A 72,089-nucleotide genomic window follows, 5' to 3' on the forward strand; every position below is an offset into this window, starting at 1 on the left:
GTCATATGGAAAAGCTTGGAGATGCCGAGAGAAGGCTCTTTCTTATGTCAGAGGGACACTGGAAGCATCTTACCAGAAGTTACCATCGTACCTGTTCATGCTTCAACAGAAAAATCCCGGGACGTTGACAGATTTTGTCACTGAGGAAGATCGATTCAAATATTGCTTTTTTCTCACTCGGAGTTAGTAGAAGAGGGTTTCGTACATGTCGTCCTGTGTTATGTGTGGACGGTACCTTTTTAAAGACAAAATACGGTGGGCAGATGTTATGTGCAGTCGCACTGGATGCAAATAACCATCTATATCCAGTTGCATTTGGTATTGTGGATAGTGAGAATCATGATTCTTGGAAGTATTTCATGTCAAAGCTAAAGGAAGCGATTGGGGAAGTCGAGGACCTGGCGTTTGTATCTGACAAGCATGCAAGTATTACACATGCCTTGGAAACTATTTTCCCCGATGCCTATCACGGTGCTTGCTACCACCACATTAGTATGAATGGGGTTGCTAAATTCAAGACTGATCATTGTCATGTGTTGATGTATAATGCGGCATATGCTTTTAGGAAATTCGAGTTCCACGCTAACTTCGAAAAAATCAAATCAAAAGACCCAGCCATTGCTCAATACTTAGAAGGCATGGGTTTTGATAAGTGGTCTCGTGCTTACTTTCCTGGAAATAGGTATGTCATTGTCAATTGTATTTTAATTTATGAAATCTTCTAAATGTATGTTACTATTAAATTTTAGTTTTCCTAGATACTAGGTATAATATAATGACAAGCAATTCCGCTGAAAGTTTCAACAATAAGACCCGGGACGCTAGGAGCTTTCCGATAACTACATTCGTCGAATTTATTCGCTTCACACTACAGTCCTAGTTCTGTGATAGGAAAGAAACTAGTGAGAAGACAACTACAACTCTTGCACCGACCTATGAGAAAATTTTGGTGGATATGGCTGAGAAAGCTCGATTCTTGATTCCTTATGCAATAGGGAGGCATGAGTTCCATGTGTTAGATGGTGAGCTGAATGGTGAAGTCGACCTCCTGAATAAGACATGCACATGCGGCGTGTTTCAGATTATTGGTATCCCATGTGCTCATGCACTATCTGGATCCCTTAAGCGAGGGGTGAACTTTTATTCGTTGTGTTTAGATTACTATAAAATTGAGACATGGAGGTCCTCTTACACATAATCTATATATCCTACTGGTAACGAGGAAGAGTGGATTGTTCCACATGACATTATGACAATAATAGTGAGAACACCTGCGCAGAAAAACCCGATTGGTCGTCCAAAGAAGAAACAAGGTAGGCCTAAGACGAAACGCCATCCTTCCAATGGAGATAAATTTGTTGTTCCACGCAAGTGCAGCACTTGTGGAGGTCTAGGCCATAATAGGGCAACTTGTAAAGTTCGTGTTTGAAATTTATGGCATCAATGTTAAACTTTTTATTTGGGTACTAATGGTCTTTGTTACTCTTTTTATTTGTGAATTGATGGACTTTGTTACTCTTTTTATTTGCGTATTAACGGACTTTGTTACTCTTTATATTTGTGTATTAATGGACTTTGTTAATCGAAACGACATTTTTTATATACAATACTAAGGAGAAATATACTATTGTGTGTCATCGAAATCAAAATAAATGTTCTAACATCAAGGGTACACATTCTCATAAAAAATGTCGATGCATAATTTATCCCTGAAGTACTGAACGTTGTCCTCGATGGCATATGATAAGGGAATGTCTCCAAGAATGAACTCCAAGTGTTTGATGGCGAATACGCCGCAATCTCCGCTGAAACCAAGAAATTTTTATTGTGAGTGTATTGAAAATTAAAGGAGAACATTATTGAAAATCTGAATTTAGTACGTCTACCTGGTTCTAGACTGTGGGATAATATCAGTGGACATGCGCTGCCAATCAAAGTTTGGAACGGTGATCTTCGGTCTAGCTATTTTCAACTTGGGGTGTCCTTTAAACATACCAGAAGCGTTGAGTAAAGATGGAAGCATCCTAGTTCAAGGCTCGATCAACTCAGACAACTTATTATGGCTAAAGTTAGAATGTTCTGAGTCAAATACAGTGATCATCCAATCAGCGAAATTTATTTCGCAAAGGACCCAGTGCCGATTTTCCATGCACCAGTGGAAGTAGACCTCATTGCAATCACCCCAAGGCTTCTTGTACTTTTTGGCATCTCGTTTCAGGAAATCAAGAATGTCCGAGTCCCATTGGTAAGTCCTGCCATTTTTCTTGAATTCCTCGTATCTGGCAGGAATATATTGTGCAAATGATGAATCAAGTACGATGGCTTTCACGGGGTACGGCTTCGGCAACTCAAAAAGATGTCTCCGTATAAGATAATTCGCAGCGTCGAGATGCTGCAAATAAATAGAGTAACGTTAAGGAAGAGTGGATTGTTAAAATGAGATAAATGTTCTAACAAACATAAGAGACTTACAGTTTCTGCCAACCATTCTTTTGCCACCTTCAACTTCAAGAACCAAACAGGGGTCCCATCACAACATTCCAACTTCCTCGGTCTGCTGTTGTCAATCTCACCGAGTACCCATCGGTTAAAAGTTGTCAACATATCTTGATCCAACACCTTTAAAGGAAGGATCGTAACTGGGTCCTTGAACTTTGGTTTCTTGGCTACTGGAGTATAGTCCTCGTACCTTACTGGTCTCTGTCTAGTGCGCTTACTTGTAAAGGAGAAATTAGTATCTAATATTTAAAAAAAAAAAAACACTCATGGATTAGTCGTACCTAAGACCGTCTGCACTGGCTGAGAAGGTGTGGCTTCTCCAACAGAAGGCTCATAACATGAGGGGAGAATGTCATACTCTACATCATCTGTTGGAGTGGGTGCATGAGTATGTGCAGGAGTAGGTATACCACCTAGTGTTGCCAGCTTCTCTAATATGACTTCTTGATTTTTAAGGACGATACCTAGAGTGGCCTTAACATCGTCCACTGCACCTGATAGTCTGGCTATCTCACCCAACACCTCCTCATAAGCCCCAGGAGCAGGAGCAGGAGCAGAAGTAGGTTCTGTACTAGTATCTGGAGTAGACTCTGTTGGGGCATCCTCCACAAATATGCCAGCCTCAACGGCTATCTCAGCCACCGCAACAGCCTCTGCCTCAGGATCGTAAGGTCTTCCATCCTCTGGTGCAGGCTGGATCATATTCTGCAGCATCGCATACCTAGGAGCATCCCCCGCTGTCCTCTGATATACGGCATCAAAGAAGTCTTGCTCATTTGGTCGAGGCCTTAGGATAGAAATGCATGACAACTGTAATGGAAACACAACAATCAAATTAGAAACGACATAAGTTGATTAGTATAATTCAAAATTTCTTGAATTATTTAAATGTATTATAACTTACATGTCTCCTCGCAAGTACATCCTTCAAATGCAAATGCTTCGGCTGGCCTATGCTCTCCCACTGTAGCATCCTAGGGAACTTGAATCCACAGGGCTTAGCGTGTTCCTTCTGTAAATCAAGAATCGTCTCGTATGCCCAATATTGCAAGGCTGGTGGATACCCCTTGCAAGTGTACTTTGCCTCCACCTTAAAACCCTTAGAAGACTCCACCTCAGTGATCTTCTTCGCCTTCTTACCTGGTATTGTACCACCAATCGCTTTCATATCTCTATTGAATTGTTTCACAGTTGTATCGAATGAAAGGGATCCCCATGGATACTTCTCAAAATAATCTAAATCCTCGACCATCGACAATGAATCTCGCCAAATAGCATTGTCGTTCTCAGCGCCCAATAGTATCCCCTCCACAAAGTAAACCAAACCGAGCTTGTACAAATCATCAGGTACATCGCACATACTAAAAGCTCGTTCCAAGATACTGAACCGAATGTCTCTTTCGGGTTCCACACTGAAATATGTATCAACTAGGCGGGAGGAAGTAATGTGAGGTTCAATGTCAACGGCAAGTGGTGGACAGGAGCAGCTCAGGCCGGTGATAATGGCAAACTCGTGCACCCCAAACTTACATAAGTTTGGGCCCATCAAGAAGTGCACCTCATCGCCACACGGAGACTTGACCTTCCGCAAAAGTAGTGTGTGCACCAATGCCCCAGAGAACGAAAAGGGAGGGGCTGTGAAGAATGGTCCAAAAACAAACTCATTCACCCTCCCCAACAATCCATGCTCCTCAAATCTTTTCTTCAATTTTGTTAACCTCCCGGAACCCCTATAGGTCATACGACCGACATAATGATCCTCCATAGGGATCTCAAGTGGTGGGATACGTTTGGGTGGCATCTGCAAAATATCCACACAAAAAAAAAAGAATTAGTTGAATTTATAAAAAAATACTCAATATGTTGTTGTCATCGAAATGGGATCGATGTACCATCGAAATAGCATCGATGGAGCATGGAATCGATGCCATATATGTTCAGCATCGATATGGCATCGATGTGGCATCGATAAACCATCGTTTGCCATCGATTATGCATCGATGTAGCATCGATATACCATCGATGGCCTTTCGATGGTACATCGATGCAGCCTTTCGATTCCACATCGATGCTCCATCAATGCCATGTCGATGCTGATGCGAACATCTAATTGAGATGTTATTTTCGATGTGATATCGATGGTGTATCGATGTCGAATCGATGCCATATATGATCAACATCGATATGGACTCGATGTAGCATCGATGTGGCATCGATTGTGCATCGATTATACTTCAGTATCGATTATGCATCGATGTGGTATCAATAAACCATCGATTATGAAAGAATCAACATGGCATCGATATACCATCGATGGAGCATCAATTGCTCACTGTATGTCATCGATGGAGCATCGATGTGGAATCGAAAGAACATCGACCCACAAAATTTTTGCAGAATTTGCATAATGCACATAGAATCAAACCCATTTTAAGCTACGTTTTTTGCAAAATAAAGATTAACAATCAAACTCATTTCATCGATTTATACATTACGATTCAAATTTTTTTTTAAAAAAACACATGACAACCGAATGTCTTACCTTACCGTGGCCGGCGATGGAGAAGACGGTGCCGACGGCGACTGTGGGGAGAGAGAGAGCTTCGCTTGAGAGAGATGGTGAGAATGTGAACCGAGAGAAAATAATGAGATAGAAATGAGAGAGTTTGGCTGGGAAGAGGGAAGAATTTGGTTTGGCTAGGAAGAGGAAAGAGTTTGGTTTGGCTGGGAAGAGAGAAGGTGAGGGGTCTCGGTTAGTGATATGGGTATTTTTGTCCAAAATTTTAAAATGGCATATATATGGGAGAGTATTTTATGTTGGCATTTAAAAAAAATTAAGTATGTTATTAAACATACTGTCTAAAATTTCCCTTGATAATTTATAATATAAGATATACATATATATATATATATATTTCTTTTTACTACTCACACATTCACTTGTTCCTATAATATTTACATAATGCACATTTTATATAAAATATGTATATTTCTTTTAAATAATTAAATCTTTTGAAATATATTGAAAAATTAATAGATTGGATTTTTCAAAAAAAAATAATAATAAAAATTCCCTGGTGTGTATATGTATTTTTCTATATTAAGAGTTGTGAGCTTTATTTTTTTATTTTTTTTATTTTGAGTGCAATTTAGTTATTTATATTTTTAGTTTTTTTTTTGTTGTTGTTGTATGGCTTGATTTTTAGTGATTTTTTTAGTTTATTTTAAGTATATGTGTAGATTATCTAAAGTATATTTTACCAGACATCTAGTTGATTTTGTACTTTTAGTGAATTTTTTGGCAAATATAAAATTTTCAGTTTCTTTATTGTTGTTGTGTGAGTTGATTTTGGGTATATATTTAGTTTTCTTTAAGTATATTTTTAGGTTGATGTTTAATTGATTTCTAATTGAGTAATTTTTTAATTTTTCTTCACACATTTTACAATGTAGTGGTAAGTTTTTCAATGTTATTTTTAAGTATATTTTGGGTTTATGTTCATATGTTCTGATATATATTTTTAATTTATTTTTAACACATTGTACAATGCAGTAATAAGTTTTTCAATGTTGTTTTATATATTATTTTTGGTTGACGCAACATGTTGATGTTTAGTTGATATGCATATTTTTTTAAACACTATATTGTTGTGGAGTTGTTGTCTAGTTGAGTTTATGTTGCTTTTTCAATACTGTATTACTGCGGGGTTGATGTTTAGTTGAGATCGTATTTTTGTAATTATGAAAATTTAAAATCGTATTTTTGAAAATTTGAGTTAGTAAAATTGAAAAAAAAAACTTTAGGGGTCGTAAAAATATTAAACAAAAAAATGTGTATTTATGAAAACCCCATAATTAAATTCATTTAAGTTGCATTTGGAAAGCAACATTGTAATTGGAATTGAGTGTAAATGGGAGTAATTACTCAATTTTTTGTATTTGTCTAACCATATAATTACATAGTCACTACTACAAAAAGAGACTTTAACTTCGGTTTTTAAGGCAGATAAACCGAAGTCTATCCATGCAAAGTTAAAAGTCTTCAAAAAACCGAAGTTAAAAAGGGGTTTTTAACTTCAGTTATTTGGAAAAAAACCGAACTCTATTCTAGACTTTTAACTTCTGTTTTTACCAAATAATCGAAGTTAAAAGTCTTGAATACATGCCTATGTCATGTAGTGAGGACTTCTAACTTCGGTTATTGGGTAAAAACTGAAGTTAAAAGTCTAGAATAGACTTCGGTTTTTCCAAATAACCGAAGCCTATTCTTTTTTTTTTCTAAAAAAATTAATATTTAGACGAATTTTTAACCCAAATAACAAAAAATTTAATCCAATTTTCAATCCAAATACCACCAAAACAACAATTTCCTAAAAAGTTTAAACAAAAATAAATTATTACAGTTATTGAGTTTACTCATTGAGTTTATAGTAACTAATAATAAACATTCAAAAATAAATAAAAAGTAGAAAAATTACAAATAAATTTTTATTAAATTTGGATTAATAAAAAATTTAATGTAGACAAACTTTTAGAGATTCATACCTTCTTCAATGCTCAAATACACATTTGAATCAAGATTAGCAATTCTTAAAACCTGTACATTATCAAAACATAATATATTAAATTAATAAATAAAATAAATCTGAAAAATAAAGAAAAATTAAAAAAAAAACCTTACAAATATAGATTTAGTGATCCATACCTATTTTCAAGTTGAAGAACACGTTTGAATGCTCAAAATATGGAAAGAAATTGCTAAATCCAACCACACTCATACCCAAGGCCAAATAATCTCTTTTACCTCTAAAAATAGAAAATAATCCAAAATATATGATGTATTTTTGTTTTTTAGCAAGAATAGTAGTAAAAATTGGTACAAAACAAGAAAAAAAATAGGGGTAATGGGTGAAACCCTCTTCTCCCGTATGGTGGCTATGGAGGTTTTTCTTAGGGTTTAGTTTCAGACTAATAAATGAGAGAAGTGATAGGGTCGGATATATAGAACTTTTAACTTCAGTTATTTGGTAATAACTGAAGTTAAAAGTCTCCGCCTTTTTTATTACAAAAATGTCTTTCTTATTTTGAGAGCTAAACCTAAAACTGAAGTTAAAATCCTATTGAATACTTTAACTTCGATTTTCATGTATTTTCCAACAATTTCATGTGTAAAAACCGAAGTTAAAATCTATATTTCTAGTGGTGAGTAACTATCACTACAAGAAAAAACAGTATTCATAACACTTAAAAACTGCTATCCGGGACTATTGATAGCATTTCTGAAAATGCTAACATAGCCCCTGTTATTAAAAGTCCAGTCTTTTCTATAACAGTTTTTGAATGTTATGTTCGGTGTTATCTTAAACTATTAAATAACACATTTTTAGGTGCTATAATATTCAAATAATAACATTTAGATAGAGTTTTTGGTTATAAATTTGAAGTTTAATCTTGTACTTTTTTCATAACACTTTTCAACTGTTACATTTAATTATTTTGATAACATTTTTAGTTTGTTATATTATATATATCATAACGATTTGTTTCGCTTATAATATGTTTTTAAATCGTAACATATAGTAATAAAATTTTGTTACTTTAGTGTGGATAATATATTTTAAATTTTATTTTAATAAGTATACTTATATGGTTTTTTTTAATTAAAAGATCTTCATTATTGTATTTTGATAAAAAAAAAACAAAATTAATCATAAAATGTAATTTTCAATAGATTGATAAACTATAAGTATTACATTAAAAAATAACTAATTCAAACCATGAATGTGTCTACTTCATAAGATATTAGTTCTAACTTAAGTTTGAAAGCATAACATAATAAAGTTTTATAATCTTGAACATTTTTTACTTCAAACTATAGTTTGGATGATGTTGTTGCTGCTAATGCTATTGTTGCTGTTGTTGTAGCTGTTCTTCAGATTGTTGTGCTTGACTATGAACCCCAGATGGAGTACTAGTCCTTCGAGGGAACTTGTTCAAACTCTCTGAAAAATAAATAGAGAAAGATAAGCAGTCAGGTTTGGAGAGCTGATGCCACAAACCTAACATACAATTAGCCCCATTTAAATCATTACTGACTATAATCAACATGAACAAAACAGAATTCAGAAATCCAAATATAAATAAGCATAATAGAAAACAAAATGAAGATTCAAACAAAGCTTGGGAACAACTGCAAGATGAAAACTAAAATAAATAAATAATATAACAAGTGAATGCAAAGCCAATCCCATAACTATCATATAAACTATAACTTACCAAAGCTATAAATAAGAAAAGAGAATACAATGCAAATAAAATCAAACTTGTCAAACAACTTGCTGCCATTAGAGAATACAGTGAATGTATATCAATATGTTTCAGCATATTTGTATTTTACTGTTTTAACAAGTTAATAATGAGTTCATACAACCTGTAAAGATAAGGCAGTAGAAGAGGTATAGAAGAAATTTCTGCTTGAGTTTCACATACAATAAATTAAGTATTCTAACAGTTAAATTGTGTCTGAAGTTAGCATAATATTATAACAAAAATAAAAGTAAGAGAAGTAATAAAATATGAATATAGATATGAATATAGTAGACAATTTTATAGAGAGAGCAACAATTATAATATGAGATTCAGATTCAGATTTTACCCAAAATTGCAGAAAGAAAAAAAGATGAGACTTGGATTTCTAGAGAAAATCTAAAATGACAGAGAGAGGCTCAAATTTTACACCTTAAATATGAAATGTTGAAATGAGATAGATAAATGCTTCAATACAATGGAAAAAAATTGCAGAGCAGAGATTGAAAAGAAGATTCCTACATTTTAATAAAACAAATGACAAAACAGAAGTGCAGGCACATCCTTTGTTGCCTTATTATTTATATTTTTTCTAGTACATTTTTTTAATGAAGTGAACAGTTTTCTCTCTTTAAACCAACAAGAATAACTAAATAATGGATTGGGCAGATAACATCAAAGACAACCTCAGCATGTAGTATAGATGCGAGGATGTTAGCCTTTTATTATAGAGCTGTTACATTGCCTAAGAGGGACAAGTGTAATAAGGAGAGGCCCCACTTACATGTCTAAAGACGTATTGAAAATCATATACTATTAAAATCAAGACAAGCAATATAAAGACAATGAATAAGATAACACACAATCACTTGAATATAGTACAGTCTTCATAAATCGGATTGATGAAAATGTGATCACTGAAAAAGAAAATACTTTTTTGCCAAGTTAAGAGACGACAAAGCCACTAGAACAATGTCTTCCCATATATGGAAGAAAAAAAAAACATTACGAAGGCACTATATCAAGGAACTCTTATAAGCACTTTTTTTTAAAGGAACTCTTATATACATCTCACTCACCTTTTTATTAAGGTCATGGAAAGCCTCCAAATGTGATAGTGCATCGCCCGCTGCCAAGAGTGCAATCATGCCCTAAAATCATTCCACAAAAATGTTAATTAAGGGTTTCCTAAACTTCAGAGATGTAATATCACATTTCAACATGGAAAGCAACATGATAAGACTTAAAACTTACTGATATTGGGGAGTCTGCACCAAGGCTTTTGTCACGGAAAAATGAAGCCGAATCCATTGACGCCACAGTCAATATAATAGGCTTACCCTGATCTAAGGAGGAGATATTAAGCGGAGGAAGTGATGACCAAACACTGCCCTTCATAATTATGAGCAATAGTTAAATTCAAAGTAATTTAGGAAGGTCAAAAGAATAAATATAAGAAGAAATGTGTTGATCTTCTAAATATGTGTTTCAAACACTGAAAGTTGATGGAAGTAAGTTTCAGCATCAAAGATTTGAATCCTACAAAGCTCAACTATAGACCAACATACATATTCTTTTGACCTCCCCTGTACAAATAAAACTGAGAAAAAGAATCCCATGAAATCTTCCCCACTCAAAACAATAAATACACACACACACACACACACACATATATTTACATATAATAATATAAAATATAATAAGAAAGAAAATGAAAACCAAGCCAATGAGAATAAGGACTACATTCTAAAATACAAGTCAGATTTCGAACTCAAAAGAGAGATGAGACACAAATACAAATCGTGAACCACATTTAGAGCTGTTAGACTTCATTATGGATACCAACAAATGCAAAATGAGTTACCTGTATCCCCCTAATGGAAGGCAGGTCTCCTCTTTCAAACAAGATTCTGAATCACGAGTTCCAGATTTCACTGTCTAATCAAAACAAATGTATCACAGATTCCTTGAAAACATCATTAAGCCAACAACCAAAAAATGTCTGCGAGATAAAGTCAATAAAATGCACTAGAAAGTTAAAAACAAACAAGCTACCTGCATCACAAGATCAAACTCAGCCACAACAGTGGTATAAGATCTCTGTCTCTTCAAAATTTCTTCAGAAACCTGCATATGAGTGACATCAAAAAGTTTATTAACAATAAACTAAAGCTGCCAAAAAATTGTCTTGTGGTTGGGGGGGCAAACATCAACAACAATTAAATACAGTCCATTAATATGAAAATTGAAATAACTAGACTTTTTCTTTTAAAAGTGGTTTCACTTCTTCAGTGGACGGTACAAAATGAAAACCAAATGAAATGACACTTACTACCTCTTGGATGGTCTTCGTACTACTCTCCGAGAGCAAGAATACAGGAAAATCATACTTGTTCCACAATATACCAGATCCCTGAAAATGTGGAAGGAAGTTGTTGGTCCAATATATAAAACAGAATGTTAAAAGATGAAACACGAACAATACATTAGATAAGTTTGGCATTTATAACCAGTAAAAGTAAGGAGTATATAATGTTCTAACTTTTAATATGTGAAACACATTGATACTCACCTAAACAAATGTGACAGGTAGAATTTAAGTTGTTCCATGTTCTTCAAGTAGTATAATAAAGGTAAGAAAAAGATATATTCAAATTTTACTTAAAACACAAATAACTTATACAACCTCACATTGTATAAACACTCGTTGAAATTCCTGTATTATGTGACCAGCAAAAGCACACAGGCCCCTTATGGAGATGAGGCTGTGGGGCTTTGTAGTCTGGCATTAAACATGAAATAATAACCCATATTTTGCACTTTTGCTTGGAAAAGAACCATATATGCAAATAATTAGGATAATAATTACAATCTATGAGTTCCTAAATAGAAATCAATAGAACTTTAACAACCAACCTTCCTCTACAGTAACTGAAGTTGAATATTTTTAGTGATTAGACATGAGGGTCCAACACAGATGGAAACTTGATGCTCACGAAAGTTAGCTAAAGATGACTAGTCCTATAACATATAGCATGGTAGTAGAAATAAAACTCTGAACAGAAAAAATGTCACCCTTACGAAAATATTATCAAAGAGCTTATGCTGAAAAAGTTGTATGTAAGGTGTGGTGCATAAAAGAAAGGTAGACTATCAAATGTCTAATACCCCATTCTAATATAGCACGCATATAACTATATATTCAACTCATGAGGATAATAAAAATATGTTATAGAGAATAATTACCATATAACAAGTACCATATAACCCTTCAGATTAATGGCTTTTTCCTTTGTTGCAGAGTTGTGTTTTACAATTGCCTGGCTCAGCTGAGGAACATAATGTCCTAGTACATAGATGCCCACAAAGAAAACCACAATTCAAACAAAGTATTGATGATATATGAATATACGTGTGCATAAAATATAATTAGTATGAAGAAATTGGAGAACTGATTGGCTCAAACATGAATTCAACAAATGAATTTTGAGATACTTGTTACTAATGCCTACACAGCTTAATCCATTAAATCAACATAAAACGAGTTTGAAGGTTAATCACCTGCATAGCTCTCTCCTGTAATATAGAAGTCCCTTCCTTAAGGACTACTAATCACTATGCATATTACCCACCTTTAGCTAAAGAAATAAATAAGATGCCCAGAGATTGCAAACAGACAAAAATGCAAGTACGATTCAGTCATTTGGTAAGCAATTTAAACTTTTACTTGAACCATCAAATTCCTCGCGAAGTTTTGACATAAAATTCTCATTCATTTGGCCTCTTTACCTCACTCATTTGTTCAATAAAGCAAATGACTCAAAATTAACATTGTTATGCACATGTGCAAATACTAATGTGAACTCAAAAGCATAATTGACTATTTATGCTTATTTCAGATTTCCTTAAATAACACCCCTTAAAAAATAAAATTAAATTAAAATTAAAAAACATCAAAATACACTCAATATAGGATTCTAAAGAGCTGCCAAAATGGGAACCAAAATATAACACAAACAAACCTGAGTGGATGAAACAATAGTAAGCAAGCATGGGAACAAAACAGGTACTAATGTGGGCATCACTTTATCGTCCAAGTCATCAGAGAGAAGAGCCCAGCACCTCAAAGCTCCATGAACTACAACATTTAGAAGCAAATCATGCATCTTTCAGATGTAAAAACCATAAAACTCTTAAATATGAAACAAATAACAAACAATAACTTGCAACACTTGAGCAAGTTAAAATCCCTAATAGCCTAGATTAAAAATTGTCATAATATAGTACACACTTAGAGGTTATTGTTGTCAATCTAACATAAGTGGTAATAATAGAAAAACAACAAACAAGACAGCTCGGCACCAGCTCACCTGCTTCTTCCCCTGCTTTGAAAGACCTAAGTGAGTGAGAACATCCTTAAGCTCTTTTATTCTAAAATATGCCAACTTTTCCTGCAACAAAAACAAACACATCAATAAACCTTGAATGCAACATCAACAATTCAACGTACAAACACTTTCAAATAATTTCATCACAAAATAATTTCAACACCCAAATGATTGAAATAGAGAAGTACCTGAGAGCCAGCAAGCTCCTCAAACTGCTTGACCCAATCATCCATCATAGCATTATTACCCAAGTCCGGAACAGGTGGCCTGACAAATAATATTGAGCATAACATTTTCTTACTTACTCAATATACAATACTCAGATTCAAGAAATCCACAGATAATAACAAGATTCAAAAAGAAGATATACCTAGATTCAAGAACAAACATTTGATGTGGTAAACAACATATGAAAATTAAACACTGTAAAAAAATTAATACCCTCATACGAAGACTGCGTCCACCACGAATGGCAAGGTCAGCCACCAAAAGAGCACATATATATTACTCGGAGATCGTGAGCTCAAGCACCGCCGCACCCACGCCGTAGACCCACCGCCGCAAGCATCGCCGCACCCACGCCGTAGACCCACCGCCGCAAGGACCGTCGCACCCACGAGCGAGCCACGCCGTAGACCCACGAGTCAAGCCTCCCTGTCACACGACCCAAGCCGCGGACCCCATCACCTTGTTGCACACCTGCAACAAATAGAGAGAAAGAAAGAAAGATTGAACGAGAGAGTTGCTGAGAGAGAAAGATAGAACATGAGAGAGAAACAGAGGAGGCGTAGGGTTATTAGAGATTTTTTGCTTTTGTCTTTCATTTGGCGCCTAAGTATAATTTAGCACCTAAAATTTTTAGTCCGGTCAAACAATAGCGTTTTTTAAAATATGCTATATTTTAATGTAATATATGGGCATAATTGTTGTAGTGTATGTAATTGATGGGTCTCAATTACACTCTCCAATTCTCATAGCCCCATGAGAATTAAGTGTAATTAAATTATGTAATTACTTATTACTATAAATTTAAAATGTATTTATTACATAATATTATATTTCTGTGTAATTAGTAACTGTTTTGCCAAACATAACAATGAAAATTCATAAGTAATTATCACTCAACATCCAAACAAACTTTATATTTTAAGATATAATAGAATTACTCATAAATATAATTACTACCATAGTAATTATTCGAATTAATAATTACAATATTTCAAACACACCCATGTTGATCGAATAGACACCCAATGCGATACACAAGTGAGGTGTGCATCATCTTTTGTTGAGCATTGCTACAAGGTAATCTAAGTGTCAATACAGTAAGACGTGACATAATGCTATTATTACGGATTAATATTGGGTCTTAAATATTGTAATTTAATTCAACTATGTTGATCATATAGAATTACACGGATAACTGATGACAGTATATATAGGGTGTCCCTAGAATGTTCTTTAACATTTCTGTTGTTTGTTTTAATAGTCCTCAACCGACATGTAAAATTATAGTCTTAAACTTTGTTATACCGCGTAAGGGAGGAAAGAATTTAAAGATAAAGAAAAACTCTTCAAAATTATCATCATGCGTTGAAAAATCTTTGTCCAAATTTTTAAACCTCTAAAATGATATTAATTTTAAACATATTATAAACGTATGTGTAGTTGAATGGTAGTCAATACATTAAAATCCTAGTCCTACACCACATATTGTCTCTTCTCCCAACAAATTTTTCACAATAAATTTATCTTTCTACAGAAATGGACTTGCAGCAAAATAGTTTCCTTTTGGTTAGCCTCATCGTGTATGGTGCTGTTGCGACACTAGTACTACATGCTGTGGATTCTTCTTTAACTTCCTCCATACCAAGATGCCTCCCACACCAAAGCTCTGCTTTGTTACAACTAAAGCAAGACTTTGGCTTTAAGAACTCCAGTTTCACTGGTTCTTGTTCCTTATCTAACCTAGAGATGAAGTCTTGGATTGAGGGAAACGATTGTTGTGAGTGGAATGGTGTCACGTGCAACTTGGAAACAGGATAAGTAATAAGGCTTGATCTAAGTAGCAGCTCCCTTCAAGGGCCTCTAAGTTCCAATAGTAGCCTCTTTAGTTTGACTCAACTTCAAAGGCTCAACCTTGCTTACAACAACTTCAGTTTCTCAAAGATACCCGCAAGCTTTTCTCAGCTTCCAAGGTTAACCCATCTCAACCTCTCTTCCTCGTATTTTACTGGGTTTGAACCATCTGAAATTGCTTTATTGTCAAATTTGATTTCTCTAGATCTCTCTTCAGATATATATTTTGATCATTCTAAAGTAAAAAGTATTTCTTATTTGAGGATGACAACACTTTCGCAAAACATGACAAAGCTAAGAGAACTTCATTTGAATGATGTGAATCTTGCTTCGGTGTCAACTCAGCCCTTTTTAAGTTTTTCTCACTTGATATCTCTGTCTCTTTCTTATTGCGATCTGCATGGCGAATTTCCCATAAACATTTTCCAACTGCCTAATATTCAAGTCATTGAATTATTTCGTAATGAAAACCTTGTTGGTTCTCTTCCAAATTTTCATGTTGAAAGTAAACTAAAAACGTTGTCGCTTTCCTCCACAAGGTTTTCTGGAACACTACCAGATTCCATTGGCAACCTTAAGTCTTTAATTCAATTAGATACTTCATATTGTAATTTCTCAGGGATTATTCCACCTTCTCTTGGGAATCTTTCCCAACTCGTATCTCTTAGTCTCATAGGCAACAATTTCTCAGGGATTATTCCACCGTCTCTTGGGAATCTATCCCAACTCGTATCTCTTAGTCTCAGAGGCAACAATTTCAATGGTCAACTTCCAGCTACACTGGGAAACCTATCCCAACTTGAAAAATTTCAGCTCTCTGGAGAAAATATATTGGGTCAGCTTCCATCTACATTTCAAAACCTTTCAAAGCTAGCTTTTCTTAAAATTTATCATACTGGACTCACAGGTGAACTTCCCTTTTGAATTGGAAACCTAAAACGACTTGAGTATTTAACAATTTCTGGAAAGTTTGAAGGTCAAATTCCATCTTCACTGGGAAATCTCAGCCAGCTTAGTAACTTGAATCTTTTTGGCAAAAGTTTTAGTGGGATATTCCCATACACAATCACAAACATAACCCAACTTTCATACTTGGTGATATCAGATACTTCATTAAGTGGGCCAGTTCCGTAATCTTCGTATAGAATGCCTTCTTTGAGAGAGATTTGGCTAGAAAACAACCTTTTTACAGGTCCTCAAGCATTCAACAATGTCTCTTCATCGCCAGTGAGCTATCTATAAATAGAAAATAATAATTTAAATGGACAAATTCCCATGTCTGTTTCTGAATTCCCAAACCTACGTCAGCTTGAACTTGAATCAAATAACTTAAGTGGCTCTCTTCATTTGGGAATCTTCCCAGAGAATAGTAAGCTTCAGTACCTTGGTCTTTCAGATAATAGTAATATAGCCATAACCTCAGGTACAAATTCAAGTGTGCATAAGTTTGACACGTTACTATTATCTTCATGCCACATTGGTGAAAGTTTTTCGGAGTGCCTAAAAACCCAAGATGAATTAAGATACTTAGATCTATCCAACAACAAAATCAAAGGTAAGATTCCCAGTTGGTTCTTCAACATAGGGGTTGAGACTTTGTCTAATTTGATTCTTTCTAACAACTCCTTCACTGGTTGGGAAAGAGCTCAACTTATTACTCTTCCTTGGAAAAAATTGGCATTACTAGATCTTCGTTTCAACAGAATGAAAGGCTCACTTATAGTCCCACCACCATCCATAAAACATTTCTTTGTCTCAGAAAACAAATTTGGTGGAAGAGTTGATCCATTGTTCTGTAATTTAAGTGTTCTTGAAGTTTTAGATGTGTCAAACAATTACTTAAATGGCACAATTCCACATTGCTTGGTTAGCTCTAGTAGTTCACTCCTGGTGTTGGACATGAAATAAACAATTTTAGTGGGAAAGTACCTCAAACGTTGTTAAAAGGAAATAGTTTAAAGACTTTGGATCTCAGTCACAACCAATTGCAAGGGAAGGTTCCGAAATCTTTGATCAACTGCAGAGCATTGCAACTTCTAAATCTTGGACACAATCACATCAATGATGTGTTCCCTTTTTGGCTCCAGAATTTACCAGAGTTGCAAGTTCTTGTACTATGTTTCAACAAATTTCATGGTCCAATATGGGATTCTCATCAAGGTTTGGGATTTGTAAAGTTACGGATTGTTGATCTCTCCTTCAATGATTTTAGTGGAAAATTAACATCAGAGTACTTTATCAAGTGGAGTGCCATCAATACAGAAGTTTCTAATGCAGATAAGCCAGAATTGAAATACATGGAAGCTGCTGGCGAATACTATAAAGACTCAATTATTATAGTGCAAAAAGGCCTTGAAATTGAATTTGTGAAGATCTTGACCATCTTCACTGCTATTGACCTATCAAACAACAATTTATATGGAGAAATTCCAAGCAGCATAGGAGATCTTCGGGCTATAAAGGTACTCAACCTTTCAAATAACACTTTCGATGGCCTTATACCACCAGATGTTGGGAATTTGAAAGAGCTTGAATCATTAGATCTCTCCAACAACAAGCTCTTTGGTAGAATCCCTCAAGAATTGGCAAGCCTTACATTTCTTTCATATCTCGATCTTTCTGGGAACAACCTTTCTGGGCCAATTCCACGAGGCGGGCAATTTAATACATTTCAAAATTCTTCATTTGAGAGGAATGTAGAATTATGTGATTTTCCTTTGTCAAAGAAATGTCAAGACACAAATCCTCTTGAAGACTATAGGCAGCAATCCGAATCTGAAAATGGCTTTGGTTGGTAGCCAGTGTTGATAGGGTATGGATGCAGTTTTGTTAATGGAGCCATTGGTGGACTTCTTGTCATATCCAAGAAACCAAAGTGGTCGGTAAACACTTTTGGAAGAAATCTTTAGGGATCATGAACAATATCAACGGTTGAGACACTGTTTATTTTTTTTCAAATTTAGTTTTGTATGCATTCTTGCCACATGCTCAATAATGTATTTCAAATTATTCAGTTTTTTTTGTCCAAAATTACACGTTACACGGTGATTTAAAAAAATTTCGTTTTATACGGCAAAGTAAAAAAATTACAAATTTACTGTGCTCTAACTAACTAGTGTATACACGTGTTTTTTTCACCGTACCTGTTTCCTATTAATATATAATTTTGAACTGCATATTTTTTTTTTGTCAAATCAACTTTTTTTAAAATATTATATGTCAAATTACTTTAATATTTTTTTTATCAAATTAATACAATTTTGATCTTATATTTTAAACTATTTTAATTATATTAATCCCTATAATACAAATATTATAATTTTCATATTATATATAAAAAAAGTCGCAATACTTTAATTTATTTTTTGTCTTTTTCTCTTCAGTCCCAATACTTTTGATATGATAATAATAATAATGATTACAAATAAATTTATTTTACTTATAAATATTTAAAATAAATATAATTATTAATATTAAATAAATATTTATGCTTACATAAAATATTATATATTTAATCAATATAATCTATTTCTTTATTAGTTGTTACAATTTAAAAATATATATATATATATGTTACTTGTTTAATGCAATTTAACATTTTTGTATATACTAATTATAAAATTCTTTTAGTTACAAACTTAATTTTATATATTTTTGTTACAAATATGTTAACTAAATTTACAACTTATTTTTTGAAAATATTAGTCACAAATATAATTTTTTTAGTTATAAAATTAGTTATGTAAACCATTGTTACAAAAATAAAAAAAATTAGCAAGGAATTATTCTATAAATGCTGCCTACAAAAATGTAAAACTTGTTTACAATCTGTAAAACTTGGTTATATATTTGTAAATGTTTTTATGTAACTGGTTTACGCATCTGTAAAAGCATGTTACAGGTTTGTAACATGTAAATTCATTGTTGTCGTTGTTTGTAAAAGCTTGTCACAGGTTTGTAACATGTAAGTTCTTATTTAGCATTTCTCTATCATGTTGTTTAGGGTTGCTCAAGATCCAAACCAGTCAAATTACCCCGAACTAATCCAATAATAAAATATTGGATATCTAATTACAATTGGATTTGATTGGATTTGTAGACTTAGCCTTTCTCTATCATGGTGTTTAATAGACTTAATGTTGTAAATTTAATATTTAAAGGACTATAATGTGACCATTGTAAAGACTTAAATTGGTATTATTACTCCATAGTGTCTAGTTTTTTGTATGTTTTTTGTTTTACTTGTTAATTTGTTTAATATCAAAATTTAGGTTCAAAGATAAAAAATAAAAATAAAAATAAATCGACTCAATCCAATTACAATTTGATTGTATTGGATTTGTAGGCCAAAACGTATTGGATTTGATTTGATTGGTTAGTGGTAAAAATATTGGATCGGAACAGATGAGCATCCATAATGTTGTTTGTAAAAATTTGTTACAAGTTTATTGCTATATTTTTAAATAATTTTATGATTATGACCTTTCAACAATATGATTTTCTCAAGTGTAAACTTTGATTACAATTTTGCAAGTTTGCAAATAAGTAATTCAAAACTGATTTGAAGATGTTAATATATATATGTTGTCCATGATAATATTTGTAATGGTTTGATACAAATTTGGAGTGTGATATTCAACATGTAATGGGATGGGTAATATGGATAACTAGGTAAATGTTGGTAATAGTGGGTTGTGGGTTATATAATAAGCATAGGTTATCGTAATATTGTAATTAGTTTAAAATACCGTATTTTTAGAATTTTTTTCCAAATTTGCTGTATATATGTTAATTTCCTTTGTTTTTTTGTTAGCAATGGGCCAGTTTGGTAAAATTTTTGTTTTTGAATTTTTTAAACACAAAAATAGAAATATTATTTTATTTTTGTTTCTTTATTTTTTAAAAATAAAAATATGTTTGGTAACTATTTTTGTTTTTTGTTTTTAAAAACAAAAAATAATAAACATGTTTGATAACTTTTATTTTTAACAATATAAGGTGTTGATTTGAAGAAGAAAATTAAAAAAAAAAAGGAAAAATTGAAAGTGAAAAAATTCTATTTTCAAAATTTAATAAATTTTAATTTAAATTTAAAAAATAATAAATAAAAATAGAGTTACCAAACATATTTTATGTTTAATTTTCAAATTTTTAATTAATTAAATAAAAAATTATTTTTGTAAGTGTTAACAAACAATACCACTATTTCAAATTATTCTTATTGTTTGAGGATCGATCTTCTGTTTTTAGTGTATGTAAAATGTATGTATGCACTATGCTTTTTTATACCATTGTATTCAAGCCAATGTTACACAACATATAATACATTTAAGTTTTTAATGATTTCTAATTAGTTTTAGTTACGACTTGCTTCAAGAGAGCATAATAATAGAAATAATATTTTAATGAGTTTATTTTATTTTATTTTGTTGTATAGTTTATTGCATTATTATTTAAATGGATTAAATAGTGGTATTTGCATGTAATTGTAAAATGACCATAATATCCCTATGTTTGAATTTATTTGCATATAGAGGACATTAAAACATGATTTAAAATTCAATTGAATGAGTACATTCGAAATTTGGCTCAGTCATTTGGGCTCATTTGACAGTTTTTTTAGACAATATTGGAAGAAATGAAAATATATGCCCATTCGACATATTTTATAGAAGAAAAGTAAAAAGTAAGCTTCTATATTTTTAATACTGTGGGTATATATGTCTTGTAACTATAGACATATATTAATATTTGAATACAACCATATATATGCCAAGTGTAGAAAATATTTATTACACTACTGGAGTAGTATGTTTCTTTCAATTAGAATGGTTGTCTATTAGATTAGGTGTAGAAGAAATACATATCTGTGTGTCTATGCATAATTAAATTCGTGGCCACTTAGAATTTCCTGCAGTGTATAAGTCTTTGATTAAGAAAGAAATAAGGAACAAAATAATAATATGATTTGTCGGACACCATTGGCTGCTTCTACTTTTGTAAAATCCCCACCCCAGTATGTTGAGTTTGAGTTCTAGTGGGTGTGTGAATAATTTATGTGACCCTCTTGTGTAAATTTTATAGACCATTTGTATATTATTAATTAAATTACCATACGCAAATTCAATATATTGTTATTATTATGCCATCAAGCTTGCAAACTAACAATCATAAATATAGAAGAGTAGTAAATTGTAATTGGTTGGTGACTCTGTTTTGTTGATTCAATGATATTACTTATTTATATTCTAATAGTCATTATTTCTTGAAACAGATAGATCAAATTATAGTTGTTACTTTCGGTGTGTTAAGAGTTATCTATATTTAAGTAGCCTTCCATTTAAGTAGAGGTATGTGCGTATATATGACTGTTGTTTTTTATTAGCCTTTTGGACATTTCTCTTTTTTACGATATTTTTGGAATAACTATGTTCTCTCGACTATTCAAAGTAGTTATTGAGGACTTTATTCTTTAAGTTATTTCCCTAAATAGGGATTTTTGTAATCATTTTATATACATGATATATCAGAAAATTAAATCATTCTTTTTTGACTTGGTATCACAGCCAGTCGTACACTTCACCCTAGCCCTTATCGTTTTTTTTTTTTTTTGCATATTTTTCCTCCTTCTTCACCATGTCTGACGCCTCGAATGAATCCACGAACCTTCCAGCCATATCACCCACTGTTCCACAAACTATTCCAGCCAAAACAATTTCATCTGACTCCCACTTTGTCTAAATCACCATTATCCGACTAAATGGGGATAACTTTCTGAGATGGTCCCAATTGTCCGAGTGTACATGAGAGGCCGTGGGAAGATGAGATATCTAACAGGCAAGAAAAAGGCTCCAACAGAGGAGAATTTGACCTATGAAGCCTTGGATGTTGAAAACTCTATGATAATGGCGTGGCTGGTGAATTCTATGGAGGAGGAAATCAACTTAAACTACATGTGCTACCCCACGGCAAAGGAGCTTTGGGAGAATGATGTTTAGATATATTCTGATCTTGAAAATCAGTCCATGATTTTTTAGTTGAATCTCAAGTTAGGTGAAATACGATAAGGAGAGGACACTGTCACAAAGTATTTTAATTCTCTGAAAAGAACATGGAAAGACTTGGATCTCTTTGACACGTACGAATGGAAATTAGCTGAGTATGGCAAACATCTTAAGAAAACTATTGAGAACACTCAAATCTACAAGTTCTTAGCTGGACTTAATGTTGAGTTTGATGAGGTAAGGGGGAATCATTGGAAGATTCCTTTACCTCCTATTGGTGAGGTGTTCTCGGAAGTCTGAAGAGAGGAGGGGAGAGGAGAGTCGAAGGAGTGTTATATTGGGAAAGAAAGGACTTGGATCTGTTGTTGAGGATTCAGCCTTAGTCACCATGGGAGCAGGATATAGCAGGAACATCCCATACTCGCCAAAAATTGTAGAAAAACCACGAGTTTGGTGTGATTTCTGTAATAAACCTCGCCATACTCGAGAGACCTATTGGAAAATCCATGGCAAGCTAGCAAACTAGAAGAGCAAAGCAAAGAGAGAAAGGTTAGGTCACACTCCTACTACACAAGAAGCCGAGTCCAGCCCCTTCACTAAGGCACAAATGGATCACCTTCATGCACTGCTAAACACTACCTCGTCCTCATCTAGTATTCCTACTACTTCTATTGCACATACATGTAATGAAATATTAGAAATAAATGCTCTAAATTGTTTTCAGAATTCATCTACTCTGTGGATAATAAATTCCGGAGGATCTGACCATATGACAAACTCTTCTAATTTTTTTTAATCTTATATACCTTGTCTAGGAAATCAAAAAGTTAGAATAGCTTATGGTAATTTCTCACCTATTGCAGGAAAAAGTTTAATTAAAATCTCTGAGGGGATAGATCTTAAATATGTCCTCCATGTTCCTAAACTTACCTGCAATCTCTTGTCTGTCAGCAAATTATCTAGAGATTCTAATTGTTGCGTGGTTTTCTATGAATCTCACTATCTCTTTCAAGACCAGAGTTCGGGGAAAAAGATTGGAAATGCTAGGATGATTAATGACCTTTATTATTTCAAATATAAGACATCCAATAATAAAATTGCTCAAGGATTTAGTAGCTTTAGTTCTCTTTTTGTTCATGATCAAATAATGGTTTGACATTATAGATTGGGTCATCCTAGTTTTTCTTATTAAAACATTTGTTTCCAGCACTATTTAAAATGTTAAATCCTTTATCTTTTCAGTGTGAAATTTGTTTAGTGGCCAAGAGCCAACGAAAATCTTATGTTAAATCTCTTTATCATTCTTCAAAACTGTTTTATCTATTTCATAATGATGTTTGGGGACCTTCAAATGTTACCACCAATTCTGGAAAAAATGATTTGTTACTTTTATAGACAAACATACTCGTCTTTGTTGGATTTATTTAATGTGGGAAAAATATGAGGTTGAACATATATTTATCGATTTTTACAAAATGATTGAAAATTAATTTCAAACAAATATCAATGTTTTAATCACTGATAATGGAACAGAGTATTTCAATCACACCTTGGGAAATTTTTTAAGGGATAAATATATTTTACATCAATCTCCATGTCCAGATACTCCTAAACAAAATGGAATAGCTAAAAGGAAAAATAAACACTTGTTAGAGGTAGTCCGTGCCATGATGTGTTTATATGAACATTCCAAATTACTTACGGGGGGATGTTCTTCTTACTGCCTCTTATTTAATAAATAGAATGCCCGCTAAAGTCTTACAATACACTACTCCATTGGAATGTTTGAAAAAGTTTCTTCCAGCATCTAGAATTAATTCAGACACACCATTGAAGATTTTGGTTGCACTGTTTATGTTCATCTTCCAAAAAAGGTCTAGATCTAAGTTAGATCCTAGAGCTGAAAAATGTATTTTCTTGGGCTATCCTCTCCTAATAAAAAAAGATACAAGTGTTTTAATCCTGTCACTCAACGTATATATAGTACCATGGATGTCTCTTTTCTAGAACTACTCCTTATTTCTCCAAATATTTTATTCTGGGGGAGAATTCAGCTAAAGAACAAAATTTTTGAGAAATTGTTGAACCTTTACCTAGAACTATTCTTTATGTTTCTCTTAAAAAAAAACTCAGTCCACATTTATTGAATTCGAACCTGCCCTTGGTTTGTCAGAAACATAATTGCTACGATTGATTAAAAATCATAACAACCTTGAGCCTGTGGTATATTCTAGGAAGAATATCTCTGATAGAGGTAAAGACCATCTAATCATCCCCGCACAAGACCAAACGGAAGCCCTGAATCATGGTCCTTCAAGTACTTCAGGTAATTCTTATTCTTTTATTCCTACTTCTTCTTCATCTCCAAATAATATTGTGCCTTCACAACTTGATTTGAGTCCTAAACCTATACTCAAAACACGAGATCTTCCCATTGCCCTTAGAAAAGGAACCTGTGCATGTATAAAGCATCCGATTGACAAATACATCTCTTACAATCACCTATCTGATACCTATAGAGCATTTATTACTAATATTTCAGAGCATTTATTACTAATATTTCAGAGTATTTATTACTAATATTTCAGAACTTGTTGTGCCTAGAAGTATACACGAAGCATTGGGTGAATCGAGTTGGAAGTTGGCAGTATTTGAAGAAATGGATGCTTTGAAAAAGAATGGGACTTGGGAGATTGTAGAGTTACCAAGGGAGAAGAAAATTTTACGTTGTAAATGGGTGTTCACGATAAAGAGCAAAGTTGATGGAAGTATTGAGAGATATAAAGCTAGACTTGTGGCTAAAGGTTTCACCCAAACCTACGAAATAGATTATCAAGAGACATTTGAACTTGTTGCAAAAATTAACTCTATTCGGGTTTTACTATCTCTAGCAGTTAATTCTAATTGGTCTTTGCACCTATTAGATGTGAAAAATGCATTTCTTAATGCAGATCTGGAAGAGGAAGTGTATATGAGTCTCCCACCTAGTTTCAAAGATAGCTTTGGAGTTGGGAAAGTTTGTAAACTGAAGAAGTCCTTGTATGGACTTAAACAATCTCCTACAACTTGGTTTGAATGCTTTGGTAAGGTATTAAAGTTTTTGGTTACACTCAAAGTCAAGTTGATCACACTATGTTCTACAAACATTCAGAAGAAGGAAAGATGGCGGTCCTGATTGTGTATGTGGATGACATTGTTCTAACTGGGGATGATTCTTGTGAAATAGAGAAGCTGAAAAGAAAACTTGGTAAAGAATTTGAAATCAAAGACTTGGGAGCATTAAAAAACTTCCTTGGAATGGAATTTGCATGATCCAAGGCAGGTATTTTTGTAAGCCAGTGCAAGTATGTGCTTGATTTACTAAATGAGACAGGAATGATGGGGTGCAAACCTACCAAAACACCTACTGAACCCAATGTCAAATTGCAACCTACAAGAGTAGAAAATGTAAAAGACCGTGAACGTTATCAGAGGTTGGTTGGGAGGCTGATTTATCTAGCATTAGTGGCTAGAAGTAGCACTGAAGCCGAGTTCATGGTTGTGGCTCACGGCATGTGTAAAATCTTATGGATAAGAAGATTGCTTGGAGAACTAAAATCCTTACAACTGTCTCCTATGAAATTATATTGTGACAACAAGGCTGCAATTGATAATACTCACAATCCGGTGTTACATGGCCGCACTAAGCATATTGAAGTGGATAAGCACTTCATTAAGGAGAAAATAGAAACTGGACTGGTGTGCATGATTTACATTCCTACTGGAGAGCAAGTGGCAGACATCTTCACAAAAGGACTACTCAAAAAGTAGTTTGAATTTCTTAACAACAAACTGGCCATGGAGAATATCTTTTGACCAACCTGAGGGGGAGTGTAGGAAATTTTATTCTATTTTAAGTTTTATTCTATGTAAAGTTGTCTAGCTATTATTTTTTTTATCAAGAAGAAGAATTAAACTTCATTAATCCACCAGTCAAAATATACAAACCAATTAAACTAAACAAACAGAGGCTATAAACTCAGCCAACCCCACCTAAAACAAGAGAAAACCCTACCTAAAATACAATCTCAAGCAACTACAAACCAACCCACCCAACTAATTACATTGTTATTTTAGCTAAAAATCTTTGTTCCTGCGTAGACAACTTCTTATTTTTTACAATGTAAAGTTTGTGTTGTATTGTAGATTTTATCTCAGTTGCAATACCAACAGCAGTCCTAGAATAATTGTCAAAGACACATCTATTACGATTCCTCCATATGCTATATACCACAGCTGCAAAAATCATGTTTGTGATATAAAATAGAATGCCATGATTTCTGCTAGAAAGCCAGATCCTCCAGCTATCAAACTCAGTTAGCCAGGCTCTAAAAGCCATCCAATCAAATATAAGGCCCATAATCTATTTGGAAAGAATACAGGAGAATACAGGCAAAGAAAAGATGGGAATGACTTTCAGCATATCTACCACAAACAGGGCACATAAGGGAGTCAAGTGGCACACTGAATCGGAGGATATTGTCACGAGTAAGCAGCTGAGAGTTGACTACTTGCCATAACAAAAATCTATCCTTAGGAATAGACAATCTACACCATACAGCTCGATGATAACCAACCTGTTGTTGGCTAAGAGTACTGTTGTATAGTTTTGATGATTGAAACTTTCCAGATATACCAGCAGTTTTAATATCATCACAGCAGAATTTACCTCTCAATTTACATAATTTCCTCCAATACCAGCTAGTATCCGGAGGCAACTTATAAGACCAGATGTTTGAGCTTTTCAAATAGATTGAGTTTATCCATTTAACCCACAGCATATCATGCTTCTCAGAGATAGCCCATATATACTTAGCTAAGATGGCATAGTTCCAAACCAAACCATTTCTGAACCCTAGACCACCAAAAGCTTTTGGCAGACAAACCTTCTCCCAAGAAGCCATATGTATCTTGCTCCTATTGCCATTGACTCCCCAGAGAAAACCACGACAAAGTTTTTCAACTTCCTTAATTATGCTTTGGGGAAGAACAAATATACTCATCCAATAGTTCCTCAGCCCAAATAGAACTGAATGGATAAGTTGCATTCTACCAGCGAAAGATAAGTGCCTACTTGCCCAAGTATGCAATCGCATTTTGATTTTTTGGATGATGATATCACAGTCTTCATGCTTCCATTTGGTTGGTCTCATAGGGACACCAAGGTACTTAAGAGGTGTTATACCCAAAAATTGGAGATCGATGACGTGGCAATAGAGGTGACAAGTGGCAGTACATGGTCTGTAAAAGACACATTAAATAGTCAATAAATACATTGACTTCTCAGAGTTGTGATAAAATTTTGACTGGCTTGAGAAGTGTCATGACCGACCAGGCATGACCTTGTCCGGCCAGTCACGACATTACTACCCAAGAGTGCCATGTTAGAGGAGAGACATGGCATGCTAGACCAGAGTGCCATGTTAGACGAGAGGAGTGCATGTCCTACCAGCATACACATGTCCTACCAGCACTTGCATGTCCTACCAGCATGCACATGTCCTACCAGCACTTGCATGTCCTACCACTTGCATATGTCCAGCATGCATGTGGTCCTACCAGCAAGTGCATGTCCTACCAGCATGCACATGTCCGACCAGCAAGTATATATCCTACCAGCTAAGTACGTGACTATCCAGTAGAGGTGTGTTCGACCAGCTTGAAGGAGATATGGATCAACTAGATAGAGGAGGACTAAGCCAAGATTCCCAGAAACGGCTCCAACAAGAACCGGTCTTGGCACACGCGGGAATCTCTCATTCTTCCTACAAATTTGGTGTTCTGTTATATTTTGAATATTTTTGTAATTTAAATATAATAAGAATAATAAAATATCCCGATTCTAGGGGATATCAGATGTATGATCCTAAGCCTATAAATACATGGCTTATGAGATCAAAAGGGGGCTTCTTCTTTTTTTTTTTAGACTTTTTGGGAAATTTTGGGTCTGAGTTTTCTAGAGAGAGAAAGTGCTTGTATCTAGAAAAATTATTGTATTCTTGTAATCTGTACTGAAGAAACTCAGTTGGCTCAGTTCATCTGATCTTGAGTACAAATCTATAATCACAACTCTAAGTGGATTAGGCTATTTCCAACATATTGGGGCTGAACCACTATAAAAATTGCTGTGTTATTTACTTTCTGTTCAAAAACCGTCTGTGTCGTTTTATTTCTCTTGAAGGCTTTATCGTTTTTGACGTTCTCACGTCGTTGGCCAAAAACGCAGTCAACAAGAGGAAATGACCCTTCTGACAGATTTATCTCAGCAGCAATCTGTTGTTTATCAACAACAGAAACTCCCCCAAAGTAAATCTGAGATTTACTCTCATTGATTTGAAGCCCTGTCACAGAACTGAACTCCCCAATCACACTCTTTATCACTTTAACAGCTGAAAGAGATCCTTTACAAAATAACAGAAGGTCATCTGCAAAACATAAGCTAATAAGTTTGAGACTCTTGCACATAGGATGAAACCAGAAGACAGAACCTTGAGCTGCTAGATGGAGACTTCGAGTGAGATATTCCATGATTAAAACAAATAAAAGCGGAGATATTGGATCCCCTTGATGGAGCCCCTTCTCACCCTTAAACCTACCTTGAACCCTTCCATTCATAAGTAAAAAGTAAGTTGTGTTTCTCAAGCAAGTCATTATACCCAGCCTATAAATCTAGCTGGGAAACACAAAGCCTTTAGGAGCTCCCCAATAAACCACCAATCTACTGTGTCATAGGCTTTGCTTATGTCAATTTTAATTGCACACCTTGGCGAGATGGAAGATCTTCTATAATTCTTGATAAGATCTTGACAAATTAAGATATTATGAGCTATAGTTCTACCTTGGATAAATGCTCCTTGGTTTGATTGAAGTAAATCTGGGAGGACCCTGGCCAATCTAGAGCATAATAACTTTGAAATACATTTATAGAGTGTACAAAAACAAGCAATGGGCCTGTAATCCACTGCCCGAGTAGGGTTGTCAACTTTAGGGACCAAAGACAGGGTAGTATTCAGCAGCTCCTCTGGAATAATGCTTGTGTCAAAGAACTGACCTACTGCTCTACAAACTTCACTACCAATTTCCTGCCACAACACCTTAAAAAAGGCTGAACCATAACCATCTGGGCCTGAGGATTTGATATTAGGAATACTAAAAATTACATCTCGTATTTCCTTATGAGTGAAAGGCTTCAACAAAAAGAGCTGCTGGTCTATTGAGAGCTTAGATCCCATCTCAACACACTGTCTATTTAACTGCTTAGAAGCTAAACTAGGACTTCCCATTATACCTCTGAAATGATTCAGAAAATGAGAAACCACTTCAGAAAAATTATCCACCACCCTACCTTGTTCAGATATGTAAGTAGCTATTCTATTTGCCTCCTTGCGCTTTTTCAAACAAGCATGAAAATAGGTTGTATTCATGTCACCCTTCCTTAACCAAGTTATCTTACTTCTTTGAGCCAAAAACTTGTGATACATATGCTCCTGAATTCTGAAAGTATGTGCAGCTGCCTTAGCTTTATCTTGTACATTAAAGTCACAAGGATGATGTTGAGCAAGAAACAGTGCTTCCTGATATTGATCTTTAGCTTTTTGATAATGAACTCCTATGTCTCCAATATGATCCCAATTAAATCTCTTCAGCTTATGTTTCAGCCGCATTGTCTTCAAATAGATGGCCTTCAAACCTGTCCCCTTAATCGGCTTCGTCCAACTTTCTAAAACCATCTCTTTAAAATCAACATGATTAGTCCAGAAATTATAAAAATGAAACAGCTTAACACCCAAGTTCTCCACAGCCAGCACAGAAATAGTACAAGAGCAGTGGTCTGAAATTGTTTCCCAATTGAACATGGTTGTTGTATTAGGAAATAAATCCAGCCACTCCTCATTAGCAAAAACATGGTCTATCTTAGAATATATGCGAGCAGACCCATCTTGATTATTAGTCCAAGTGAAGAAAGAGCCAGTGCTTTTAAGCGCGTCCAGATGATTCCCAGCAAGCCACTGAGAAGAATCCAAGAGTTCCACTTTAGACACAGGCTTACCTCCACTTCTATCCATTGCTGTAAAAATTGCATTAAAATCTCCTAAGATAATCCATGAAGAGTCTGGAAGAGCAAGCTTTGATAAAATTTGCCATAAGACCTTCCTTTCCTCCAAAGTATTTAGACCATAAACAAATGTAGCACTAAATGAGTGTTTTTGACCTGCCATTTTAATATGATAGTGAACAAATTGATTAGTCTCTTCTAGAACACTGACCTTGAAAAATATCTTCCTCCATATGATCAAAATTCTTCCTTCCGTAACAGGACTAGTGTAAAAATCCCAGTTCCTAAATTTATTAGTCATCAATTCCCTTACTTTATTCCCCTTCATTTTAGTCTCCAATATAGCTCCAACCCCTACTTTATTCCTACTACAAATATCTAACACAGCTACATGTTTTTTCGGACTATTCAATCCCCTAATATTCCAGCTCAAGATATTACAGTTATCCATCAGAAGATCTAATTTTACCCGTCCTCCTTTCTCCCCCTCTAACTGCTCCTGAAGCACCTCAAAATGATTTGTTAGCATTTGTCCTGTTTCCACATATTTGCTTACTTTCTTACTGTTGCTCCCTGTTTGCCCTTGTTTATTCAAATGACCCAATTTCTTAGGGGATTGCCCCTTATCTCTAGTACTCTGGCTCTCTGCTGCATTAGGTCCTCCAGCCAACTCCTTATCTCTAGAACTCTGTCCCTCTGCTGCAGTAGAGCCTTCAGCCAACTCCTTAGGCAAAGCTGGTATTACATCCAAATTTTGTTCTTCCTTATTACGTCCTTCCTCAGGAGAGGTTCTGGGGAAATTATCCTTCTTAACCCATTGAGTCTTCATCTCCTTGCGACATTCAGCCATAGCATGACCATAACCATCACACATTTTACATTTGACAGGCAACCATTCATAGTCCACCCCTTGCTCCGCTAGCTGACCTTGCTCATTCCAATAATGAATAATCTGAGGAGGGTTGTCTGTGATTTCAACCTCCACCAGGATCCTAGCAAACTGAACTCTAGATCTCTCTCGAGTAAACTTATCTACCATTATTGGTTTGCCTATTGTACTAACTAGTGCACTAAGGCATTTGCTTCCCCAATATTGAAGGCCTAGATCATGCAATCTAATCCACAGAGGCACTGAGCGGATCATACGAATAGCACTTAAATTAGTTGTCCATGGGAGAATAATCACTGGTTTTCTGTCGAAATGAAGGATACCATTTTCCAAAACAAGGTCTCGAGTAGCCTCATCATTAAACTTGACCATAATCAGACCCATTGTCATCCTAGCAATTTGAGCAATCCCTAGATGACCCCAAACCCTCTTGATAAATCCTTCAAACACAGCCATTGGAGGATTTGCTCCAAGAACCATACAAATGACAGCAGAACTCCAGTTAGCCGATTGGCTTTTCACTTCATCAATATCAATTAGAGCAATCCTCTTACCATCTTTAACCAATGGTTCAACATATTCAAGTTTCTGATCACAAAAGGAAAGCTTACCCGATGTAAATTGTTGCCAATGATTTTGAGTCGATGCCTGAAAATCTCCTGCCTCCACTTTGTCCGCCCAGCTAGATGTAGCCATCTCAGGTGCCTTTGGCTCATCATTCTGAATTTCATCACCGTCCATCATTCCCATCACAGCCTCATTTAGGGTCACGCCCGGAGACAGATCTTTGCCATTCATGAACACATCTTCAAGAACGAGTCCTTCCTGAACATTCTCATTTTGGATTGAAGGCAAGCCCTGAGCTACCGATCAAGTCACAGGTTTCCGAGCTGATTTCTTCTTCTTCGCCATGGAAGAGAGGGAAAACCGCTAAAAATCTTCTATTATTATATATTATTATAATAATGATATTTTATAACATTTGAATTTATATTAATATAATTAATAAATATCTAGTTTAGTATTAAATATTATTATAACAATAATATTTTATGACATTTGAATTAAATATGTAATGATATTTTATAATATTTTAATTTATATTAATATAATTAATAAATATTTATTTTTAATTGATTTTAAAAATATATTTGTTAAATATTTAGAATATTCCATTAAAGTTATGTATATGTATTTATTTTGTAGTTTAAAAGTGGCGTGCCATTCTATTACTCAAACAAAGATTTGATTATAGGTATATGTAAATTATATATATATATATAAACATTTATTTACATATAGATGATAGAATAGTTTGATGTTTGGATCATTCTTGAGAGCAAACTAGTTTCGAGGTGAAGGAATGTGTTATACGACAAGCATGATGATTTATAAGTATTTTACTATAAATGTGATAATATTTTAGTTTACTGTAAAAATTGATATTTTTTAAACATTATCGTGATGTTTGTAATTTTTCCAAAAATTTAATACATCATTGTCACTCTTAATTTATAAAATAATTTTTTTTTAAGAATAATGACAAAATATTTTTCCCTCCGAACTATAACACTTGTAGACTTTTGCCCCTCAAATATTTTTGCTTGACAAAAATACCCTCCGAACTATAACATTTGTAGACTTTTGTCAATTATGTCCAAAATAGTAACGGTTTGCTGACGTGGCAGTTAAAAAAATATTAAAAATAATTTTTTATTAACTAATTGATTTTAAATTAAAAATAAATAAATAAAAATCATTTTAAAAATAAATTTTTGATAAAAACTAATTTTTAAATTTATTAAATTATATAAAATCCAATAAATAAAAAATCAATAAACATAAATATTTTTTAATCCAAATATAATTTTAAAAAAAAAATAATATACTCAATATTTCTAGACTAAATTATACTTTGAACTAAATTAAATTAAAATCTTTAATCTTTTTCTTGATTATTTTCTAAATGTGTTTAATTATCTACATTTGAAATATAGATTTGATTGAGTTTTTAATTTGATTTACTTTAAAGATTTTAATTTAGTTTAGAAATATTAATTTTTTAAAATTATATTGGAATAAAAAAAATATGTTTATTGATTTTTTATTTATTGGACTTATAATTTAATAAATTTAAAAATTAGTTTTTACTATTTTTTAAAAAAATGAAAGATTTTTTTTTTCAATTTAAAATCAATTAGTTAATAAAAAAATATATTTTTTAATTGTCACATCATCATACCGTTACTATTTTGGGTGAATGAGGCAAAAGTCTACTAGTAATATAGTTCAAGGGGTAGTCTACAATGCTATAGTTCGGGGAAAAAAAGTTTTTTGTCTTTTAATAAAAACTTATAATTACACTTTTCTTATTTATTTTTTAACTCAAAATAAAAAAAAATGTAAACATAAATAATTAAAAAGTTGTAAAAAATTTCTTATTGGAATTAAAATGTAAATAATAAATTTATATTTGTAAAAATTTATACATTCAAATATTGTTTTTTAAAAGTAATAAACTAATTAATACATAAGTGTTATGTTGTATGTTTTGGAGGGGGCTACAAAATTAATTTTTATTTTATAACATTAAAAAAAAATATCTGGATCCATCCCAAACATCGTCACACACTAAGCTTACCAATAATATATAAGGAACAAAATATCAACTACATTATTATTGTTTTGTTTAGTCCCCCCCCCCCCGTACTTAACCTTTTTTTTTAATCCGATAAACTTGACCACTTTGTATATAATGGAATTGACGTATATGCTTTTGTCCATTTTAGCTTTGTATAGGTCAAATAAATAAGCAAACAAACAAAAGTATTAGGTCTTTTTTCATGTATAATACAACTCATTGATCAATCAGTTATAAATGAGATGAGATCATGGACCACCTATAATACACACGGTTTACGTGACCATGCAACACTCTCTCTCAATCAAAGTTTGTCCCTTTTTCTTTAACCTATTAAAATGTGGGTCATTCTATCGTACCATATTTTATTTTTCATTTAAAAAAATACTGTAGATATAGATTTACAAAAGAAGCACTTGTTAATAAAATGCTCCATATGACACTAAAGAAATGCTTTAATATATTATCTCTCCACTATTTTTTTTTTATATTGAAATAATTGGAAGATTAGTGTTTAGTAAGGAAAATTCTTTAGTTTCTCACGGGACTTACCCAAATTTTTTCCAAGTGTCAAGTTATGAACAATTTTGGTGTTTATACCTGATGAACTAGTTGTGTAAACCGGATGTGAAAAATTATGCTAGCGTGATTGTAAAAAGTAAGAACAATAAAGTAATTTGCATTCCAAAAAAGTATACAATTGAGGGCAATAAGGTAAAATTGGCATTGGGTTTTAACTTATTTACGATATTGAGTAAGTAATTTTTTTATGCCGCTAAATAATTTTTAATGAAATTGTCAGTAATAACGTTGTATCAGAAAGTAAAAAACCATGAAGTAATTTTTTTTTTGTTTTTTGTTTTTGTGTGTATAAGTAACCATTTTATGACAGTAAGTAATATTTAATTGAGTGGTGAGTAATAAGGTTATAGTTGAAAGTAAAAAAACCTGAATTAATTATTGTTTATTTTTTTGTGTGTAACAAATGAATTGTCTTAGGAAAGGTTTCAGTTTTGTTTTACTTGTTTAATGCTTATAATAATGAATTACCATTATTATAGGTAGCTTTAGGTTGTATAGTTAGTTTAGAATGAATTTTGGCCATTATATGGTATTTGGTACGTAAGACTTTCCCTTTGTATAAGTAATTTTATGATCCTCAGTTTTGTAACACAATTAGAGTACAATGTAAGAGTACAATAATAATACTACTACTAAATGTACCATAGTTAAGTATGATGATATTATAATTATATGTTTGCTTGATTAGGAGTCGTGACTTCCTTCAATTTTGTTTGTGATTGAAATATTTTTTCCATAAATAATAACAAGAGATAGTTGTTAGTGTAATTTATGGAGAATAAAGATTTAATCTGAAAGTATTTAGAAGATGATTAATTGATGAATTATTCCAACTATACTTTTTTAAGTTGAGTTGACATGTACTGTGAAATGCATAGGTTTAAATTGGAGACCACATTGGAGGCTTAGTTGACAAGGAAATTATTATTTTGTTATTGATTGCACGGAAGATGGGGTCAACTAAGTGAGATGTGTCGATTGTAAGAATATATCATATTAGTGGTAGTAGAACATTCCCAATCACGGTTGTGTAATCTAAGCTATGGTGATCGAAAACGAAGACACACATCTAGTTTAGCGTTAATACTCTTTCACAATTTGACCATACTTGTCTGATTCTTGTATTTAATTGTTAATCTTGTGGGGATCCTCGAAGTATATAGGTTGTCATAAACTACCTCCCCTTATGTCTATGTCGACTACCTTGTCCCAGTGATGATAATATTTTGACATAGACGAAGTCCTTACTCCCAGAAGGATTGAATGTTTATTGAGGATGATGTTGAAGATATCTTTACTTCGTTGTGTTAAGTCAATAGCTATAATATTTAGATTTCTTGAGTCGAATAAGTACAATCTGTCATTGGTACAATATACTGCATCTAGACCATTCACGGTGACCCTATTTCCAATGTTTTACATAATACAATTTAGCTATTTATTTTTCCTAGAGACTATAAACTAACTCTTGAATTTTTGAAGAGAATCTTTGAGATTAGATTATGACCTTAATAGTACCTGTATTGGGGCTCCATTTGGTTATCTTTGAAATCTTTAATGGTTGTGAATGTGTTAATAGTCTTTCCCACTGATGGAAGATGACTTAATTGAATGACCTGACTTCGACCTCCGTCCCAGAGTCGTAATCCGTCCCTAGAGTGTAGTATAACATATTCATTGCTACTCCAAACCATTGGGTTTTGAGAATAAAAGTGGTTGTATGGGAAGTCCCACATCGCTCTACATTTTAATATCCCCATTTCTCAGATCAACTTTTTTTTTTTATAAATTTATCTCTGTTGTTTCCATAGAACAATAAGTTTTGATTGGCCATGTGGCAGTGATAGGTTTCCTGGTTAGGTTGGTTTTTTCTATTAGAAGTTTTGTGTACATATGCGGAAAGGCATTTGAATGGGTGGTCTTCCTAGCTTGCAAATCCAGCAATTTTGTGGAAGCCGTTTGTGTACATAGTTATAATTTCATATTGATTAGAGCATCTAGTCATTGTGATTGCTACTCCATTCCAAATGCCAGAGGGTAGAAGTTTGTCTGTACAATACCTCCTTGAAAGCTTTAATTGGACAAATAAAGGGCAACAATTTGTTATACTTGGGCCTTTATCATAAAGAAAATTATTTCCAAATGATTTATGCTGGAGCAACATGTATGAATGGGGCTTGATAAAATGGTTTTCACAATGTTAAGGTGCATCAATAATTTCAATCTTAAGAAATGAGTTTGGCAACTTACTGAATTTGTAATAATATCATATGTACCACATTGTCCTTTGTTAAACACAAAAGTTGCATGTCTTCCCTTAGCATTTGTAAATCTTGAGTATCTCCAAGTTGGAAATGGCAGAGGATATGGTTCTGTGTGACGCTTTGAAAGTGAAACTTGTTGAAGTAGGTGTGTTGGGATCTTGTCCTTCTGTGGGTCATAAGCGCAATTCTCAATTTTGATTTTATCAAATAATTGAAGTGGTTTTATGTCCTCCATATTGTTTTCTGTGTTGGCCATTATTTAATGGACATTGCAACCTTCCTAGGTAGCTTCATGTGATGCAATTAGTGAAGCATGAAAACTGTTAGGTAAACAAAAAAAGTTATTAGTACTGATAAGTCAATTAAGATCATCTCATAAATAAGTTGAAAACCCTATTCTAGTGTAACATTGGTAGGAGATTAAAATAATAACTACAATTTACAACAAAATTTATGTTTTGAACAAGACCTTTTTTTCTTAGCCCAAAGGAGGAAGAGAACTCATTTTTCTATAACTATGAACTACTTTGGCATATATATCGGCTACCAAAGTAAGGCCCACTATCACCATCGAAGAACCGTAGTAGTGATTAATCAGTTCACTTTGTCATTTGTGTTTCTTTCTTATATAATGTCTGAGGCTATATCAATTTTGTACTTGGAAAAAGAATAGGAAATATGACATTTTTCAATTTCTAAATGACATGAAAGAAAAGTGTACTATAATGACATAGCTTGAGTGTAGCGGAACTTGGAAGTTATTAAAATGTGATCGTCTATGAATTGAGTGGTTGCTTACCTTTTCTGAAATAATGTCAAACGACAATTGATTAACCTTAGAAGAAGTGTTCTTGGCCCATGAAGAACACTATATGGACCACCTTCTACCAAAATGGAGAGCATTGTGTTTTCATATTGATGATTTTTGGCCTGGTATAAGGAATTGTCTTGAAAGAACTTTGTTGTGTGCAAGTTTTGTTGAGAAATTTCTTGGTTTAAATAAGGTGCACTAGCAGAGTTTAAACTACCAAATAGCAATCAATTTTTGCTGCTTCTATTTTTCTTTTACTTGCGTGTTGGTTATATTTTGGTTTGGTGAACTACGTTATTCATATTAATTATAGGAAAGATCGAGCATAGTAAGTTATTTTTTAGCCCAATAGATATACTCATGTATATGAAGAACTAAAAATTGATATTTATATAAATGGTATTTGATACTGCGAAACGTGTATTTGCTACTATGTTCGTTTTGTATTCCAGCATGTTTAACAAGAGTGTTCAGAATGCCAACCAAATTTTCCCTTCCCTAGTCCATTTTTACTAAGTAATAGTCGAATGAATAATTATTTAATCACCATCACAAGTAGATATTCTTAAGTAGCACACTCCTTCCTAAAACGTTTCATTGAACTCCATATGCTTAATTTGATAAACTTCAATACAAAATTATATCACAACATAATTTTCAGTATCATATTCTTACAGTAAACTAAATTAAATTATTTACTGTCATAATTTATACACGTATTTTAGGGTCACTTGAATTATATATATATTTCCATTTTACCGTATTGGAATCATTTAAATTGAATTTAATTATTAAGACATTCAACTGCTCTTCACAAATAATTGAACTATCTAATCCAAAACATTAAAATGACAAAATAAATTTATAATAGTCAATTTAAACCGAAATGAACATGGCATTACCAATAGTTTAACATTAGTATATTGGTTCTACACCCTAAAAAACATGTTCAAAATACAACATCCACAAAAGATAGGAATTCTTTATTATTTTGCCTTCTTGTACAAATTAATTAACAAAAATAATAAAAAAACAATAACTTCACTTGATTAAACAACACTGCAGAGTATAAAAAAGCGGTGTTATCCGGACCTCACTTACTTTTTCTTAGATGAACGATAGGAGGGAGATGGAGAAAAAACTTCGTTAGGAGCCTCATTCGGTATGTGATGACAACAATGGCAACGCCTTTTTTTCTTGATTTCCTCCATGTCACTCTGCAGATTAAACAACATGCTAAAAGTCAAATTTCAAAAAAGTGTTACGGCTCATGTAAATCTCTAGATCAGACACCTTTGAGTCCGAATAGAATATGATTACTGGCGATGCAATTTCTTTGTTCCGTTCAGCAGATGGTCCTTCAAACCCAGTTATTTCATTTCGCCCTAGCCATCCTTTATTAATGAGGACATACGAATTTTTGAAAACGAACAGTGTCAATAATTCAATAGAGTTAATTTGTAATGTAAAAAGCCTTACTTTCACGAGAAGGTAAAAAAATTAGAAATTTCTTTTCTTATTTTTGAAAAAAATATAACTTGTCACCTCACTTGTGCCGTGGTTGGGTGATCGAGTGACCTTCAAAATGGTACCCTTTTGAAGTTTGTGGATGAAGCAATTTTTTCCTATCCTTTGACGAGGTTTCTTGGTGTTTCTCTGCACATGCATGACCTGTCTAGGCGAAGAACGGTCATCGAACTCATCAGACCCTTCCGACTTTTTTGTTGGTCTGCAGCTAATCAAGGACTTGAATCTCATCTTTTTCGAACCTTAGATAACACTTTCTGAAGAAGGGGAAGAGGAACTGGCTAGGGTTCCCAAATACCTAACTAAACTAAAGATAAAGAATGGTTTTAGGCCTTGGAAACCGAATAGTTCTCTTACGTGCTACAAAATAGGGAGTGATGGCTACTATGAAGCTGCCCAAGCATATATTTGTTTATACTCTAGCAGACACCAACTTATCTGACATAAGAAAGATATTGCTTGCTCGTTCACGTTTTTTTTTTTCATTCAGTTTAAATTTGTTTATTGTCAATGTTGAAAATAAATAATTGAAGGATGCCAAAGTTGTATTGGGTTTGTTTGGAGGCCAAGCAGAATTCGGACAATAATGGGCCAGATATGACAACAATTTTTTTTCTATTTCAAAAGTACCAATTCCTACATCATTTTCTTTTTTTGAATGGATTCCTACAACATTTTAAATAAATTACCATGGAAATAAAATTTCATACATTACTCTGCAAAGTAATCAATTTAATATAGACAACAGCTATGTATGGCTCGAATAAATAGTTAATTAATAACCATTTCCCCAAAAAATATATCTTCATTCCTTAATATTTTTATCTTCTTTTTGTATAATTACATTTCAAGGTTAAAAATTTGTCATGGAAAATGTATTAAATAAATATTATAATTAATAACATGGTGATCAAACATTTAACATTATTCTCATCTCAGGGTTGAATTTTTTAAATTATAATTTTTTTTATAAACTTTACAAGTAAATACGTTTTCTTAATTAACATGATAATCAATGTAACTCTTCAAACACAGCACGGCTACATACTTAATGTGTCTGGAAAAAACTGAATGAGATTGTAGTATTGTGAAAGGAATTTCATTAATCCAAAATATTTAGAAAATATAAAGTACATAATTTAAGTCGTTCACCCTGGACAATTTGACTATAGCCTACTTAACTAGTCATTTATATCATTTCGGGAATAGCTTAAATGTTAACTATTTTTATTCAAGTGTATACTAAATTTTAGGAATAAGAAAGATTAGTGAGGCCCACATAAATATAGGAGAAAAGTAAGGGAAAAGTTCTCCCATCATCTTTTTAATGAATGAGATTATTCTCAAAATTTATTTTGAATTTTTACTTTTGATTTTTTATATTTAAAGATTAATAGACAATTCTACCCTATAAATATCAGTCTAATTTATCTAACGTAAGCATCATTTTTTTTTCTTCTTATCGTTTTTCTTCTGACTTCTTCTCTTCCTCATTATTGTTATTGTGCTTTCATCATTTTTTTTCTCTTCTTGTTTTTCTTCTTGACTTCTATTTACACAATCAAATCTACATTTTACTTCCATTGTGGTTATTCCAAACGTGCACTTCACCTCAGGTAACATATTATATTTTTTTTAATTTTCAATTCTTTAAAATTAAAGATATGTTATATTATGGTATAGATTTGTATTTGTGTTTTTCACTTTAGTTGTAATTAATCTTCTTACATCTTGTTTATGATACATATATAGATAGTTTCAATTCCCAACATGTTAACCCATGTATAATTATTTACGCATATATAGATAGTGAATATTAAATTCTATGAATCTTTTTTCATTATCAACTTTCCAAAACAATACATGATAGAAGTAAGTTTAAATGATCTTAATCAAAACTAATTTACTTCATTTTTTATATATAAAAAAAAATCGACATATGGATATTTAAACCGATATTTAAGAATTTGAATTAAAAAGTTATTATTTTCATTATTAATGTTATTGTGATTATTATTATTTAGGATAAATATTTTGTTGGAAATTTAAATAAAGATGCATATATAACTAGAATGCTATAAAATCTCAACTAATAATGAGTTTTGTTTTGAATAAATTTAAAAAAAAAAAAATTGGTAGGCACGTTATGTTAGTTTTAAAACTAATATATATATATATTTATTTATTTATGTAATGATCATGTTATTTATATTCGTATTATTATTAAAATAGTTTATAAATAATATATTGATAAAATAGATACATAAATATGCATTAAAAATCAAAATTAGGAAATATATAATTAATATTTAACTAACATTCAAATTTATTATTTATACTTATTTAAATAGCTTTTAGTTATTTAAGTTATTATTATTATTATTATTATTTTGTACCAAATTAGTGTTTGTATGTATTTATTTTTTTAAAATATTTATTTATTATATATACTGTACTTATTACATTTTATTTTTGTTCTAAAAATGTAGTTGACGTGTTTTCCAAAAAAAGAAAGATAACAAATTTGACGTGAGAAGATTAATGTATAATGGAAAATTAACTTTTATTAATAAAAATATTTAAAACGCTCTAAAATCATATCACTTTTTTTAAAATAATAATAATGAAAGTAGTAGAATAATAGGCAAATTTGAAACATTAAAACAAACATTTTTAAACAATCTCTCACATTTAAGTATTACTTATTTAGATTTTAATATTGAATTTTAATCTTTTAAAACTAATCGTTCAAATCAACGAGCCACGAATCATAAAACTATTATATATATAATGATGCTTAAATACTTTTTTTAATAATTTTAATTGTTAAGCAATAATATATTAACTATATATGTAATATATTAATATGTTTTTTCTTTATATAGTTGAGGAATTATATATGAGTTACTGGGGAAAAAAATAGAATATCATTACTCATTTTAAATTTTTTAAAATTTACATCGTTTCTTGATTTGTTTTCTTAAAGGTTTATGTATATATTCATTTTTTTGTCTTCTAGTGCAATGTATTGTATTATAATAATAGTATTTATGTAAGACATTTTTATTAAAGAAATAATAGTTTTTTTTAAATAAAAAAGTTATTATTTAATTAATTATTACAAAATGTTACAACAAAATAAAGTGGCACAATAGTTTTTTTTTTTAATAAAAGAAGTCTAACTCATTTATGTACAATATAGTAGCAAGAAGAAAAGAGAAAAGTCAATTAAAAAAAAACAAAAATAAATAATAACAAAACAAAACAAAAAACGATAAAAGAATGTTGATAACCAAATTATTTATATATATACATATTATATATATATGTATGTTGTTAATTAATTGGTTGCTATCTTTATATTTTGAAAAGAGAATTTGACTATTTATTTTTTACACCAAAATATTTTGTTAATTTTTTTTTTTTTTTTTGTAAACGAATGACTTTGTTAAGTTTGACAAGGAAACAAAAGATTATTGTTGTAGTACAAAGTTTGATTGTACTATTACAAATTATTTTGAGTGTATGTACAACTACATGTGCTTATGCATGGATAGGTTACAAAAAACGTCTCAATCATCCGTTATCTATTATGAGAGTCTATATACAATTAGAAAACTTACATGATTTAGTGTATGAAAATGATGTCAAATGTGTTTCACAATTACGAATGGATAGACAAACTTTTCAAAATTATGTAGCATACTCACTACAAGAGGAAATTTAAGAAGGACACGCAATGTATCGATTGAGGAGATGGTAGCAATGCTTCTATACATTCTAGCACACCACCATAAGAATCGTGTTGTTGGTTTTAGTTTTAAGAGATCAGGAAAAACTGTTAGTAAATATTTTCATGAATGTTTTAAAGTAATGATTTGCTGCCAAAAAAAATTTTGGAAAACACCTGAGCCAGTATTAGAGACCTCAATCGATCCAAGGTGGAAGTGGTTTAAGGTATGAATTATTGATTACAAAATTTAGTTGTTGATTGTTAACTAAAATTTGTTATAATAAGTGGAATGAATTTGATGTAGAAATGTTTGGGAGCATTAGATGGAACCTATATAAGAAATCGTGTACGTGAAGCTGATAAACCAAGATATAGGACAAGAAAAGGAGAGATCGCAACCAATGTTTGGGGGTTTGTTCACAAGACATGCAGTTTATATATGTCTTACCAGGTTGGGAAGGTTCAACACACGGTGGACGAGTATTGAGAGATGCCGTGACTAGGAGAAATGGGTTAAAAGTCCTTAACGATAAAATAATAAATTATAGCAAACTTGTAAAAGTTTAATCTCAAACTAACAATGTAGTTTTCCATCGAATAACAAAATTTATTTTATGTTGGTGGTAGGTTATTATTATTTAGTTGATGCTGGATACACCAATGGTCAATGTTTTCTTGCACCTTTTTGAGGAACACGATACCATCTTAATGATTGGGATGATGGACACCTTCCAAACACATTGGAAGAGTTCTTCAATATGAAACACTCAAGTGCTAGGAATGTAATTGAGCGTTGTTTTGGATTGTTGAAAATGCGATGGGCAATTCTTAGAAGTCCATCCTTTTATGACTTGAAAACACAACGACGTATAATTTATGTTTGTTGTATGTTGCACAGTTTTATTCGAAAAGAGATGAACATTGATCCAGTGGAAAATGAGATGAATAATTTTCCAGAAAATCATACTACAACAAATTATAATTATATAAATAATGTTGAGTCTTCAAATTCTTGGACCACATGGAGACATAATTTGGCAGAAGAAATGTGGAATACATGGCGAGCAAATAGAGGTTTAGGATTATTTTTTTTTAGTATTTATTATTCTACTATTTGTATTTGAGCACTTTGATCATATTTTGATGTATTAACGACATATATACATTAATATGAAATGTGCATACTTTTTGTCCAAGTTGTTTGAGTTTAATTTCTTTCATATTGATTTATGAGTACTTAATTCTTCTGAGTTTTGTTTTTATACTCATGAGAAGTTTTATATGAATGTACAGGATGAGTTCTAACTCTAATGTAGGTCAAAGAGGGAGAGGTCAAAATAAACATTATTGGACTCCAATGGAAGACAATGCTTTGATCGACTGTCTTCTAGAGTTAAGCCAAAATCCTACATGGTGGGCTGATTGTGGATTTAAAAATGGATATTTGCAACAAATATAGATTATGTTAGAAACAAAATTACAACGTTCTGGATTGAAGGGCTCACCTCATATTGAATCTCGTATTAAAACTTTGAAGGGAAAGTATTGTTGCTTGACTGAATTGTTGTCTTTAAGTGGTTTTGGTTGGGACAATGAGCATATGATGTTATTATGTGAAAAAAGTGCATTTGATGAGTGGGTGAAGGTAAATACAATATAGTTTGACATATATTTATATATAATATATATATTAATGTTTATTATTTATGAGAGCATGTGATTGCATTGTTTTGTGAATACATAGAAACGTAAAGATACAAGTGGATTATATGGAAAACCATTTCCTTATTACTACAAGCTAGCAGAAATATATGGTCGAGATCGTGCTACTGGAACAAATGCAGGTAATGCTGACAATGATGAAGAGGAAATACGACAAGAGGATACAATTGGTGTGGATTTTGGAGTTGATGATAATATAGCTGATGGAGGGGATGATGACGAAATAGATGAGTTTGATGGTGTCTCAAATACTCAACACCCTAGTAATATGCATCGTAGATCCACTGAGAGTACTACTAGTGCCCAACAACGTAATAAGAAGAAAAGGTCAAAGGTAATGGATGGTATGTCAGCTAATATTGATGCATTAGCAGAATCTGTATCAGAAATCGTCCCCAAGCTTCAAGGACTGATCAATGCATTATCAAATGATAAAGAAGTAGCTGATATGCAAGCCAATTTATATACAGAAATAAGCAAGATTGACAGCCTAACTGCAATACAATGTATTAAAGCCACCAACATGTTAACAGAAAAGCCCTCATTGATGCGAGTATTTTATGCAATGTCAGATGAGGTGAAAATGCAATATATTATGAATATGTTGCAAAATGATGCCTAATAGTTATTTTGAGATATTAGAACATTACTATTTATGTTATAACCTAGACTTTTGTGTTTGCGTTTAAGTTTGACATTTTTTAAGATTGTTATTAGCTATAACTTTTTTGATTTGGTTATATTGACTTCCTAAATAAATAATGTGTATATTTACTTTTTTCTTAACAATATTATACTAATATAGTAAGTCTAAGTCTACGATGTGATAAATAACATTAAAAAATATTATTATATTTATGTGTAACATTTTGGTTGTATTTGGTAAAATTTTTGTTTTTGAATTTTTTAAATACAAAAATAGAATTATTATTTATATTTTTTTCTTTATTTTAAAAAAATAAAAATATGTTTGATAATTTATTTTTTGTTTTTTAAAAAAAAAATAATAAATGCGTTTGATAACTTTTATATTTATGTTTTGTTTAACAATATAAAATGATGTGCTGATTTGAAAAAAAGAAGATGTTGATGCTGTTTTTCGTCAACAGTGAAAGAAGAGCACGAAAACAATAATCAGTTATGGCCAAATGAAATATGATAAAACACACGAGATCTTTTAGGTGGTTCAGCAGTTAAATCTTCCTAGCCCACGAGTCTTTGTTATTAAACTTGAGATGATCTCTGAAAATTCTCCAAGGATGAATTCTCTAGAGTTTTCCCTCAAGATCCCAAAAATTCGGTCCTTTACAATGGTGCATGACCTCTCTATTTATAGAGAAGATTTCAGAATACTATCCCACATATTTCGGGAAGTTATTCTATATATGCAAATAAATTAAATGGCATTAAAAGCTAGCAACCCTATATACAAGGAAACGTCCCCTGAAGATCAGGGGGCATGTAACTGAACAAATAATATCCCTTGATCATAGGGGATTTATAGTAATCAATGTAGACCGCGTCTCTTATGGATGACTCATTATGATATTCAAAGTTATTATCCTATATCGCCAAGGCCCCTATTCACCCAGATTTCTTATTGACTTTCGAGCTATAACATCTTCCCGAGGCTATATGACTTCGAGCTCATACGCGCGTCAAGCTCGGAGCCCTGATCCGAGGCCATCCCAAGAACAGATGTACTTCAGGGTCTATCTTTCGAGCTTGTGAGGATTTCGAGGCTATCATCTTCGAAGTCGTCTCTGCTTCGCAAGCTCGATGCTTAGATTTCGGACATTTTCCAGACTTTACGAGTTCATTCATTATGAATCCAGCTTTCGAGGTCACAATTCTCACGGCTCGAAATCTGGGTGTAACATCTTGCCCCCTCAAAAGTATTTGTTCGAATCCTATGAGAAGGAAACTTTTGAACTACTTTCTTCGGGAACCGCACCGTCACACACCTAAAAATGGACACGTGTCAGTTGGGTATTGCCCATTCAAGGTACTCGAGTACCTTGGAAATCTGCCCACAATCGTTCCTCTGCCACCTTTCTGGTACCATCATATCATTAATCCCTATCCGTTGGATTTTGCAAGGGCTTTGTTCAATGGCTCAGATTAATCCCCTTTTCCCATCTATATATAAGACCCCACTCATCGTCTTCCTTTTATTTTTCGCTCATCAGAAGAAAGAAAAGAGCAAAACCAGAAACTATCCCTGAGAACTTCTTGCATGTGCATGTTTTCTCAGCCGAAGAAATAGAGGACCGCCAATTTGTTTGAGACCATGAGCTCATACCTGCAGCCTCTCCTTCAATCGACGATTTCTCTGCAATCGCCATCATTGTGTAAGTGTCCGATTGTCTTTTTATTTTCCTTTATGCCAGTTTTTGTCCATATTGTTCTTGTTATTTCTGGGAATGCGCTAATATATTTCCTTAGTATGATATGCTATGAAATTTTTGACCGATAGGCTTCCACGTTTACGTTCCCATACTAGGTTTAAATCTTTGGTTTCAAATCCAGTTTTGGTGTAGAACAAGGTCTCTTTTTTCTGGGTTTCAACATTTTAAAAGACATATCTTGCACACCAAGATATCGGGTATAAAACCTTGGTTTTAAAGAATGCACGATACCCAATATTACCTTTTCTGAATAACCGCCACCCTTTTTCTCCTGATTTTCGGGATTTTCAAAAAATTTTGTCCACTCTCCTCCTTTTTCTCATGGAATACACGTTCTGACTCTCAATCGGAGTCTTAGTTTCAAGCTCGTTGCATTCTTAAGCATTCTTTGAGCTTATTCTGTCAAGCTCGTAATTCTTGAACCCTTGCATGCATGGCCCTCACCATTTTTTCTTTCTCGCTAGATGTCACAGAATCTGGAAAGACGGTGGGGGTCGTTGCTGGCAATCCCTTACTCGCCAAAAACCCCGAGCCCGGAGTCGCTGTTTGCTCAGAATCAACGTCTGATTCGCGAGTACGATCTCGCGCGCGAACAGGAGGAGATTCGAGCTCATTATCGCCGCCAAATTGACGAGGTTATAGAGAGGAAAAGGAGAACCCTTCGGGAGGCTCTTTATCCAGAACCTGATTCTGGACCCAAGCTGATTCCCCTCGACCCTAAATTAAAAGTGACCGTTGCTTATAGCCCGGGAGAGCTCCAATTCTCGCTCTTGGGGGAGCCTTCTACCTCGCAACCAAGGAGGGAGTTCTTCGAAGCCGAGCACTACTGGAGCTCGATTACCTCACTAGGCCAGATAATTTATATTATGGCTTTCCATGGTCTTAGGCTGTCAAGCACCCTAAGGTGTCGAGCTCCTACCCCCAGTGAGCAAAGCTGCCGCGCCCCGGGAGATGGAAATCCTAAGCTGAGATATGCGGCCTGGAGCCAAGAGCATATGAAGGCAGGAGCGTTACTGCCTTTGAAGTCATTTTTCAAGGACTTCACGAAATTTGTTGGGCTGGCTCCATTCCAGCTCAACACCAATTCTTACAGGGTTCTGTCTGCCCTAAGGTCGCTATACCACGAGCTGAAGTGGGAAGGACCTTCTCCACAGGAGATTTTATACCTCTTCTGTCTGAAAAGCAACCCCTCCCGAGCTCGGGGAGGAGATGGCGTTTACTATCTTTCGAGCTACCCCAAAGAGAAAAAGGTATTTGAGGATCTTCCTAATCATCCACCTGACTTTAAGAAAGCCTTCTTCTGGACAGATGGCTTGTCCCCGTCTCGATGCTACTCATTCAGACGGATCCGTAAGTACTCCAACCTTCTTTATCTCTGTGCTCGAGCTTTTATTTGTAGGTTCGTACTTAGTTGCAATGTGTCTTATTTTCCAGCCAATTTTCACCGTCCTACTCCCGATGACGCAATGAAGGAGCATAGAGAGACTCTGCTCCAACTCCCTTACGGCAGGAGGTCTCTCTCATACCTCTTACATGAGAGTAAGCTCCGAGCTTGCGGGATTTTGGGAGATGGCCAGTCCACCTCGGACTGGTCCAATAAAAAGTATGATCGTTGGGAGCAGGTGCCTTTGCCCACAGGCATCCTCCCTCCAAGGAGAGAGGTGAGGCCTCCACCTCCAGCTCGCCGAAGAAGCCCGCCATCGGGGAACGAGGCTAACGATGAAGCCTCGAGTTCAGACTCGGATGATCAAGGTAAGGTCATCCTTAGCTCGAGAATGTGGTCCCCCACCTTATTAAAGCACCAACCCAATAGGTTAGTCTTGTGCCCAGATGATAGGGACCACTTCTATATATGGACTTGGGTAGACGACCGAGTTCATAGGTTTGATAGTTGGCTCGGGAAGTATGACACCGTGTACAGTCTGAACGAGGTGTGGGACGGGATAGCCGTCCAATATGGGACCAATGATTATAGGGACCTTTCGAGGTTGACGTCGACCTATAGGGAAGGTACTCCCCCCGCCTCTTCTGAAGATGGGGGAATTTCATGGTCCCCGAGCTCGAGCTCGGGGGAGAGTTCCAGTTAGGTTTCTTCCATCATTACTTTGTATATCTATGCGATGCTGAATCACTTTATATACTATTCCCTCTTTTTGTTATGATTCACATTGTGGCGTGATTGTGCAGGCAAGATGGATTCTGACCTTGACAACATCATCGAGAGTGGCGGTGCCAAGAGGAGCAAGCGTCCCAGGGCGGGGTCGCGAAAGACTGACCGGCCCACCAAGGTCCCCAAGAGGTCCGAGAAAACTCCTCCTCCCCCTACTCCGCCTGTTACGAGCTCCGTCGCGATGCCGACTTCGCAGGTTGGTGCTCCCACCATGGCGCCGACTTCGCAGGTCGGTGCCCTCCATTATGGCCGAGCCCCAACTTCCTGTAGTGGTCCAGCCATCACTTGGTCCACCTCCCAGAAAGCCTTCTGCTTCTCGAGCTCACAAGCTGTCAGTTTCTACTCACGTCGAGGAGTATGTAATTGACAACGCGGCTGGACCCCATGGGTCTATGCTGTGTTCAGATGTTATGTCCCGAATCGGCCAGAGCTTCAGCAGCCTCGAAGCTCCTCAATGGCAATACTTGAACAATGCCTGAGACTGCACTGCCCTCTATGAGAAGAGTATCGAGCTCGCTGCCGCGATAAGTTTTCTTCTACTTCTTAGTTATATTTACACAGTCCTGGCTTTAATGACGATTTTTTCTTTTGTCAGTCTCTTGCCTTTACTGCCCAGCTCAACTATAGATTGAACAACGAGATCCATTCGAGCAAGTCTTATGCTCAGGAGGCGAAGGATCTTCAACTCAAAGCGAGTGACGACCTGAAGGCAGCAAATGAAAAGCTTGAGGCAGGAGCTGAGGAGCTTAAGGTTAAAGCGTCCGAGCTTGAGAAGCTGAATACTAGGCTCGTTGAGCTCGAGAAAGAGAATGCCAGGCTCGCGAAGCTTGAGAAGGAGAACGCTTGGCTCCAAGAGGCTAACAAAAAGCTCAAAGTAATGGCATGGAATACCCCCTTATGTATAGCTTCCCGTCTAAAATGGTGTAACGGGGAAGTTGATACATTAACTTTCGAGCCTGGGTCCAATCTTTTGGAAGGGCTCCGGTCTTGAGGTATTCAACTATCGGGGTCATCCAGGTAGGCTCGGATTCAATCATACACACGTCTTCCTCCTCTGGTTCGTTGGTGCTAGGTGCCGAGAGATGTTCTATGGGCACAACGTTCAGTTCTTCATTCTCGGCAGAGGTGGCGAGCCGAGCTAAGGCATCTGCATTTGAGTTCCGCTCTCAGGGAACCTGTTCGATTGCATAAAATTCGAAATGCTCTAATGCGGACTTTGCCTTTTCCAAATAAGCTGCCATTTTCATGCCGCGAGCCTGGTATTCTCCCAGGATTTGATTGACCATGAGCTGGGAATCGCTGTAGCAATGTATTGCTTTAGCTTTGAGCTCCTTAGCTATACGAAGCCCCGCCAGTAAAGCCTCGTATTCGGCCTCATTGTTTGACACTCTGAAGTTAAATCTTAAGGCAGAATGAAATCTGCTTCCTGCGGGGGTAATCAAAATGACTCCTGCCCCCGATCCATTTTCATTGGATGAGCCATCGACGTAAAGTTTCCATAGCTCGTGGGCTGGGGTTATAACTTCATCGTTGGTCATGCCAGTACATTCTACTATAAAGTCTGCTAACGCCTGTGCCCTAATGGTCGTCCTCGGGTGGTAGGTGATCTCGAACTGCCCGAGCTCAACCGCCCATTTAAGAAGTCGACCTGAAGCCTCCGGTTTAGACAAGACTTGCCTAAGTGGTTGATAAGTCAACACGTGGATGGGATGCACTTGAAAGTAGGGGCGAAGTTTACGGGATGAATGAATTAAACTGAGAGCCAGCTTCTCCATCAAGGGGTATCTTGACTCTGCCCCCAGTAACCTTTTACTGATGTAATAAACGGGTCTCTGTACCTTCTCTTCTTCTCGAACGAGCACTGCACTTATCGCGTGTTCGGTGGTGGAGAGGTACCGGTACAGTACTTCTCCCGTTTCAGGTTTTGATAAGATGGGGGGTTCGGCGAGGTGCTTTTTAAGCTCCTGGAATGCCAGGTCACACTCCTCTGTCCATTCAAATTTCTTACCTCCCCTCAAAAGATTGAAAAACGGGAGACAACGGTCCGTAGATTTTGAAATGAACCTACTTAGGGCCGCCATCCTGCCGGTCAAACTTTGGACATCCTTGTGTCTTCGAGGTGAGGGCATGTCAATCAGGGCCTGGATCTTGTCGGGGTTGGCTTCTATTCCACGAGTGTTCACGATAAAGCCCAAGAATTTTCCTGAAGATACTCCGAAAGTGCACTTCTGAGGATTCAGTTTCATGTTATACTTTTGGAGCACGCCAAAGCACTCTTCGAGGTCATCAACATGGTTATTGTTAAGTTGAGACTTGACAAGCATGTCTTCAACGTAAACTTCCATGTTGTTGCCTATCTATTATGAAAACATCATGTTCACGAGCCGCTGGTATGTGGCCCCAGCAATTTTGAGCCCGAATGGCATGACATTATAACAGTATAGCCCCTTATCTGTTATGAAGCTCGTATGTTTCTGGTCGGGGGCATGCATGGGAATCTGGTTATATCCAGAATAGGCATCCATGAATGACCTCAAGCCATGCCCCGCCGTGGCATCCACGAGCTGATCAATCCTTGGTAATGGGAAACAGTCTTTTGGGCAAGCTTTGTTGAGGTCTGAATAGTCAATACAGGTCCGCCACGTCTCATTGGGTTTTGGGACCAACACTGGATTGGCTACCCAGTCAGGGTAAAAGGCATCCTTAATGAATCGGTTTGCCTTTAACCTATCAACCTCCTCCTTCAGTGCCTTCTTTCTGTCGTCATCCAGCTGTCTTCGCTTTTGTTGCTTCGGAGGGAAGCTTTTGTCTATATTTAGCGCGTGGCTTGCTATATTCGGACTTATTCCCATCATGTCCGAATGTGACCATGCGAAGACATCCTGGTTCTTCTTTAAAAAGCAAATTAGTTGCTATTTTGTCTCATCCTGGAGGTGTTTTCCAACCTTCACCTTTTTCGAGGGATCGGTTTCCTCGAGCTGAATTTCTTCGAGCTCTTCTAAGGGTTCGAGGTCAGCTTTCTCCTCAACCCTTGGATCGATCTCTTCATCAATTTCTAAGACCATCCCATCTTTATTTTGAATAATGACGAGTGCTTGTGCGCTCGTCTGTTTCTTTCCTCTCAAGGAAATGCTGTAGCATTCCCTCCCAGCTAATTGATCTTCCTTTAATGTCCCGACGCCGCTAGGGGTCGGCAACTTAAGGGCCAGATGCCTCACTGATGAGACTGCCCCCAGCCCAACCAGGGCGGGTCTCCCGAGCAGCACAATGTAGGCTGAAGGTAGATCTACTACCACGAACTCCATCATCTTGGTTGCCGAGACTGGGTAGTCTCCCAAGGTTACGGGGAGCTCGTGGATCCCATGCAGGCGGTCCCTTCTCCTGAAAAGCCGTATAAAGTAGTTGCACACGCTTTCAGGTCGCGAAGGGAGAGTCCCATCTTCTCGAGGGTTGCTTTATAGAGAATGTTAATTGAGCTCCCATTGTCTATGAGAACTTGGTGGACCCTTTTATTTGCCAGCTGGAGAGTGATGACCAGCGGATCATGGTGAGGAAACTGGACATGGGACGCGTCTTCCTCAGTAAAGGTTATTGGTTGGGATTCAATCCTCTGACTTTTTGGAGCTCTAGGTTCGGGTTCATAGGGAGACCCGTCCCCAGTCTTCAGCTCGTTAACGTATCTCTTTTGGGCATTTCTGCCCATTCCTGCGGGATGAGGTCCTCCCGAGATGGTTATTACATCCTCTCCATCTATCGGCAGGGGCCTATCTTCTTCCCGAGCTCGAGAATTATTGTTTTGCGTGGGTTACGGTGCGGCTGTTTTCTGGCTCGCGGTCGCCTGATTAGTACTCTGGTTTTTGACATATTGTCTGAAGTAACCTCTCGAGATCAATCCTTCGATCTCGTCTTTCAGCTGTTGACATTCATCGGTAGTATGCCCGGTGTCTCTGTGAAATCGGCAATACTTGCTGGAGTCCATCTTGGACTTTTGATTTCTCATCGGGTCCGGACGCCTAAAGGGGACCTGGTTTTCATTGGCCAGGTATATGTTCTCCCGAGACTCGTTGAGCTCAGTGTACACTCTGTACACGGAGAAATATCTCTCCCCTTTCTTTTTCTTTCCTCCTTCGGCCTCGGGGTTACTCCCTTCATTCTTTTTTCTCTTGGAAGGGTTTTCCGCAGCAGGCGTTGAAGCTGGTGGGTCCACCGAGGTTGGGGCAGAGTTTATGTTTATCGTTGTAGTTGCAGGCTGGGAAGTCATATTAAGTGTCGACCTCGCTTCCTCTACATTGACAAACCTCTGTGCCCGCTTGTTAAACTCGGTTATGGACCTCACAGGTTTTCTCTGCATGTCGTCCCAGAGAGCATTCCCTGGCATGACTCCAGCTTGGACAGCCATTAGGTGACCGATGTCATCCATGTTTCGAGCTCGGGCTACTTCCAAATTGAACCTCGTAAGGTAACTTTTCAAAGTTTCTCCTGGCTGCTGCCGAACATTAGTCAAGGTTGACGCCTCAGGCCTAACCCCCGTCATGGCTCTAAACTGCTTCTTGAAGTCTCTAGACAGCTGCTCCCATGAAGTTATTGAGTGTCTTTTATATTTTTCGAACCAGCTTTTGGCTAGTCCTGTTAAAGATGCTGGAAATAACATGCATCTGAGCTCATAACCCACGTTGCTTGCTCTCATTATGGTGTTGAACAAACTTAGATGGCTGCATGGGTCGGACTTCCCCTAAAACGTTGGGATGTGAGGGATCCGAAATCCTTGGGGAAATGGAGTGTTAGAAATATGGGGAGCAAACGGTTCAAGCTCCTCGTCAGAATCTTCATATCGATCCCGACCTTGCTCGCTTTTCAAAAGCCTAAAGGCCTTTTCCAACTGTTCAATTCTTTCCTGGACCGGATCCGCGAGGGGTACTGTCTGGAATCGGTTGTCGCCAATCACAATTCCAGGCTCGCGCCTCCGTAGGGGGTCTTGACGCCAATTCAAGCGATCCCTCAGGTCTGGGTTTATCGGGTTATCGTTACCCCGACTTTGATTAAGGTGTTCTCGCAGGTCGGAGTGATTCCTGCGGTTTCCAGTATTCTTACGACCTCGATCATGCTTGCTGATCGATCTGGTATCTCCAGAGTCGTCACTAGTAACACTTGTCGCATAGTTATTTCGAGATGGATCTTTTCCGTGTCGCCTCGTTTCCGCTGCGCGGGACCGAGATGTTTGACTTCTCTCTGATAGGGCATCTCTCCGCTCCTGGAAAGTTTCCCTGTTTCCTTGTCTCCTCCCCGCACGCCTTTCGTCCTGATCTCGAACTGGTTGAGCATTCCTGCGAGGGGATGAAGGGTATCTTATAGGTGACGGAGGGAACCGTATGGGTGACGGTGGCTGCCACCCATTTTGCGGCCTCGACGGTCCGGAGTTTGCCCGAGATGGGTTGGTTGCATTCGGTGCACTCCCAGGGACTTGAGTCCGAGCCTCTGCAGGGGCTCGGTTGTTCTCAGTTCCCACAGGTACTTCCACAGGTGGATTAGCCGGGGCCCTAGCCTGATTACTTCTCTGGGGCCTAGGGGGAGCAGATGGCTCTGCTGGTGCCGGAGGTTGTGCCGGCCTTCTTGGGGCAGCATTCTTTCACGGACGCCCCCGGGGCCTGCGGGGAGGGACATGCACATCCCTAGGAGGAGGAGCTTGGTTTTCACGCGGAGGCGGGGGCTAGGCCACCTGCGCCTCTGCGGCTATCCTAGCTAACTCCTCATTCCACTTGTTGGCCTCTGCCAACTGCTGTTTCAGCTGCCGGTTCTCAAGTTCCACAATGGGAACATATCGTTCAGGATTGTAATACATATCCTCATCTCGTGGCGGAGCGGGTGGTCCGCGAGAATCGGAGGATCCGCTTCTTTCCTCAACATCTGGGTTTTCCATCGGCTGTTTCCCAAGATGTCTTGGGTAATTCTCTTCAGGAGCATTTTGATTATTAGTGGCCATGACTTATTTAGGGACTGAGTGCTTAAGGCTCTCAATGAAAGCACCAAACTGTTGACGCCGTTTTTCGTCAACAGTGAAAGAAGAGCACGAAAACAATAATCAGTTATGGCCAAATGAAATACGATAAAACACACCAGATCTTTTACGTGGTTCAGCAGTTAAATCTGCCTAGTCCACGAGTCTTTGTTATTAAACTTGAGATGATCTCTGAAAATTCTCCAAGGATGAATTCTCCAGAGTTTTCCCTCAAGATCCCAAAAATTCGGTCATTTACAATGGTGCATGACCTCTCTATTTATAGAGAAGATTTCAGAATACTATCCCACATATTTCGAGAAGTTATTCTGTATATGCAAATAAATTAAATGGCATTAAAAGCTAGCAACCCTATATACAAGGAAACGTCCCCTGAAGATCAGGGGGCGTGTAACTGAACAAATAATATCCCTTGATCATAGGGGATTTGTAGTAATCAATGTAGACCGCGTCTCTTATGGATGACTCATTAGGATATTCAAAGTTATTATCCTATATCGCCAAGGCCCCTATTCACCCAGGTTTCTTATTGACTTTCGAGCTATATCATCTTCCCAAGGCTATATGACTTCGAGCTCATACGCGCGTCAGGCTCGGAGCCCTGATCCGAGGCCATCCCGAGAACAGATGTACTTCGGGGTCTATCTTTCGAGCTTGTGAGGATTTCGAGGCTATCATCTTCGAAGTCGTCTCTGCTTCGTAGGCTCGATGCTTAGATTTTGGACATTTTCCAGACTTTACGAGTTCATTCATTATGAATCCAACTTTCGAGGTCACAATTCTCACGGCTCGAAATCTGGGTGTAACAGAAGAAAAAAAAAAGAAACTAAAAATGGAAAACGGTTTTAAAAAAATTTAAAAGTGAAAATTTTCTATTTTCAAAATTTAATAAATTTTGTGTAAAATTTTAAAAAAATAATAAATAAAAATAGAGTTATCAAATACTATTTTATGTTTAATTGTCAAATTTTTAATTAATTAAATAAATAACCATTTTTTTAATTGTTACCAAACAACACATTTATAATTATAATATTGTATTTTAAAAATATATACCACCCATACCATATAATATACATTTATGAATATATATTTTTATTCATTACCTACTTTTTAATTATATATATTAATAAATAAAATTCTTTTTAAAAGGGCAATTTTGTCAATTAAAGTATTCCGATTCTCTTTTTTGGTTATATAAACAAGATAAAATGATTCTGATTCATTTTCCACTCAGTTTTAGTAAACAATATAATACAATAATGATTCCGATTCTTCTAGATTTTTTTCCTATTTATTTCTCTTATTGATTTATTCCAATTTCGATTACTATTTAGTAAACGTGTCCTATTCTTAGAATACTATTTACTATCCTAGAAATTAATAATGGATGAGGTGTAACAGAGAGGTGTATGGTACATGTTTATTGGACAAAAGTGATTAACTCCTTATTCATAGTAATTCATTTTGGGATGCTCATCTGATGTGTTCGAACTTTCTAAACTCTAGCCATTGTGATCAAATTAAAGGTTGGATATTAGAAATGAACATCCAATCCAATCATTTCACATCTGTCATAATAGAAGTTCAGTCTCATGTCATTGTAATTTCATTTGATCGGTTATTCCATTTCGTTTTTAATCGTTTAAAATTAAATTTAATATTGCTAAAAATTACCCTTAACATGGAAACCTAAAAAAATGAAGTCTAATATAGTTTGTAAATAAATAGTGTTTAGCAATATTTAAACATTGTTCATCACCAATTTGGGGAACGACTAAATGTTGTCAGAGTGGTATGTATTAGAAGAACAAAATTCAACTGAGTTTCTTAACCCGTATAAGAGAATACAATTTCACAAAGTTTGTGTATGTAAAGTATGCCCATTAAAAATAATGCCTGTTTGAGGTCTCTATTTATGTATGTAAATTATGGATTTTAAAGTGTTGGGACTTTAACAATTTGTATAAAGGTGTATAATGTGATTTAAAAATACTATGGGATACAAAAACAATATTATAGTGTATAGTCAATTTTTTTAATGTAGTTTGGTTTGTTAATTTTAAATTTCTAAAATTATTGAAATAATTAATAAATATAAATCATCAAAATTATTCTTTCGAGAAGCCTTTTTATAAGAATTAAATATTTTTTATTTTATTATCTATTAATTTTATTTAATTTTTTATTTTCAGTAATACATAATGAATTGGCTGCAAAGTATTTTTAAAAGATAGGTTATGCCAGATTTAGTTTGTACCTGTAGCTTCTCATAAATTTTTTAATAAGTTGTTTTTTTTTACTATTAACCAAATTTTATTGCACAACTTTCTTAGAAATGAACTTTTAGGTTATCTAAAACACATATTCCTTATGGGGCCTAGAACAATGGACCCCGAGTTTCTATTGAAGGTCAAAAAATGTTCGATCTTCTCTTTTCGAAAATGATAAAAGAAAAAGTCCTGAAAATAATTACAAGTTTTGGTTTAAAAGAATTGAAAAATACGAACAAGCTACCCTCTATTACTTGGTTGATTTACTGCATATTAATTTATTAGTCTATGTTTTAAATTAATAAGTAACATTTCATTATTTACGGAATATGACTAGTTCTTAGTTTATTCAAAAAACATTCATACTTCATATTTCATATTTAAGAACCTATTCTTATATGGATATAATTGGAGTACAATGGAACTCAAAGGAAATTTTTTACTACTACTTGTGAGAATAGGGAGTCACTACTTCAATTTCTAAAGCAATGCAGTTTCTCTTATGGCTAATTAATTTGTTGTGAAACTGAGCAAAGGAAATTGTTTTAATCTCAATTCCCATCCATACCTTATATTTGACGCTATAATGATCAAACAAGTTTCATTATTAAAAAACATAATAAAATAAACAAACATGGAAAAAATGTACGTAGAAAATATGTACATATTAATTAAATAGAACAACGTTGTTAAGAATTTGATATTTCATAGTGAAACATTAATTTAAAGGGTTATTGGCAGCAGAATTACTTAACTTCATGCTTGTGTAATGGAACCCTGGCTAACCTCCCGAGCATAATTATGTACTTCGAGAATAGAGTATAACAGGTTCAATTTTTTTTCTTCATATTTACACATTCTTGAAAAATCAAATTTATTTACGAAATTTATTTTTAATTTCAATGATATCCCACAAATAATTTATGAATAATTTAAAAAATTTAAATTACAATTGTTGGAATAACAACTCAATATAAAAATTATAATGTTATAGGGTGTTCATTTTGTATGACTATTTAGGATTTCCACCCAAAACTACTACCATTATAGTATATCACCCCCATATTTTTTTGTTTGTTAAAAATAATGTTATTAATATTATTTGTGATGTAAACTGAGATTTCTGTTAACTTTCATGTGACTAACATAATATTGACTTGATTTTACTTTGTACACCCTAATTTGCAAACGTGTCCAGGTCAGTGTCACGTATGTTTAAATTACAAATAATTATTTAATTATATAAATATTATCAGGTTGAACAAATAATTTTAAATTTCCAAAAAATTACTAAAAAATGCTAAAACTATTAAATATTAAAATAAAATAAAATTTTTAAAAAAATGATGATTAAACCTTATATGTTTTTCTTTGAAAAAATGTGATCATATCTAGGTTATTGTTTTTAATATTATTTATATTTAATTTTACTTGTTATTTTAATTTAGTTTTTTTGTTAAAAATTTATGCCAAAATTTATATGTTTCATTATTACTTTTTGGTCATAAATTTAAGGGTAAATAGCTTTGGAGTCCTCTTACTTTACCAATTGTATTACTTAGGTCCCAAATCTTTATTTTTTGGCAATTACTCCCCCAAACATTGCTCTATGACTCACATAGGTCTCCAATGCTATATTTTACTAAATACTTCCCAATTTATAAGAATAAAATATATATATATTTTTAAAAATGATTCCTATTTTTTTCCTCTTTAAACCCTTCTTTATTACCATTTTTTTGTAATTGACCTACCTCTTGAAATATTAAGAAATAATGTAAAAAAATAATTTTCATCATACCTAAAAAATATGTAATATATTACTTATTTTTTAAATCGTTTACTATTTTTAATAAATTTTTTTTACATACTTTAAATATGTATATTTAGTGAGAAAAAAAAGATGTTATAGATAAATGCACATTTAATACATTTCATGCTTGTAAAATTTTTATATAAAAATGATAAACTAAATAATATATAATTGATGTATTACATTTATTGGTATAATAGAAATTGTTTTTTTTTTATATCATTTCCTAATATTTCAAAAGAATATTTAAGTTAATTGTAAAAAATAATTTAGTTTATTATAATTAATTGATAAAGAATGGTTCCAAAGCCATAATTTTTAAATATGTAAAAAAAAAAAAAACAGGTGGCACGATACCATTTTGGTAATAGTTTGGGAAATCCAAAATCCTAAAAAACCATACAAATATTAATTAAATTTAAGATTGAACTTCGGTTTGCCAACATCCGTATTTAAACACTATAGTTTTTGTCACTTAGGTAATGTTTGGTTGAAGTATTTGGTTGACATTTTATCATGGGAATGACTTTTCCAATAGGAATTCTAATTCCATTAAACTAAATATTTGGGTTTACAAAATTAAATGACTTGAAAAGTCATTCCATTCCATCACAATTATAGTTGTACTATATAAGCCACTCTCCTGGTTTACATTAATTTATATAAATATATATGGTCATGGAAGAGTTTTATAAAAAAAATAATATTATAATATTTATTTATATAATATCTCTAAGATAGAAAAAAAAAACTATAAACACTAGACCCTTAATATTTTTTATTGGTCTTTTTTTTGTGTGTAATGATTGTTTGCTATTTTATTATATTAAGGTGTAATTTTATTATTTTATTTTTTTAGTAATCAAATGTAATAAAATTCAATAAAGTTATACTTACATATTTATAGCAATAAGAAAAATCCATTCAGTTAAGTACATTTTTAAAGTAATAACGACATTATTTCTTTCTATAAAAATGTTGTATATTGAGTATTAATAATTAAAATTTTATTGTTATTTTTTATTTGTTTAATTTTGTATATAAGGCTAATTTAGTAAACAAAATAAATTCAAATTAAAAATAGTATTTCCGTATATAATAAAAACTACCATAAAAATATGTTTAGATATTACAACCTTTTGTTATTTGAACAATTCTGATTAAAGCCGAAATTTCAGAAAATGTTTGAATAGAACAATACTTTGATCAATCAGAACAATATGCTGATTAATAAGAATATGCATAGAATAAGTAGAGAAAACTAAAAGATAGAAACATGACACATATTAATTTTTATGTGGTTTCAGTATCCTTTCGAATACTACTAGTCCAGAGGGCATAGACTCAGAGAAGAAGATTGATTAATAAAGTATCACAAATACAATAGCCTTGACTTAAGCAAAAATAGATTGCCTCTTATTATTTGCCACAATCTAAAAGTATTTACTCTATTGATCCAAACTTTATAAATTCACCAAGAGTTTGAAATCCCTTCTTGCTTATTGATGAGTGCTCACTTCATCACAAAGTGAGTCTTGGACTTACCTTCTCCCGAAGGTAGTGTGTGTCACGAATACTTTGATACCTGCACTAAAAGCAACCAGTGAAAGTGAAAGTTATACCAAGGAATTCCTTTCAAAAAACACAAAGAGAAAAACTCTTCTCACATATGATATATCACGAAATTAGAGAATAGAAGAGCTAAGTTTCAAAAAGGAAAATGGTCTCCTATTTATAGAAGATAAAAATCACTGCTGCCAAGTTTTCAAAGAAATCAAATATTAAATAAGAATATTTTAAATCTTCAAAAATCTCGTACAACATAAATCTTGCAAGATCAGATACATATTTTGTCAATGCAGATCTGATCCTGATGTTTCAGGATTAAATGTTCCAGGACATAATTCAGTCCAGGTTCAAACTCGAGAGGACAAAGATTTTCAATCACTTGTGTGGTTTCTTATCCCTAAAAATTAGGAATAAATAGAGAGAGATCAAGATGGAACGCTTTACAACAAAACTTACATTTTTTGGGAGATTTTCTCATTTAAACAAAATGAATAATTAAAAGAAAAATAAACTATAATTTTCTCCAGCTCAAATACAACAATAGATGCCAGCTCATACACAATTTAATCACTGAATACTAAGGAAACAATTAAAATATTTTTGTCTCTTAATTTTCCAATTTAAGAGGATTTTACAATCTCCCTGTTTGGCTTCTTAAGAGACAAAAATGTCACATGTTTAAAACCTGCATCAACTTTGTTAGTTAAAACATAAAAAATAACAACAATTAATCATAAGACAACTCCCCCTGAAACAAAGGGTCCAGAGTTGTACAAAACATAAATACTCCCCCTAAACAAAATATAGGGTCCAAAGTAGCAGTGTTAAACATTCAATACTACTCCCCCTATTTGTCTATGAAAGATGCCAAAGTTCAAAAGAAATAGAAAGAAACACAAAACAAAGTTCATGGTAATAAAACTTAAGTGGACTTGGTGGAGGGTGCTTGAAGCTGTAGAAGAATTAACTGCAGAGTGGCCTCCACTTTGTCAAAACGAGGAATGCCTGCAGAAATCTTGTTATCTAAAGCCTCCAGTTTTGCAGAAACATCCTCTGGAATTGATGATGCATAACCAATTCCTATAGAGACACTAGGCAGAACCACTATCTTTTGCTTCTTGGAAGCGTCCCTCCATTCAGGGGGCCTAAATGTCAGACCAGGAACCGGAACTTCAACTGATTCATGAGGAAGGAGAATCTCCTTCTGATTTGCTAGAACTTTGTAAATCAATTGAGGGAAGATCAAATTAAAACCTTTCTTTTTACGCCTCTGAAAAGAGATAATTTGCTCCAATATAAGAGAAGCAAGACCCACAGTCCACCTATTCCAATCTTAAATAGCAACACATCAAGGTCTTGGGAGACAATAGCAGGATTAGAAGAAGGTAACCAATTGGAAAGAGCAAGCCTCATTAAAACAACATATTGGTGAGTGAGATTACTTATTGGGATGACAGTGCTCGAGTTCCAAGTAGCTTTCTGCCCTACTATCTCAGACAGAATGGCATCTTTATCAACATAAAAAGCTTCAGATTCCACTCCATGGGGAATTTGCAAAGAAATTGCAATGTTAACGGTAGTGAAAGAGAAAAGATGGCCCTGGACATACACATTGCCAAGAAATGGAGAACTTGATTTCAAAATATCATTTGTCAAATTTGCATAAAATTCCTTGACTACTCGATCGAAAGTCCTTGCAAGGAATCAATCCAACCCCTGTCTTGTAACCAACCCACAACCCCAAAGCATCTATGGGATGCCATATCATAGTTATTTTCACAAATAAACTTGCGATGAGCATAAAGAGGCATATCACATTCATTGTCATTATAGCAAAATAGATGAGAGTGAGGTTTGAAAATAACACTTGATTTTGAAGTTTTCGGTGGGACCTTTGTTGCCGAGGGGGCTGGAAACACCAAAGTCTCGTGCTGTTGCTCTTCATTAGCCTTTGTAGCATCAAGAGAGGAGTCTGTAGGAATAATAGAATCCTTATTAGAAGCTGGGGATTCCTCCTTCAATTTTTCATCTGAATCTTCTTCAGACTCAACTTTTGAAGGATCACACACTTCCTTTGATTGATCAGACTCAACCTTTGAGCTAGGTTCAGAGTCCGCCATAGGTGTGTCCGAAGGAAACACATCCTCTAGCTCAGTGCTTGAGGAATTTTTTTTTATCAGATTCCTCATGAGAGGGTGATTGCACCACTTTTGATGGAGAATACTTTAATTTGGACGACCCAATCATTCGTGCCGTTTTCACATAGGCCTTTTTGTAGGCTAGGGATTTCTTTCTTTTCGAACTAGGAGGGTCAGCGGATTTGGTACCCTCATCAATTGATTTTGCAGAGTGCGATTTAGGGCTTGCAAATGCAGAGGGTGCGATTGCTGTAGAGGACGACCCTGAGGCTTTCTTCGACAATGACGGGGCATGTGGAATCTCAAGAGGTTTCACGGAGCTCACAAGGAAAGTGGACTTTTGTTCTAGAGTTTTGTGAGGAGTGGACAGAGGAGACGTTAGAGGCATGGAGGCGGATGGGAAGTCAATGGGGTTCTTGCATGGAGTCTCTTTGGTAGATTTCTTGGCTTTGGAAGGATTGGAGTGTTTGGTGCAAGCCATTTTTTATGAGAAAGCAAAGTGAATATGGAAGAGGAGGAACACAGGTGAGAGAAACAAGCCAAACAAAGTGGGATTTTATGGATGATGAGTTGCGTTAAAAATGGAAACCAAATAAAATGGGACCAAAACTTTCGGCAATAATCATAAAACAAAAAACCACTTTCCTTTTTAAACAAGCACTCACTATTGACCAAGAATATCCAATTAATTAGAGAAATCTGAACAATCAAACACCCATTAAAAACAATATTGAGACAGATCACAAGAAATGCTAAGACATGGTTCATGAGAAAAATTCCCTTATTTATTTTTTTTATATATTTTTTGTTTAAAGAATTTTTTTTTGCCAAACTAAAGCTAGCTGCCATGTATCACGTGATTAAAGGAAAACAACGATCTATTTTTAGAAAATATGTTAACAAAAAATCAAAAAAATATTTTCAAATGGGAGAATAAATTATTAAATCAACCTGTCATTGTGAAGGCACAGAATCCGGATTAGAATAATCAGGATCATTCACATATATATTAGAAAAAAAAATCAATATGGGTATGAGACTTAAAAAAATTATTTGTTTTATTTATCAGACATTAGTGTGTGCAGTGTAAGCAAAAGCACAATGTCCTTTTGTGGCATTTTCTTGAATTCACATTTTTCTGAGGGATAGTTGCCTTTTTGGCAATTGTTGCCTTTTTCATTTTCTTGTAACCATTATGGACGCTATCATACTACAATGATGGTAGCTCTTTTCAACGGTAGTGTATCCTCCACATAATTCCCTGTTACATGGTTCCAACTTACTCAAGGCTGGCTTTCACACATCAATGTAGATAGCTCTATTCTAGAATGGAGCCTAATAAAAGAAACATAATTAAAATCAAATGCTCATTTTTACCTATATTAATTCATCTGAATATATTGAGGAGGATCCCGAATTTATTCCAAGCCAAAGATTCTGCAACAACACAAATAGAGTCAAAACAAAATAGTAAATTCTCCCTTTATGAGAGCTATTCTTTGATTGATGGTTAACAAAAAATTTCAAAAATAGATCAAGAATCATGTAGGTAAGGAAGCAACAATAATTACAACATAATTTAAAGAACACAAACCCCCAATGATTTCTCGAGGGAATCAAATCGAACCGAGTCAAGAGCTTTTGTGAATATATCAACAATCTGTTTTTCTATCTCAACATATTCTAACACCAGTGTTTTATTTTCAACTAGATTTCTAATGAAATGGTGCCTTATATCAATGTGTTTTGTGTGTGAGTGTTGAACATGATTTTTTGATATGTTTATTTAGTAATGTCACAGTTTATGGCTAAGGTTTCCATTTCAAATCCATAGTCAACCAACATCTGTTTCATCCACAATAGTTGGGCAAAACAACTTCCTGGAGCAATGTATTATGCTTCAGTGGTGGAAAGCGAAATAGAATTTTTCTTTTTGCTTAGCCAGGACATTAAGTTATTGCCCAAATAAAAAAATCCTCCACTCGTGCTTTTTCTATCATCAGCGTTACCTGCCCAATCAGCATCACTAAAACACACTAAGTTAGGATTAGTTTCCTTAGAGTACCAAATCCCATATTCCAGTGTATTGTGCACATAAAAAATTATTCTTTTTACAGCTGCCACATGAGACTCCATTGGATTTCCCTGGCACCTTGCACAAACCCCCACACTGTAGCAAATGTCAGGCTGACTTGCTGTGAGATAGAGAAGACTCCCAATCATACTTCTGTACAATGTAGGATCTGCTTTGACTTCTTGATCATCCTTTGTCAATTTGACATTTGTGCCCATTGGTGTTTTGGTGGATTTCGCATAATCAAGACCAAACTTCTTAACAAGATTTTTGGCATATTTGCTTTGAAAGATAAATGTCCCTTTTTTTGACTGTTTGACATGCAAACCTAAAAAATAGGTTAACTCACCTACCATGCTCATCTCGAACTCCTCCTTCAATTGTTGAGCAAATTTCTGCACTTCAAAGTTAGATGTAGAACCAAAAACAATATCATCAACATAAATTTGAGCAATGATTATGTCTTTTGATACCCTTTTTATGAATAAAGTTTTATCTACACCTCCTCTGTGGTAACCATGGTTAACTAAAAATTGAGTTAATCTTTCATAACATGCTCATGGGGTCTGTTTTAAGCAATAAAGAGCCTTTTTTTTTTTTTTAATTTGAACACATGATTAGGAAAATGAGGATCTTCGAAACCTTTAGGTTGTTCAACAAAGACTTCTTCATTCAAGATACCTTTTAGAAATGCACTTGACATCCATTTGGTGTAATTTGAATTTCATAAAGCAAGTAATTGCTAATAAAAACCTAATAGATTCAAGACGAGCAACTACGGTGAATGTTTCACCAAAGTTAATCCCTTCGAATTGAGTGTACCCTTGTGCCACTAATCTAGCTTTGTTTCTGACTACGGTGCCAAATTCATCACTTTTATTTTTAAAAATCCATGTTGTTCCAATTACATTCACATGATCACTATGAGTTCTAAATTTTTTTCCAATGTTACAATCTTTTTCAACCTTTTGTTTGAGACACAAGGTTTTCAAAGCTTCAAAAGCATCAGATTTTTCTTTCAAGAAATCAACCCAAGTAAATCGTGAGAAATCATCCACACAAACAAAGATGTACCTCTTACCATTCAAAATTTCCACTTGAATTGGACCCATAAGATCCATGTGAAGTAATTAAAGAACCTTGGTTGTATTTCTATCAGAAATACCTTTGTGAGTAATTTTCAATTGTTTACCTAATTGACAAGGCTCACATTTACATGCAGATTATTTTCCCAATTTGGGCAATCCACGAAAAATTCTTGTATTTGACAAATTTTTCAGATGTTTAAAGTTGATATGACCAAGTTCTTTATGCCACAGATCTGTGGAATTGATCATAGCCGAATGACAAGTTAAGGATTGAGAAAGAGTATAGCAATTTTCAATTGATCTAACCCCTTTAAGTACACAATTTCTATTGTGATTAATAACACAACAATCATCACAAGAGGAATTAACAATAAATCCCTGATCCCAAATTTGACTGATGCTAAGTAAATTAGCTTTTAGTCCTTCAACAAGAAGCGCATTTTTTAATTTAGGCAGCCCTTCAAGATTTAAGGTACCTTTTCCAATAACGTTTCCTACCATACCATCACCAAAGGTAACAGTACCATCATTAGCAGTTTTAACATTCACAAGACAACTTTTATTACCTTTCATATGTCTAAAACACCCATTGTAAAAGTACCATGAGTTGGAAATATGTGATTTGTGACAAGTAAAAGCAGCCAGACACTTATTTTCACCCTTTTTGACCTATGTCTTCTTAGGAGCATATTTATTTTGCACCTTGATATACTTGTTATGATGAAAATAATTTGTCTTTTGAAGATTTATTAATGCAAAATATTTTTGTCGAATGTGACCTCTTATTCCACAGAAATAAAAGACATGAATAAATCTTTTATTTTGAAGTTCAAGATTCTTACTTGTTTTCCCAGTAAGATCAGAGTGTAATGCGGAAGGATCAAAAGTCTGTGTTGTAGGATTAATCGAGGTACTTGGTACAAACACTGTTTTCCTTTTGTTTGTACACCTTTTCATCCTAACCCTACATAATTTCGTTGGCCTGCACTTTGAACTTCTTCAAAGATAGTGGATCCAGAATTGAGCATTTTTACATTTTTCTTGATAAGATCAAGTTCTTTTTTTAGCTTGTTGATCTCACTATCTTTGGCAAATATCCTTGACTCAGATTCTTTAGTGTTAGATTCAAGTTCATTATTTCTAATAGTAAGAGATTTTTATGATTTTTGCATTGGATTGATTAACATCACAAACTTTTAGCCACTCACCATACATTTTTTTTGGTAAGATTCTTCAAGGGAATCTTCATTAATTTATGATTCATCGGAATCAGACTTGATATCATCAATAATATCAACATCAACATATGAAACAGTGTTTGTCTCAACAAAATTGTTTAGACAAACGAGTTTCTCCTTTTTCTGCAAAAAATATGGTGAGCTAGAAAAGATTGAAGTTAGTGCCACACTAGCACCTTCTTCACTGTCACTATCAGAGTCACTACCACTCCAAGTGGAATTAAACCCCTTGTTACTTTCCTTTATGGTATTTGCACATTCGGATTGAATGTGACCATAACCTTCACATTCCCTGCATTGGATTCCCTTTTTATTAGGCAACATGGGTTTAGAGAAAGTATTACCTTTTGAAAAGTTCTTTTTGTTACCCAATTTTTTCATATATGTTTTTTTTTTTTTTTTTTTGTAAGAAGGGCCAGGTCACTTTATTCTTCATTCACTGTGTGGATTTGTTCAGAACTTTTCAAGGCTATGGTTTTTTCTTTTTCTTTCTCCTTACCCTTGACTGATTTTTCTTTTTCTATCATCTGTTGATTGAGCTCAAAAGTTCTCAATGAACCCATTAGCTCTTCTACTTTCATAACATTTAGATCTTTGGCTTCTTCCATGGTAGTCAGTTTTGTGCTAAACCTGTTTGGTAAAACACGAATTTTTATTATGTACCAAAACAGATTCTTCTAATTTTTAACCCAAGGAAAAAAATTCATTAGCAATATCAGACAGATTCTCATAGAATTCAGTCAAGGTTTCAAACTCAGACAATCTGAGATTTTCAAATTTTGTTTGCAACATGATTAGTCTAGATCTCTTGACATCAATTGTTCCTTCAAATTGTGTTTGAAGGATTTGCCAAGCATCTTTGGCTGATTCACAGAAGGATAAAAGTTTGATATATCCTTCACCAACAACATTAAACAAGGTGTGTAGAGCCTTGTTATTGTAGCTAGAGAACAAATCATCTGCAGTAGTTCAGGTTAGTTCATATTTTAATTTTGTTTCACCTGTTTTCTCATCGACCTCAGTCGGGGCTGACCACCCAGTCAAGATGGCTCTCCATGCCTTTTCATCTTGTTATTTTATGAATGCTCTCATTCTAACTTTTCAGTAAGCATAGTTAGAACCATTCAACAATGGTGGTTGAGGTCCCTTCTACAAAGAATGACATGATGCACAGAGAAACAGAAAATATATATAGAGAACTAAAAACACCAAGATCTCACTAAGATTTTAATGAACCGCTCTGATACCAACTGAAAGTCCGTTTTAGATATTACTAACGTTTGTTGTTTAAATAATTCTGATTAACGCCAAAATTTCAGAAAATGATTTAACAGAACAATACTTTGATCAATCAAAACAACATGTTGATTAATCAGAATATACACAAAATAAGTAGAGAAAACTTAAAGATAGAAACATGACAAGGTAATTTTTACGTGGTTTCAATATCAATACTCTAGTCCATGGGGCACAGACCTAGAGAAGAAGATTGATTAATAAAGCATCACAAATACAATAGATTTGACTTAAGAAAAAAAAGAACCCCTCTTATTATTATTGCCACAATCTAAAAGTAATCACTATATTGATCCAATCTTTATAAATTTACCAAGAGTTCGAAATCCCTTCTTGCTTGTTGATGAATGCTTACTTCATCCCAAAGTGAGTCTTGGAAGTACGTTCTCCCGAAGGTAGTATGTGTCACAAATATTTTGATACTTGCACGAAAAGCAACCAGTGAAAGTGAAAGCTATATCAAGGAATTCCTTTCAAAAAACACAAAGAGAAAAACTCTTCTCACAGATGATATATCACAAAACTAGAGAATAAAAGAGCTAAGTTTCAAAACGAAAATGGTATCTTATTTATAGAAGATAAAACCCATTGCTGCAAGGTTTTCAAAGAAATCAAATATTAAATGAGAATATTTGAAATCTTCAAAAATCTCGTACAATGTAAATCCTGCAAGATCAGATACAAATTTTGTAAACGCAGATCTGATCTTGATGTTTCAAGATTATATGTTCTAGGACATAATTCAGTCCAAGTTCAAACTCGAGAGGACCAAGATTTCAATCACTTATATGATTTCTTATCCCTGAAAATTAGGAGTAAATAGACAGATATCAAGCTGGAACATTTTACAACAAAACTTACCTTTTTTGTGTGGAGATTTTCTCATTTAAACAAAATAAATAATTAAAAGAAAAATAAACTATGATTTTCTCCAGCTCAAGTACATCAATAGATTCCAGCTCATACACGATTTTATCATTGAAAACTAAGGAAACAATTAAAATATTTTTGTCTCTTAATTTTCCAATTTAAGAGGATTTTACAAGAAAATAATAATATTTTGATAAAAAAAATTATTCATTATAAGAGTAAGGAAAATTTGATCAAAATAATGTTAATTCCATTTCATTCGATAGTATATCAAACATAATTTTCATTATTCGATCACTCATTCCAAACTCTCAACCAAAATTAGGCTTTAGGTTATGGGAACCCAAACCTAAGGGCTCGTGAACGATTCCACAACCTGGTTTAGTGGAATATGGGGTCATAAGGGCTAGGACTCAATCTTAAAGCTCTTAATTAATTTAGTTCTTGATGAATATTCCTTGATATGTTGTGACTAGGGTATACTGTTAGGCTCGGGAGGAAAGGATCGCATACATTATCCGATCGAGACTTTAGGTAAGAAAATCTACCCTTGCACCGAGTGTAGGGCATGTGCTCTAATTATAGAATACTAGGATGACTGTGTCATGAATCTGTTTAAAGTTAAATGCTTGCTTGGTACAAACCTTTGTTGTTATAATTGTAGAAAATTGCATATAACATGATCTTTGTTTATTTTCATGTAATTTACATATTATCAAACAAACATGTAAACTCCTAGAACATGCTCTTATGAAATTGATACAAAATAGAGTAAAGTACAAAAACTTACATATACACAACGGAATTGGAACAATTCCTTCCTTCAATCTCTCTAACCCTTAATTCCTTTCTATAGTAGAGTATTATCGAGATATTGAACTAGATCAGCAACATAGTCTTCCTCACCAAGCCTTTGATCAACCTAGAACTAGTGTGGGCTGGTTCTCAACACATGAGATAGAGATCTAGAAGAAAAGAAGAGAGAGTGGCTAAGAAATGAGTAGATTGTCTAGGTTTTCACTTACCCAATGAATCAATTGAGACCAATTTATGAAAACCCTAAATATCATATTCCTTATATAGGCAACTTAATGGGCTTTATTTAAATTAATTAAAATAGTAAACAAAAAGATAAAAGCCTTGGCCTCCCACAAATGGCTTGGGCCCAATCTCTTTGTTTTCAATTTCAATCCCAATTGGCCATAAATTCAAAATTGTTTTGAATTTATTTATCTTTTAATTAATTAATTAAATCCTTATTCAAATTAACTTATTATTATAATTTGAAACTTAATTTAATATTATTTATTTATATTGACACTAATTTATCAATATTAATAAAATTTCCCAAAGATTCTCTTTTATTCTCTAAATCTCATATCTTAGTAAAATTTTCCAAAAATGACATAGTCAACTTTAAAAATCCTAATTGATAATTAAATCAATTAATTGAGACATTCTAGATGATTTACTCAAAGGTGATGTGGGGAACATGGATCCATGAAATCAAACTCCAATAAGTTACTGTGAATTTATTTACGAATAATTTCACTATCTTATTAATTCATCGTGACTCCACTATAGACTCAGAATTGAACTCTTGAATTCATAGAATGTATTTTACAAACCAAAAATGTGTTATCATTTGTTATAACCATTACAGTCAGTCAATCCTCTATTGATGACTTACTAATGAGATGGGTGAAAATTACTGTTTACCACTCATCACTTCATCATTATTTTATCCTTAACTCCCACTAAGTTCCTTATAAATGATATTTTTGTGAACTTAATCACAGAAATGAGATCTCAATCACTTAACCTTTTGAATAAATCATCTTTTCACTTCTCATGCAGAAGTTATATATTTCATATCTATGAATAATACTCCCACTCAATTACACTACTAAATATCCAAGATGTAAGTATGGGCTAAACCGTAGGGTAAGCTGGTAACAAATAAGTCAAAAGATTTAAATAATATAATTAGCAGAATATTATCACTCAGAATTAAGATCGACTTGACCTATGGTCAACATTTTGACATTGTTTAGATTCGATAACAACGATACTTATTTATCTATCAATAATCAATATCGGTCCTAGTCTGATGTAACCAAATACATCCGAGCTTATCTATTTGGTTAATGCCTTGGACAAGATATCACACCTCGAATGAGTAAGTAGAACATATCGTAGAATGCCTAATCAGTGAAAATCCAACATTGATCTAATCTTAGGACTCGTTCTTTTGGACATATGATTACAACTATAATCCACTGTGACCTAGTCACTATATTTGTAACTATCCATATGTTCAGGATTTTGTACCCTAAAATTAGCACGAGTTCAATTACTCAGCTAGGGTACAGTTGATAGATGAATATGAGGAAAAATAGCCAAGTAGGTTATCTGGTTAACAATGATGTGAGCAGCTCGAGGATCAATCTAGTTCATACAGGATGTACATGTTATTATCAGACCTCCCCTCAGGATAACAATTGAGTTCAAGACTTATAATGGCTAGATCCAACTTGGGGTGTTCTGATCTTACAACGAGCTAGGGTTTAGATAGCCTTTGAACACGAGCCCAAGT

The 72,089-nt window shown here is 34.2% G+C and overlaps 2 protein-coding genes across 2 annotated transcripts; both read right to left on the reverse strand.

Annotated features, from left to right (window-relative positions):
* Positions 1–7,030: 7,030 nt before the first annotated feature.
* Positions 7,031–11,308, reverse strand: LOC133779651 (nicastrin-like). The gene is made up of 7 exons (XM_062219586.1): positions 11,291–11,308; positions 11,141–11,218; positions 10,861–10,932; positions 10,670–10,743; positions 10,060–10,192; positions 9,885–9,956; positions 7,031–7,096 (listed from the first exon to the last, which is right to left on the reverse strand). Exons 1-7 carry the CDS (start codon positions 11,306–11,308, stop codon positions 7,031–7,033), a joined length of 513 nt encoding a protein of 170 aa, XP_062075570.1.
* A 15,350-nt stretch (positions 11,309–26,658) lies between these two features.
* Positions 26,659–32,058, reverse strand: LOC133779652 (uncharacterized). Its single transcript, XM_062219587.1, has 3 exons — positions 29,256–32,058; positions 28,569–28,740; positions 26,659–27,385 (listed from the first exon to the last, which is right to left on the reverse strand). Exons 1-3 carry the CDS (start codon positions 32,056–32,058, stop codon positions 26,659–26,661), a joined length of 3,702 nt encoding a protein of 1,233 aa, XP_062075571.1.
* Between the last annotated feature and the right edge of the window lie 40,031 nt (positions 32,059–72,089).

Source organism: Humulus lupulus, chromosome 5 (assembly GCF_963169125.1).
Source record: "Humulus lupulus chromosome 5, drHumLupu1.1, whole genome shotgun sequence".
Lineage (NCBI taxonomy): Eukaryota > Viridiplantae > Streptophyta > Magnoliopsida > Rosales > Cannabaceae > Humulus > Humulus lupulus.

What these genes read in the sequence shown, in the direction of transcription:
- LOC133779651 (XM_062219586.1), bottom strand. An exon ending in GTACGAAGACCATCCAAGAG is followed by an intron (nt 10,933 to 11,140) that starts GTAGTAAGTGTC and finishes ACTCATATGCAG; the next exon opens with GTTTCTGAAGAAATTTTGAA. An exon ending in GTGCAGACTCCCCAATATCA is followed by an intron (nt 9,957 to 10,059) that starts GTAAGTTTTAAG and finishes GAATGATTTTAG; the next exon opens with GGCATGATTGCACTCTTGGC.
- LOC133779652 (XM_062219587.1), bottom strand. Translation starts at nt 32,058, where the DNA reads ATGAATGGCAAAGATCTGTCTCCGGGCGTGACCCTAAATGAGGCTGTG. An exon ending in GGATTACAGGCCCATTGCTT is followed by an intron (nt 28,741 to 29,255) that starts GTTTTTGTACAC and finishes TATGTTTTGCAG; the next exon opens with ATGACCTTCTGTTATTTTGT. An exon ending in ATTGCTGCTGAGATAAATCT is followed by an intron (nt 27,386 to 28,568) that starts GTCAGAAGGGTC and finishes TTGGGCAAGTAG; the next exon opens with GCACTTATCTTTCGCTGGTA.